At 34.8% G+C, this 70,854-nt stretch overlaps 7 protein-coding genes across 17 annotated transcripts in view; all 7 read left to right on the top strand.

Annotated features, from left to right (window-relative positions):
- Positions 1-498, top strand: part of LOC128237382 (death-associated inhibitor of apoptosis 1-like) — a 6,356-nt gene extending 5,858 nt beyond the window's left edge. For all 4 annotated transcript variants that reach the window (XM_052952868.1, XM_052952867.1, XM_052952866.1 and 1 more), the window contains one exon: positions 79-498. In XM_052952868.1, coding sequence (XP_052808828.1) covers positions 79-90 — 12 coding nt within the window. In that variant the 3' untranslated portion in view covers positions 91-498. The remainder of the gene's footprint in view (positions 1-78) is intronic.
- Positions 499-1,263: 765 nt separating this feature from the next.
- LOC128237381 (baculoviral IAP repeat-containing protein 7-like) lies at positions 1,264-9,734 on the top strand. 2 transcript variants are annotated; one of them, XM_052952864.1, is made up of 8 exons: positions 1,264-1,691; positions 2,860-3,047; positions 3,694-3,805; positions 3,931-4,062; positions 5,328-5,515; positions 6,162-6,273; positions 6,399-6,527; positions 9,154-9,734. In XM_052952864.1, the coding sequence occupies exons 1-8, from the start codon at positions 1,454-1,456 to the stop codon at positions 9,357-9,359; spliced, it is 1,305 nt and encodes a 434-aa protein (XP_052808824.1). In that variant the 5' UTR covers positions 1,264-1,453; the 3' UTR covers positions 9,360-9,734. The 2 variants fall into 2 exon arrangements, with proteins under 2 accessions (XP_052808824.1, XP_052808825.1); XM_052952865.1 differs by having other exon boundaries at positions 1,267-1,691; positions 3,931-4,059.
- A 5,672-nt stretch (positions 9,735-15,406) lies between these two features.
- Positions 15,407-20,859, top strand: LOC128236696 (uncharacterized). 4 transcript variants are annotated; one of them, XM_052951765.1, is made up of 10 exons: positions 15,424-15,649; positions 15,738-15,856; positions 16,044-16,095; positions 16,328-16,880; positions 18,144-18,275; positions 18,464-18,654; positions 19,010-19,109; positions 19,569-19,790; positions 20,001-20,143; positions 20,345-20,859. In XM_052951765.1, exons 5-10 carry the CDS (start codon positions 18,167-18,169, stop codon positions 20,354-20,356), a joined length of 777 nt encoding a protein of 258 aa, XP_052807725.1. In that variant the 5' UTR covers positions 15,424-15,649; positions 15,738-15,856; positions 16,044-16,095; positions 16,328-16,880; positions 18,144-18,166; the 3' UTR covers positions 20,357-20,859. The 4 variants fall into 4 exon arrangements, 3 of the variants coding, with proteins under 3 accessions (XP_052807724.1, XP_052807725.1, XP_052807726.1); XR_008261414.1 differs by having other exon boundaries at positions 15,407-15,649; positions 16,328-18,275; positions 19,624-19,790; XM_052951764.1 differs by having other exon boundaries at positions 15,420-15,649; positions 16,328-18,275.
- Positions 20,860-21,258: 399 nt separating this feature from the next.
- LOC128236575 (baculoviral IAP repeat-containing protein 3-like) lies at positions 21,259-26,403 on the top strand. Its single transcript, XM_052951514.1, has 5 exons — positions 21,259-21,790; positions 22,999-23,186; positions 23,978-24,089; positions 24,211-24,339; positions 24,488-26,403. Exons 1-5 carry the CDS (start codon positions 21,565-21,567, stop codon positions 24,700-24,702), a joined length of 870 nt encoding a protein of 289 aa, XP_052807474.1. The 5' UTR covers positions 21,259-21,564; the 3' UTR covers positions 24,703-26,403.
- Positions 26,404-28,588: 2,185 nt separating this feature from the next.
- LOC128236636 (uncharacterized) lies at positions 28,589-33,870 on the top strand. 2 transcript variants are annotated; one of them, XM_052951618.1, is made up of 5 exons: positions 28,589-28,783; positions 29,750-30,594; positions 31,260-31,421; positions 31,688-31,763; positions 32,008-33,870. In XM_052951618.1, exons 2-5 carry the CDS (start codon positions 30,148-30,150, stop codon positions 33,495-33,497), a joined length of 2,175 nt encoding a protein of 724 aa, XP_052807578.1. In that variant the 5' UTR covers positions 28,589-28,783; positions 29,750-30,147; the 3' UTR covers positions 33,498-33,870. The 2 variants fall into 2 exon arrangements, with proteins under 2 accessions (XP_052807578.1, XP_052807577.1); XM_052951617.1 differs by lacking the exon at positions 28,589-28,783 and adding an exon at positions 28,880-29,244.
- Positions 33,871-38,134: 4,264 nt separating this feature from the next.
- On the top strand, positions 38,135-44,001 carry LOC128239231 (E3 ubiquitin-protein ligase XIAP-like). Of its 3 annotated transcripts, none has more exons than XM_052955777.1 (8): positions 38,135-38,520; positions 40,821-40,911; positions 41,007-41,244; positions 41,879-42,078; positions 42,211-42,250; positions 42,826-43,020; positions 43,158-43,300; positions 43,498-44,001. In XM_052955777.1, exons 3-8 carry the CDS (start codon positions 41,079-41,081, stop codon positions 43,540-43,542), a joined length of 789 nt encoding a protein of 262 aa, XP_052811737.1. In that variant the 5' UTR covers positions 38,135-38,520; positions 40,821-40,911; positions 41,007-41,078; the 3' UTR covers positions 43,543-44,001. The 3 variants fall into 3 exon arrangements, with proteins under 3 accessions (XP_052811737.1, XP_052811739.1, XP_052811738.1); XM_052955779.1 differs by lacking the exon at positions 38,135-38,520 and adding an exon at positions 40,070-40,362; XM_052955778.1 differs by lacking the exon at positions 38,135-38,520 and having other exon boundaries at positions 40,390-40,911.
- Positions 44,002-61,654: 17,653 nt separating this feature from the next.
- Positions 61,655-69,010, top strand: LOC128238314 (baculoviral IAP repeat-containing protein 7-A-like). The gene is made up of 6 exons (XM_052954108.1): positions 61,655-61,810; positions 63,567-63,804; positions 64,103-64,293; positions 64,559-64,676; positions 67,106-67,243; positions 67,753-69,010. Exons 2-6 carry the CDS (start codon positions 63,588-63,590, stop codon positions 68,001-68,003), a joined length of 915 nt encoding a protein of 304 aa, XP_052810068.1. The 5' UTR covers positions 61,655-61,810; positions 63,567-63,587; the 3' UTR covers positions 68,004-69,010.
- Positions 69,011-70,854: the final 1,844 nt, after the last annotated feature.

The following is a 70,854-nucleotide window of genomic DNA, read 5'->3' as shown; positions in this document are numbered from 1 at the left end:
TAAATATGTCATTGCTTAGCACATGTTCATTTCGATTTCAGTATCTAACAATAGTGAAGGCTATAACTTCTTTTATAGGCAAACGGTTGAAGGTTAAATCCCAAGCAGGGGTGACATTAAACCCGGAAACAGCATGCCAAGAGTTGGGTCTGTTCGATAAGATGGGAGGAGAGGACACATCAAGACGTGTGTTATTACCGTTTTGTTGTCAACATTTAAAACATAATACGTTAGTTAACCTAAGATGGATGACAGTTCAGTTGAAACTTTTGTTCACATGTATTGGGGACATGCGAGTTGTTGATGCTTACTTATCAGAATAATTATGTAGTGACTTTTTTCAAGTGTATATTTTGCATTATTTTGTTACTCTATCGAAGAGATATGTCGTATTATTGTTCTTATCACGTTTTGAATTTTAAATGCGTTTCACGCAATTGAAATGTTAATGTAAAACCTTTGTTTATTTATATCAAGTGATTGTCAGAATAAAATGGATTGAGCATATAATGTATCAGGGTGTCGCTGAGGAAAAGTCCATGTTTGCGCTACCAAAATCCCCTGATTCCAGTGATAAAAAAGCCGGCGTGGTACAGCAACGTTATCATACAATGTGCAAGTGTCTTGTTCCCTACATAGCCTGCCATCTAATACATCAAATAAAACAAAGTTTCCGTGCTTTAAAAAAACTAAACATCATGGCGCATAAACGGTTGACCTGTAACCCTGACCGACATTTTAATTCGAGACATATTTCATAAGCAAGACATAATTAACTGAATTGGCCGATGAAGCATTTAATATCTAAAGCATATGATTGTCATTCTCAAACAATTATTTTATCTGCATAATATGTAAAAAGACATCTAGGCCTTACAGAATTAAATAGAATGTCTGTTTAAGAATAAGGCCAATATTATTCGTAATCCAAATTTAAACCTTCCAAATGCATGTGTCATCGAGTTGAGTGATTTTACTTATAACTAGCTGCATAATAATTACTTCCATGAAAACATTATTTTCATGAAAATTGTTTAATTCGCGAAAACGAGGACAAACGCTTACTATCATTGCACTTTCGTGATTGTTTTACTCATTCCTTTTATCCACTGAGAACGTCTTGTCTCGTGGTGTTTATATTTGCACAGAAGCAATACAGAGGTTTGCGATAAGTGTTTGCAGAAATATGGCAAAATAATTAGGCCAAATTAGGTTGGATTTCCATCAAAACGTTATAAATATATGTCATTGCATTGCACTCTGCAGAAAAAAAGATATATCGTATACGAGCTCAGGTTTAACATTTGTATCGACAAGATTTCAAAATTGTAACAATGGGACTACTTTAAATCACCGGCCATACGGCACATGTTTGCATTGATAAGCTGTAACTATACCCGTGAAGAGTATGCGCAATTTAGCTTACCAACGATCATTGATAACAAAAGTTTAAATGTGCAAACATATGGCAGCCAGAAACAGTTGTTCTGATGTAGTTTCTACGAAACAGGAGAAGGAGGGTTCCAAACCCACACCGCTTGCTTTGGGAATAAGTACCCTGAAACCGAAATACCCGCAGTATGCACTGGCGTCGCGAAGAACTGCGTCTTTCACGGCCGCTTCAACGCCTTGGCCAGCTGATGCACATGTCAAAGTGGAAGATCTGGTGGATGCAGGCTTAGTTTATACAGGTAATAAAAAAATGAAAATTCAATTTTTGTAAATTTATATTATGTAGAACGTTTAATGGATTTTGTTGATAGGCGTGTCGATCAGATAGATGTAAAGTCTTTTTTGCAAAATGCTCTTTGGCTTATGTATTAATATTTCAACCATTTTACCTAAGATGTTTTATACTAGGTGTATCATCTCAACAAAAGGGATCATTGGCGGTATAGCTTCTATTAGTGGACTATAACCTATTTTATTTTATTGTCTATCAGTTTTATCGTTCCTGTTATTAAACTTCCGTATTTCTAGTGTGTTTCCATTTAAAGTTCAAGGACGTTTAACTATGATACTGGGTAAACATGAAGTATTACCTGTTTCTATAATTATCTACCAAAACAATTTACTACCATACTTAGTTCAAGGACATAACTTATCAATATGAGTACAAATAAACTAAAACATTACCTGTTTCTATATTTACCAATCAAAACGATGTTGCCGTCTACACAAGATGTATATTTATTTATTTAATTTATTTTTTTAAATACTTATCTACAGCTGTAAAGGAACATTTGATTAAAATTATTTGAATTAAAAATATAAATATACAGCATTTATTTTATTAAAACCGAAATGCATGTTCATTTCATTTTTTTAAATTAAAGATAAGCTGCAACTGACTAAAGTCTAATAGTACTAAATGGTACATTTCGACCAGAATTTAAAGCGTGACTATCGAACAATAGTAAAATCATACATATCGAACAGAGGTATAAACATACATATCGAACAGTATTTAATTCATTCATTTCGAACAGTAGTAAACTCATTTATATCGAACAAAAGTAAACTCATATATGTATCGAACAGTTACTAAAAAGGTCATGGAAAACAAGTCATCGTTAAGAAAGTATAATAAGTGTCATATGCATTTTATTATTAATCATTACTCTAAATTTAATATGAAGATCTTTTTATTTTCATTTGTACTGCAGTCCGTTAGAAGTTGCATTCATTGCAGATATGGAATATTATTTGTCCTGCAGTGAAGCAGCGTTTCGTTCGTCCTTATGCTAAGAAGGAACAGTCTTGCTCTCATTTCAGTGGACTTACTCTGTCGGTTTTATGTTCCTGTGTTTGTTCTTTCATTCAGTGAATCATTTTGCATTACTTTTCTTCCATTTCCAGGTGTACAGGACAGTGTTCGCTGCTACCACTGCGGTGGAGGGCTCCGAAACTGGGAACCCGGGGACGACCCAATGGTTGAGCACGCCAAATGGTACCCGGCCTGTCATCATGTACTCATTACAAAGGGGAAAATGTTTTTCAGGAAAGTGGAGGACGGAGATAATCCAGAGGATGACACGCCTTCAATGGTACATACAATCAAGCATGTTTCTTACGAAACCAAACTGGTATCGTTTTTGGCTGTTCAGTGATCCAATAGCATTAAGTCAATTTGCTGGATAACGTTTGGTTGTTCAATGTTCCAATAGCATTAAGCCAATTTGCTGGATAACGTTTGGCTGTTCAATGATCCAATAGCATAAAACCCAATTTACTGGATAACGTTTGGCTGCTCAATGATACAATAGCATTTAGCGATTTTTGCTGGATAACGTTTGGCTATTCAATGATCCAATAGAATTAAGCCAACTTGCTGGATAACGTTTGACTGTTCAATGATCCAATAGCATTAAGCCAACTTGTTGGATAACGTTTGGCTGTTCAATAATACAATAGCATTTAGCCAATTTGCTGGATAACCTTTGGTTGTTCATTGATCCAAAAGCATTTAGCCAATTCGCTGGATAACGTTTGACTGTTCAATGTTTCAATAGTATTCAGCCAATTTGCTTGATAACGTTTGGCTGGTCAATGATCCAATAGCATTTAGCCAGTTTACTGCATAACGTTTGGCTGGTCAATGCTAAAAATAACATAAGCAAGGTCACCAAACCACAGCAAACTGGGCTCACGTTTGGCTGTTCAACGGTCTGATTTATGTAGTTTCAATTGCAGACAGAAGATGTCAGAAGTGATTCTTTGAATTCTGCAGTGCAAGCTGTAATAGAAAATGGATATCCAAAAGAAGATGCCATGAGAGCCATTTCTGTGATTCGAATTAAGAATGGTAAACTTTTATTCCATGCGTTGGGATTGTTATAAAATTGTAAACACGTCTGATCCTGAGGTTAAAGGTTTGTTCTGGTTCAGAACAGAGTCTGCTATTTGTTCAGCATGTTTTGTCTCCAACAGGCCCACACGCGAAGATAACAGCTGCTGATATTGCATCTATATTGCTGGAAGCGGAAGACGACCCCAATTTCTTTTTAAGTTTCGGTGTAGACAATTCTGAACACGGTTGCTCCACTGAAGAAGATGAAGGTAGTATGTAAAGCAAATGCTTTTTGAAACTATTCCTGATAAAATCTTCTTTGATAAAATTAGCTCAACTTTTAATTTTCGCTTATATGTTGCAAAGTGTGTTAGTTCTAATCCTGAAAAAAAAATGTTCTTCAAAACTAAATTGAACTTTTCAAACATTTTATTGTATTGCCTTCCTCACCCACTTTTTCATGCAGGATAACCTTAAACCACTTCACATATTAAATAACTTATTAAATCACATTTATTCGTAATGATCACATATTTCACTTTAATAAATAATAGGTATCATCATCTGAACCTATTGGTAATGTCCTAAAAAGATAAAATATCATTAAGACATTATCTAATCCGTATGCGATAACAGCGAAGACTTTCATTGATGAAATTAGACGTAGGTCGATCTGACGTCATTTTGAACCTCGCATGTCCGCAGAAAAGCGTGTACTCATGTTGACAGATTAAAGGCACATACTCAGTCACACTGAACTACTGCACTTTTTGGTAACAATAACGTTGACATCTTCTCAAATCCCGCGGTACATGTTCAAGTAGTTGATTTGTATTAAGAATTACCCTTCTTAACTTATAATTTATATGTTGCATAAATCACATGCCGAAACCGTTTGCACCTTTTTCCTTAATATCTGTCATTCAACAACTTCATGTTTCTGAGGTAGTTGCTTAATTAGCAATAACATTATTGTTTATTATAATATATATTTTCAGACGTTGCACTTGATTTACAATAACACTTTATATAATAATTTCTTTATTAAATGCCTTCTTTAATTTTATCATTCGCAAAATACAGTGTATATTCACGTAAAACCTGATAAAGTGTCCCAAATATCTATATATCAGAGGCAACGCTTATCTCAGATGTTCTTGTTGTGTTACTCAACTTTCCCCCTACATATTTTCTTCCATTTTGCATTCTTTTCCCTATGTTCCATGGTACTGGTCAGTTAGAATGCAGATATCCATCATTCATTGAGTTGTTTGATCTCAGTTTAACATAATTTTAAATGTCTACTGAAATATGCCCATATCGAATGAGGTATTATACTGTTATCAAGGTTAAGCAAAAGATGTTAAAGCTTATCTTATCTTATCTGTCCTGCAGTTAAGCAGCGTTTCGTTCGTCCTTGTGCTAAGAAGGAACAGTCTTGCTCTCATTTCAGTGGACTTACTCTGTCGGTTTTATGTTCCGGTGTTTGTTCTTTCATTCAGTGAATCATTTTGTATTGCTTTTTTTCCATTTCCAGGTGTACAGGACAGTGTTCGCTGCTACCACTGCGGCGGAGGGCTCCGAAACTGGGAACCCGGGGACGACCCAATGGTTGAGCACGCCAAATGGTACCCGGCCTGTCATCATGTACTCATTACAAAGGGGAAAATGTTTTTCAGGAAAGTGGAGGACGGAGATAATCCAGAGGATGACACGCCTTCAATGGTACATACAATCAAGCATGTTTCTTACGAAACCAAACTGGTATCGTTTTTGGCTGTTCAGTGATCCAATAGCATTAAGTCAATTTGCTGGATAACGTTTGGTTGTTCAATGTTCCAATAGCATTAAGCCAATTTGCTGGATAACGTTTGGCTGTTCAATGATCCAATAGCATAAAACCCAATTTACTGGATAACGTTTGGCTGCTCAATGATACAATAGCATTTAGCGATTTTTGCTGGATAACGTTTGGCTATTCAATGATCCAATAGAATTAAGCCAACTTGCTGGATAACGTTTGACTGTTCAATGATCCAATAGCATTAAGCCAACTTGTTGGATAACGTTTGGCTGTTCAATAATACAATAGCATTTAGCCAATTTGCTGGATAACCTTTGGTTGTTCATTGATCCAAAAGCATTTAGCCAATTCGCTGGATAACGTTTGACTGTTCAATGTTTCAATAGTATTCAGCCAATTTGCTTGATAACGTTTGGCTGGTCAATGATCCAATAGCATTTAGCCAGTTTACTGCATAACGTTTGGCTGGTCAATGCTAAAAATAACATAAGCAAGGTCACCAAACCACAGCAAACTGGGCTCACGTTTGGCTGTTCAACGGTCTGATTTATGTAGTTTCAATTGCAGACAGAAGATGTCAGAAGTGATTCTTTGAATTCTGCAGTGCAAGCTGTAATAGAAAATGGATATCCAAAAGAAGATGCCATGAGAGCCATTTCTGTGATTCGAATTAAGAATGGTAAACTTTTATTCCATGCGTTGGGATTATTATAAAATTGTAAACACGTCTGATCCTGAGGTTAAAGGTTTGTTCTGGTTCAGAACAGAGTCTGCTATTTGTTCAGCATGTTTTGTCTCCAACAGGCCCACACGCGAAGATAACAGCTGCTGATATTGCATCTATATTGCTGGAAGCGGAAGACGACCCCAATTTCTTTTTAAGTTTCGGTGTAGACAATTCTGAACACGGTTGCTCCACTGAAGAAGATGAAGGTAGTATGTAAAGCAAATGCTTTTTGAAACTATTCCTGATAAAATCTTCTTTGATAAAATTAGCTCAACTTTTAATTTTCGCTTATATGTTGCAAAGTGTGTTAGTTCTAATCCTGAAAAAAAAATGTTCTTCAAAACTAAATTGAACTTTTCAAACATTTTATTGTATTGCCTTCCTCACCCACTTTTTCATGCAGGATAACCTTAAACCACTTCACATATTAAATAACTTATTAAATCACATTTATTCGTAATGATCACATATTTCACTTTAATAAATAATAGGTATCATCATCTGAACCTATTGGTAATGTCCTAAAAAGATTAAATATCATTAAGACATTATCTAATCCGCATGCAATAACAGCAACGCCATTCATTGATGAAATTAGACGTAGGTCGATCTGACGTCATTTTGAACCTCGCATGTCCGCAGAAAAGCGTGTACTCATGTTGACAGATTAAAGGCACATACTCAGTCACACTGAACTACTGCACTATTTGGTAACAATAACGTTGACATCGTCTCAAATTCCGCGGCACATGTTCAATAAGTTGATTTGTATTAAGAATAACCCTTTCTTTACGTATAATTTATATGTTACATGAATCACACGCCGAAACCGTTTGCACCTTTTCCCTTAATATCTGTCATTCAACAACTTCAAGTTTCTGAGGTAGCTGCTTAATTAGTAATTATATTATTGTTTATTATAATATATATTTTCAGACGTTGCACTTGATTTACAATAACACTTTATAAAATAATTTCTTGATTATAATGCCTTCTTTAATTTTATCATTCGCAAAATACAGTGAATATTCACGTAAAAACCTGATAAAGTGTCCCAAATATCTATATATCAGAGGCAACGCTTATCTCAGATGTTCTTGTTGTGTTACTCAACTTTCCCCCTACATATTTTCTTCCATTTTTCATTCTTTTTCCTATTTTCCATGAAACTGGTCAGTTAGAATGCAGATATCCATCATTCATTGAGCTGTTTGATCTCAGTTTAACATAATTTTAAATGTCTACTGAAATATGCCCATATCGAATGAGGTATTATACTGCTATCAAGGTCAAGCAAAATATGTTAAACCTTAAACTTATTTTTAATTTATTTGTTGGTTTTCAGTGCGTTTTATCCTTCCGATCATTTCCAATTATGAAACCTTTTCTGCCGTTGATGGTAGCTTGAGTATAATACACAACAATGCGCAATTGTTTTACGGCAAAAAAGACAGTGTATGCTGACTAACATAACTTTTATATCTAAGCCTTTACTGAAGCATTTAATCTCCCGATATTCCCTGCCTTTTATACCTCCCCCTCGAGGAGACAGATCTACTGACTGTCTTGAAAGTGTCTAATTCTCCATTAAATCTGACATATTTGTATAAAAGCGACGTGATATTTAAGTGAATACTGTAGGAAGTATTTGGTGCGAATAACACATCTAAACGCCTTCTGTTGATACTTTTTACAGACCTCCTAATTTCACTTCATATGAACTTAAAACCATAACAATCTCTATACCACTGGCGGTTGATACCGGCATAAAAGATAGGGTCATTATATGAGACTTTAGCCTTGATTTGAATAAATTATTATCTAAACAAAAGATTGAGTCAACAATTCAATATGTCACAAGTCATCTGTGACCCTACTCATTTTACCGAAACCTCAGAACATCTTCTCGACTTTATTGTAGTTTCATCATCAGATATTGTTTCAAAAGATGGTAATCGGAAACTTTTTTGTATCAGTTAGTTCGTTATCACTTCCCTATTAACTGAATTTTGAAATTTAACAAAACAGCCATATCAAAATCTAAACGAAAAGCTTTCACAAAGGGACTATATCAAACTCCGATCGGTTAGTCATCTTTTGAGTGGAATTCATTTCATCACAAACATTTCAATATTTAAGCTTAACATTTTTCTTATCAACTTATGACATTTTGTGGAATATGTATATTGTCAAAGTTCAATACAATTTTTCTCTCAGAGCCTCTTTTGTTTTATTATGAAATCCGTTAACTACCTCGTCAGAGACGAAGAGCATAAGCAAGAGCCAGACGCTCGAACTATGAACAATACTGGCAAACCTGATGGACGCAACGCCATTATACTATAAGAACTGCTAAGCATAAAGATTAATTCTTTAGATAAAAATAGTAGTCTCACTTCGGTATCCAACCAGATCCCCCTCTCATCTACGATGGCATCGTCTACGAATCGAACATTGACAAGGCAAATATTTTGAATAATTTCTTCCAATCACAGAGCCTTCTTACTGTCAAGATGTTCATGGACTCAATATAGGTTCTGAAAACTTGCCTTACAACAGGACCGGTCTCTGTTAAAAACTTTGTTATAAGGGAGATTGATTTTGGGAAATCACAATCTTAGTATTGACCATTTTTAGTCTGTTTTTTGTTTGTGTCGTAACCTTGGTGTCAGCATCATCATTGTGAAAGCATTAATATTTGCCACAACTGTAAAACCTTCCAAGATATCTGTATTGAACTTGCCAGAGACAATATACTTTATGATGGCTACGTTTTTCATTTGTAAACAATTCTTATTGTAATAATATGTATATGATTTGAATTTTTCCAAGGTATAAATGAGAGAGAAACCATGGAAGAGGAGAACCAGAAACTGAAAAGATTGATTATATGTCAGATCTGTTTGCACAATGAACATGACACTGTTTTTCGGCCATGTGGTCATCTGGTTGTATGCAAAGACTGCGCATCCGTTCTGAACACGTGCAATAGTTGTGGGAAAAGTATCGAGGACAAGATCCAAATTAAGCGGTCTTAAGCAACTTTTTTACGAACTTTATTGAGATTAATCATCCTATCATTTGTTGTTGTTTTTACTGAAGAGTATTATGATTCTGTGTTTCAAATGTAAAATATTGTTACACAGGGATGTATGTATATTTTTGTTCAAGAGATTATAGTCAATGTGGAAGGAAATGCATTCCTTCCTGAGTCTGTTATGCCAGGGCCATATTTATTATTTTATTTATTTATTCGGTCAAAACAGAGGTTTTTTACAACAATGTTGTCACGAACTGTCACTAGAGTCACATTGACCGTATGCATAATTTTTACTCTTACTTTTGTTTTGTTTTACAGTATTATTTACATTTGAATTTAATTTATGAACTTGAATTCTTGAATAGAGTGTATAAAAGTGCAAACATCTCGGTTTTTCTTCACACCCAACCTCCCTGCCGTTGCCTTGTGACGAACCTGAGACTTCTTGTTACCGCCTGTGCGGCTTACTACCACTGGTTGAATAAGACGGTTCGGTTTCACTTGTTAATTCATATTTTTATTAGTAGTTGGTGAACGTTGTTGTAACCGCAATGGCAAAGTCAGTAGAAATATACCATAGGGCTTAAACCGGTTTATGAGCACTTGCCTAATACGGGCTTGACGTCCATCACAACTGGACATTAAGTCCTTAAATGGTTTATATGATAAAGGGGCTTTTTTCCCTATTTTTGGTTCAACTCATCGGAACCAGAAAAATCATTCATTTCGCATATATGTCGCGTGCAGGCAAATAAACAAATTGTACGTATTCTGAGCGGGGTCTAACCTCCGTAAAGCAATTAAAATCAATACGAAAATACCTAAGAGCATGTACATTTTAAGATAGTTACTTGTTTTGGTCGGGCGTTAATAAAAATTCAAAACTTGATCGATATGTATGTTGCATTACTCTCTACAATATAGTCTAATTGCTTCTGAAGAGTCAATTCAACAACATTGAGACAATTTTTTTCATTAAATATTTCTGTATTCATAACATGCTTTCAGCTAGTTTATAGAGATTTTATATATTCATATCGGTGTAAGATATCATGAAGTTTTTTACTGTTTTGTGTATTGGAAATACTTTTAACACGGCTTCTGCATCTTTCTGCCGATTACCTTTCCTGGCAAACAACATGTATAATCAAATTGCATTTATCTCCCTTTGCATTGCAATAAATAGAAAACTAGGTAAAATAAACTCCCTAATATTTTTAACTTAAATTCTTCTGCAAAATAAATTAAACAAAATGGATGAATTAAATAATAATGAATTGCAGCGTTGATTAATTCAATGTTAATTTGAATGTAAATGATATGAATGTATCAAAATATATATAAGAAATAAAAATTTACAACAACAACACCTCAATTCACAGTACCACCATCAGTGCCATCAGTACAACAGCAGTCCATCGAAATAATTATTTAATCAAACATCTAGTGACCGTCACTTAGGCCTCTGGACTTTTTTAACTTATTGGCAGAGATTATTTAATGTCGTCAAAAAAGAAAACAGAAAACGGCTTGAAGCTGTTCAGATTTTTTTTCCACAAAAAATGAAGACACACAAATTTAACTGCTTTTACCTACTATTTTTTAATTCATGCATTTGCACTTTTCTCTTGAGTGTCACTGAGAATGATGGTACTATTGAGTATTAACTTACCACGTTCAAGTTGAATCAATCCCCACATTCGATCAACAATCCAAAAAGTCCCTCATCGGTAATATTGTGGTCGCAAAAGCCAGAGCTGATTTAAAAACAAGCATAAACCCTTATAAAATGGTTTTGCGCTAATGTCTTTTCTGATTAACATCTAGAAATGTTGAAAACAGCCAACTCTTTAGGTTCGCCCTGTCCAAAAACCCTTATCAGTTCAATGTGGCTTGCTTATATACAACATACTAAAGCATGCGGTCAGGAGGTGCATACGCTGTGCTGAGTCGACATTCAATTCGACATCGACGACAAAACAGGTGTCGATTTCGTTATGTTGAACATAGAGCAGCAAACAAAACATCACACTTGTGCCAATCAAAGGTACAAACACACACACACATATATATATATATATATATATATATATATATATATATATATATATATATATATATATATATATATATATATATATTTACGTGTGTTCGTGTTGGGGGTTGTTACTTTAATGAAATTGACATAAAATCGTTTGAAAAAATGTTTCGTGAATTCAGCAAATTTCCATATCGTATATTATCATGTTCTTTTTTGTCATTGTTAAATGTTCACAGCTTATCTCTGACGTCTCTATTGTAATATTGTAGAGGCATCAGAAATACCCTCTATTTGTATTCGTCGATGGCCCATAATTCAAACGCTGGGTCATTAAAAGGAAATAAAAGAGTTGCGTTATTTAACTAGATGGAACCAGGAATTGAGTTTAACTTTAATGGTAAAGCTCTGAGGAATACTGTACAGTTTAACTTTCTCACGTTTATGTATTAAACAGTTTTCAAATTGGAATGTAAATGGATTTAAAAGTGATAACATGACTACTATGTTATATCCTTTCATTTTGTTTCTATCCTAATGTTTGAAACAGTGTGCCGATTTCGCAGGTGATCATTTATTATATTTTGGTAGTTTACATGCAATATCGAATGTATTGGTACTACTCAATCGCAGAAATGGCATGTGCACCCCAGTGAACGCTCTTTTGCACTGCCTAAATTTGTATACTGCGTTCGAGAGTCGCTAAGTCAAATAAAATAATCCGGATGTACCTGTTATTTATAACTACAAAGTGGTATTAGTAGACAGTATTTTAATGCATTTGTTTATCTACATGCTTTGGTCCAACGAATTGGAGACACTTAAAGAAATCGTGCCTTTCGTAAACTGTGACTGCGCATTTAAACCTGACGTTTTCATTTCAAGCCAAACATAGAACAGCACAAAACTCTACAAACAGCACAGTGCATAAATACTATATATTATATATATGTGTGTGTGTGTGTGTATATATATATAATTGGTATGTTTATCAAGAATTGTTAGGTACAGCCTTGGAACGGTCAGTAAAATGTAAATTTACTTGGGGTTTAAACCAGTTTATGTGCACAAACCTCACTCTTATCCCAACAATCCTTAATAAAGATAAAACGCAAAAGGTAAATCTTATCAAAGTATGCATTAACTTGAGGAAACTTATCAATAAAACAAATAATAATAATAATAATAAACGAAAAGGTAAACCCCAAGTACTTCTATGATTAGAGATCCCAACTCTATCTGCAGACGGAGGAAAACAATTCAGAGCACCTAATGCAAATACTTTTCAAAGATACGATGCAGTCATCGTTAGAAACCAAAAACATCACACACAGTCTGCCTTATAAAATAAAAGATTTAAAACTGTGTGATCATAGAATTTCATAATAAAAAGCATCATTGTACTAAAACTGGGAACAAATAAAGAAAAACATTATCAAAAATAAAAGCGACTTGTATATGCTATTCTCTCCTTCCAAATTATTTGAAAACCTAAAATATTTGAAGAAAATTAACTCAAAGTCAAAACACTCGGAGTCAGTCAACACGTGTTCGCCAAAAAAGGTTTTAAAGATAACATGAATTAGCAAATTCTTCATAAAAATCAAAGCACTGAAAGTTTAGCTATGAAAGGATGCTTTATTCAACCCAATATTTTGTTTCAGGTATTTATCTTCAAAAACAAGAACGCAAGTGCTGACCAAAATATTGCCTTTATATCCACGGTTTAAATAAAATCCAAGTAATTCATTAAGTCTATCTGCCGAACTACCTGCTGGAAACTTTTCATTTTACGAATTTTCTTTAAAACATTACCATAAAAATCGGGATGAGCAATACTATCAGCAATGAGCGATTTAAGACTACTATTGTACTTTGATATTAGATTATAATGACCATTAACAAATTTTGAGAAAGATTTCCTTAATTTAAAATATCTGAAACCCTGTTTTAGAAGTTTTTGCGTCATAAGTTTACTGCGAGAGCTGAATTTTTTTACATCTGTACATATTCTAGCAAATCGTATCAACTGTGCAATAAAACACCATATATTGGTGAAATAGGAACATTACCATCTAAAAAAGGGTAATTAATTATTTTAAAATTAAAAACGTTTATCATAAAGATTGATGATCAATATATATTCCTTAACTTCTAGTTGCAAATCTAAAAAGGATGCTTTTTAAACGGATGTATTAGATTTATTAAGTTTGTGAAGGGTATATCGAATAAATGTTATCTGTAAACACAGGATTATCTAAACTTAGAATATCGCCAATATATCTAAACGTGCTATTGAATTTATCACATTTCGTTTTATAGTCGAATACTTTCAATAAAACTAATTTTATGATCGAATGCCACCGCCTGCGACTTAGTCTCAATCTTTTTCTTTCACGCTAGGAAACCGGTATTCAATACTCAACGGAAGTATGTTATTGTGTGTTGTTAGTTCAGTGCCAGATTGGAGGTTATTTGTACAAAGATCGTTAGCAGTCTGAATAAAATCTGGTCTTTCGTAAGCAATGACAGACTGTGATATAATCATCCAGTTGCAGACAATCATATGCAATTCATACGGATGGTGTATGCATTAGGTGATTGGAGCTTTATGCGAGCACACGATAGTATTAAATTAACCCCTCGGAGATGTTGATTAACGAAGTTCTCACTTTATTCCCTTTAATAACATAAATAGCTTATTTATGTAATATTTGTTTTTGTCGTATTTAAGAGGTTTACAAAACATACTTGGTCTTCCCCAATAAAATGTTGGTATATAATGTTCCCGTAAATCCCTACATGAAAGGCAATTAAACACAAAGTGGAATTCATTTCATTTGAAAAGTTCAACAAAAATGATCTCTCATATTCTGTACGTAACAATAAAAAGTGAAAAAATATTTATTAGTTAAAATCGTTATCACAGATCTATTAAATGAATTTTCTCAACTTTGATACTCCAAATTGCACTGTTAGTGGAAATGGCTTGAAACCTCTTTTCAATCGATCAAAATGCAGAATGCTTTGCTACTGGGAGGAAATATTAAATGCCAGGGATAGTAAAATATGTAAATTGTTGTACAATGCTTTGTTAGTTTTACACACTAATAATATTCTTATTTCTCCGTGGATTTCTTCTGTTAAAAATATTCTAGATGAACTTGGGTTATCTTAATACTTCTTAAACCAAAACGTTGTTAACCTTGAATATTTCAAGAAAAATGTGTACACTAGATTGAAGGATCAGTTCTTACAGCAATGGCAAAGTACTGTAGAGCAATCTTCAAAATGTACTGTTTACCGTTATTTTAAGAGCGATTTCTGTTTTGAAAAATATTTAGATAAAATTCAGTATAGTCATTGTAAATTACTCTGTACGTTTAGAAAAACAAGTAATCTTTTACCCATAGAGAAGGGGCGACATTTAGATATTGAAAGTTAGAATTTTGTTTTCTTTGCGATAAAGATGTCATTGTTAATGAATACCACTATTTGTAAGCATGTTATTATTTTCATGATATATGATCTAACTTTGTACCGCAGCATTAGTATGCTCATCCAAATATGTTGAAACTTGAATTACTTATGAACTGTAAAGATAAAAACCAATTAGTTAAACTTGCTTTATTTTGTAAGATAATTATGTCTAACTTCCATTAATCTCAATAATTTTGTTGACTCATTCTCCATTACTACAAGGACTCTAAAGTTGACCTTAATTCTTTTATTTAAAACATTATTTTCGCTAATTTTCACATTGACAGTCATAATCTGATATTATTGTATTTTGTTGTAAACATTATTTTCAATTTGATCTCGTCTTAGTGCTGCATAAATTCTGTTCACTGTGTTTTATATTATGTAGTTGCTGATATTTGTTGACCGTTTTGTTTAAACCGTTTCAAACTTGTTTCAATGGCATCATATCATGCATATCATATGCCAAAGATGTAAATAAAACTTGAAACTTGATGAAATGTGTTTATAAAAGAATACGTAGAATAAATTTAGATCTTCTCAATCAATGGGTTCCCGTCATGAGTTGTATTTATTCATGTGAATTCCTGGAGGTTAAAAGTATAGGTTTCTTATATATTCAAATATTTCATAAACATTCTAGAATATAAACGTTACAGGTAAAGGCCATCATATAATGGATAACTGCGATGATAGACTATATACTTTTCAAAACTGGAAATACAAATCTTCACCTTTAAAGTTGGCTGAAGCTGGGTTCTATTCGACAGGTATGTATCATCCATATAAATAGAAAAGTACTTCAAAGGACAGTTCTTTTAAATCAAAATTAAATTCGATTTATTTTTCCCCTCCCAGGTTACCATGACATAGTGATGTGTTTTAGCTGTGGAACATCTTTACGTTACTTTAAGGAAGATGACGATCCAACGCTGATACATGAAGAAATATCAAAGATGTGCCCTTTTCTGACAAATGTAAGCAAGAGTTGAAACACTCTTTCAGCAGATATTATTGTATTACAACAACACATATAGCGATGTTACCATATGAAATAACTTCTAGAATAACTTTGACATACTAGTAATATAAATGTATGCATACTCCGTTTTGAATTTGAAGTTTTCGTTTACCATTCCCAGTAACTTTTTTGTACATTTCTAGAGGCCAGGATTGTCTTTACCTGCTGCAGTATCATTAGATGTCACAAGAAAAGGTCTGGGTTATTTCGGATATGTCTATCAAGTACCATATAGCATATGCTCAATCGAACGAAGCATCAATGGCCCATACAATCAAAAATATGCTATGTAACAGCTTACATCATAAATAAATACAAACAACATTAATTTGCACGTTTAACTGATACTAGTATATTTTCATACCATTTTGCAGTTCTACTTAAAATAGATTGCACACTTCCTTATGATCATATAATTCACTACCAGCGTCGTCTGATATGTCCATATCGGAATTAGAAGAGGACAACTGGCGACGACGGGCCATGTTGGAGTGCCGGGTCTGCAAAGAGCGGCCGGCCTGCATGTTGATGATACCCTGTGGTCATAGGGCTGCCTCTATGGAGTGCGCACCGAATACAAGCACGTGTCCGGACTGTGAAAGGGAGGTCACAAAGACAGTGAAGACTTACATGGCGTGAATGTTCTAATTTTTTATAGTTACATGAACGCTATATATAGTATGTTGACTCACTCAAAGGTTTTTAATAGCAATCCATGGAATTCCAGTATATTTATGTTTAACTTTCAACTTTTAGCTAGTCTATGTGGTTTTTCATGTACATAGTGGGAGTATCAAAAACATGCTGTAATTGATAAAAGGCTGATTTTATTTAATAATATAAAGTATATATTTACTAACGAAAATACTAAAACATTTCTTAATAAAATAGTGAATATGGTCTACTTTTGTGAATATTTTGAATAAGGATGTGTTTTCTAAATTCATAATGATCTACTTTATAATAACTTGGATTGGCAGGTAAGACATTTAACAACGCAATCGATCCTGGTAAAACGTGTCAATTTGTTGTACTATATTAAACCGGATATTTATAATAAATGAAATACCCGTGTGAGGTATTTTGCTAACGTTAAACCATATTAAACCGTTTTCAATTTTTACGACATACTTGCTATGTCAAAGAGTCTTTCAATTTGTTTAAACTGAATAGAGAACATGGTTTTAATATCATTATACATATTAAGCATGTCTTTGTTAGATAATACTGGATGTATGGCCTAAATGGACAGGTAAAACTTTAAACCCGTTTGAAACCGGAATAAATTATTATCTTATGAGCGGTGATTCGATTAGACAAAAATTGGCAAAGGGGATGGTTCTAATGCTAAAACATGGGGCTTTTAAAGACCGTTCAAAGAATTTTCAAAATGTCAAGTTATATAAAAACTTTAATTGTACAAAAGATCCAAGATTATAGAATTTTGCCCTTATTTGAAAACTGAAAAAGTTCCAGAAATTCTAAAAATATCCTAAGGAACTTTCTCTCGATATCTAAAAATGTATTGTTTCTTCTAAAACTCTGTACTTTGAATTATTGGACAATTCTAAAACATTATCAACAAAAGCTTGGCAAATACATGTGGAATTTATATTTTATATTGTTAATATTAATGAATCTAGGTTACTATGCAGATGAAACAAGATTTTAAAACAAATAACGGTATCTATACTAGTAATAATATGTAAGTATTATCGATTTGATTGAGATTGTTCAATGATTGCAATGGTAGGAGCATTTCTAACAACGCCTTCTAGAACCGACTCAATCATTTTTCATTAATAGTGTATTTCGAAGTATCACGTATAAATTAACCAGTCGCACAACCAGTTGACATATTAAAGGACTATATTTTGTGAGTATATAAAAGCATTTCATTGTTGTGCATGCATTCGCAATGAGCACAATGTGTATAAGGAAGGTTTAAAGACATTTCAATTGGCTCGTGGATATTCGTTCAAAGTTTTAGATGAAATCAATATATATTTCTAAATCATGCTTTTGCAAAAATAAATTGTTTTAAAAATTAGTTGCTCTAAAAATAAATAATTTGTACATATAATGAAACGTGCTTGATGTTTGACTGAATTGCCTGAAAAATGAATAATTACAGTTTTCAAAATATTACTTGTATGTTTGTGTATTCCACCAAGCGCATGCTTTACAAACCAATTTGGTATTGGCTTTTGACTTGCTGACATAATTTTGGTCATTTCTTTAAGGACAAAGTTGCAAGAAAGAGACCATGCAGAACAGAAACGTTCCTCAAAGAGAACTGTCCATGCAAGGATTTGCAAGGACCAACAATTGGTTCAATGGTACAGAATGGGCAAGATCGGGGTTTTCCAAACACGGTAAAGTTTGTCATTAGACCTTCAGATGTTGCAATAAATGGAAGAATTTCCTCACAACTCACTGAAAGTCCGAATTCTACCAAACGACTTTGTTATTCCAAAGTGACATATAAAACATTTAAATGTTCAATATATGTATCGAACCTTTTCTGCTACATGTTTATACTGCATTTTCTGTTTTGTTTAAGGCGATTTTCTGCGCTGTTTCTGCTGCAGTAGCATTATACGCCCAACGCAAGGCGATGATCCTTGGAAAGCCCACGCCACGTGTGCCAGATTTCCGCACTGCATGAATGTGATTGTTGAAAAGGGAATAAACTTCATAAACCAGGCATACGTTACGGAAAACGATGGGTTTTGGGCACCAAGTATTGTTCAGGTAAGGTACAAAATATTTCTCGGAAGTAACCGTTGTGTATATTCGCTCAATGTTCAATGTTCCATGCACTAGTAATTACTTATATTTATCACTAGACATGTGACCACGATTAATCCATTGGACAACGTTAAACCAATATGATTAAATTCTAACAAAGTTATATTTACGAGATATATTCGTATACTGTAGGTAATGATGGTGTTTCGACGTATGCATTTGTTTTTTACCATCTTACTTATTTTATCGTAATTTATAATATGGTTTGATTGTAAAACACTTGTATAGATGTCATAAGTGGATTTGTTTGGTGCATTCTTATGATTCTGCTAATCAGAAGGTTCTGGGGGTTTTGCAGCGCTGTCGAATGTCAGTGAACTTCAGGAATGTTGTAAATATTCGAGCTGAGGAGTTTGAACGTGGAAGAGAAGTTCAAATATATGAACATAATCCTCAAGGTGATTTAACTATACCGTAATTATTATTACAACAATACATAGTTATAATGTTTAAGATATAAAAAATGGGCGTTACAAAGCATTTTGAATGGAATTCTCTTTCATAAATTGGGTCCCATTGTGTTAATATACGAGATGGAAGCGTGAGGGGCGTCCACACCCGTAGATTTCTTTTGAAGAATACTGAAATTAACAAGTTTAATGCTACATATAGATACACCCTTAAAGCTTTCGGTGGTTATATCTGAATCCGATAATTAAGCATTTAATATATCGCGATTGATCAAAATCGTAGTTACGCCCCGGATCAACACAAATTTTGTCTTAAGTTTATACGTTTGTTACATTTGCAGTAAATTGCCAAGTGGGTGAAAGAAACTCTTGTGACAATAACTTATGCATGTTGACTTGCTAGACGTACACTTGCACGTGTATACCTAACAACTATTTCGCTCTTAGGTGTCCAACGTTTCCTGTCACTTGCCTTGCTTTACCACTTGAAGGACACTTACAGGGGAATGGTGATGGAATTTTGCACCTTGACCGGGAAACGGTACCGAGATCCAATGGAAGCAGCGTTTCTGTCGTTTGATGCCAGAAAAGACACGTTTGTGAACATTCAAGGAGAAGCCGAAATGCCAACGTCGCAAGATATGGCTGCGGCTGGATTCATTTATACAGGTTATGTACAACCCGTTTACTAGGAATTCATTTTTTAATTAAAAAGGGGCTCAGTTTCTTTACTTGTAGTAAATTGGATTGAATCGCCTTAAATGCTAGTTAATTTTATTCCAGTTAAATGAAGTACCATGTTTTCTATGATATTGATAGTTTTAGTGTATACATAGAGGATACATATATACTGGAAGGAGGCTGTCTCGTCTGTTTTAGGTGAAAGGACATGCCGCTGTTATTATTGTGGCTCTATCATTTCTGACTGGTATGTCAATGACGACCCTTGGGAAAGACACGCCATCTTAAACAAAGGGTGTTACCACGTTATCTTCTCTAAGGGGGAGGACTACATTCGAAAGGTGTGATATGTTTGTTAAGTTACATGCTCTTCCTTTATTCACTATACAATATCAGTCCATATTTATTGTATGAGTTATAAAACGACAGAATTAGTGTGATAGTGGCAAAAAGAGTCTGGCTATTTGATAGTTCATGGTATAACACATGTTCCTTCCAATTAAATATCTAAAAGAAGTGAAGGATGACATTATCTTTTACAGGCAAACGGTTGAATGGTTAAAGGAAATTCCAAGCAATAGTAACATAAAACCCGGAGACAGCATGCCAAGAGTTGTGTCGGTCCGATAGATTGGGAGGAGAGATTATAAATAAATAGATTACGTCATTTGAATTTAGATAGCCTTGAGTTGAAACGCTGCATCTCATGTTTGAGACAGGATCTTGTTTATGCTTACTTATCAGATTTAATATGCAGAAACTTGTTGTTTTCAAGTGTATTTTTGTTGTGTTATCACCGATATCAAGATATGTTGTATTTGTTATTGTTGTCTTTTTAACCTAATTTCATTATAGTGCACTATGTTTTTCTCTAATAAACCATTATTTACCGTTATTTGTTTATAAAGTTTAAAAATTTCAATCAATTCTCAAACATTTTGCTCATTTTTCTTCTTATTCAACAAGTTTGTATTCATATTTGTTTTATTGTGGATTTTATTTAGATGTTAAAATTGTTGAATTTTTGTTTTTGGAATAAATGTGAAATTGATTTCGATATGCCAAAATCCAAACGGTGTTATACCGTCGTTGTTCTTTTTGTTGTTGTGGTCGATGCTGTTGTGTCTTTGTTGTTGTTGTCTTTTTGTTTTCTTTTTTGTTGTTGACAATGAAACCTTGTTTTAAGAAAAGCAAACGTCGTACAAAAAAAGATGAAACTGAATATCTTAATTTATATTTAACATGTTCTTATCATTACATATATTACGGTCAATCATTGAAAAACTTGGTTTCGTCGTACCGAGGCGTTTGTTGTTGTTGTTGATGTTGTTGTTGTTGTTGGTGGTGGTGGTGGTGGTGGTGGTGGTGGTGGTGTTTAGATATTTGCTGTCCGTCTTAATAAACAGGTCATGAATACAGCAAAAGAATCGCATCAAATTTCCTTTATCAGTATTGAATTTGTCGACAAAGATTTAAGCCAATATAATTAGTTCATATGAAGTTGTCCTACATTCTAGCACGGAGATGTTTGGGATTCCATCAAAACAGCTGTATATGTATGTCCTTGCACTCCACAGCATATAATTACAGGTTTAAATTTGTATTCTTGGCTAGCTTTCAACATTTTGAAAAAAAGGACTATTCATATCACCTGTTTACATGTCTCATGTTTGCCTTGATAAGCTCAACTATACCCGTGAAGAGCATGCGCAATTTAGCTTACCAACGATCATTTATAACAAGTTTAGATGTGTGAAAACATATGGCAGCCAGAAACAGTTGTTCTGATGTAGTCTCTACGAAACAAAAGAAGGAGGGTTCCAGACCCACACCGCTTGCTTTGGGAATAAGTACCCTGAAACCGAAATACCCGCAGTATGCACTGGCGTCGCGAAGAACTGCGTCTTTCACGGGCGCTTCAACGCCTTGGCCAGCTGATGCACATGTCAAAGTGGAAGATCTGGTGGATGCAGGCTTAGTTTATACAGGTAATAAAACAATGAAAATTCAACTTTTGTAAATTTTACATTATGTAGAACGTTTAATGGATTTTGTTGATAGGCGTGTCGATCAGATAGATGTAAAGTCTTTTTTTGCAAAATGCTCTTTGCCTTATGTATGAAATTTGCAACCATTTTACCTAAGATGTTTTATACTAGATGTATCATCTCAACAAAAGGGATCATTGGCGGTATAGCTTCTATTAGTGGACTATAACCTATTTTATTTAATTGTCTATCAGTGATAGTTTTATCGTTCCTGTTATTAAACTTCCGTATTTCTAGTGTTTTTCCATTTAAAGTTCAAGGACGTTTAACTATGATACTGGGTAAACATGAAGTATTACCTGTTTCTTTAATTATCTACCAATACAATTTACTACCATACTTAGTTCAAGGACATCTTATCAATATGAGTACAAATAAACTAAAACATTACCTGTTTCTATATTTACCAATCAAAACGATGTTGCCGTCTACACAAGATGTATATTTATTTATTTAATTTATTTTTATAAATACTTATCTCCAGCTGTAAAGGAACATTCGATTAATATTATTTGAATTAAAAATATAAATATACAGCATTTATTTTATTAAAACCATATAAATATACAGCATTTATTTTATTAAAACCGAAATGCATGTACATTTCATTTTTTAAATTAAAGATAAGCTGCAACTGACTATAGTCAAATATAGTACTAAATGGTACATTTCGACCAGAATTTAAAGCGTGACTATCGAACAATAGTAAAATCATACATATCGAACAGAGGTAAAAACATACATATCGAACAGTATTTAATTCATTCATTTCGAACAGTAGTAAACTCATTTATATCGAACAAAAGTAAACTCATATATGTATCGAAAAATTACTAAAAAGGTCATGGAAAACAAGTCATCGTTAAGAAAGTATAATAAGTATCATATGCATTTCATTATTAATCATTACACTAAAATTAATATGAAGATCTTTTTATTTTCATTTGTACTGCAGTCCATTCGAAGTTGCATTCATTGCAGATATGGAATCTTATTTGTCCTGCAGTGAAGCAGCGTTTCGTTCGTCCTTATGCTAAGAAGGAACAGTCTTGCTATCATTTCAGTGGACTAACTCTGTCGGTTTTATGTCCCTGTATTTGTTCATTCATTCAGTGAATTATTTTGCATTGCTTTTCTTCCATTTCCAGGTGTACAGGACAGTGTTCGCTGCTACCACTGCGGCGGAGGGCTCCGAAACTGGGAACCCGGGGACGACCCAATGGTTGAGCACGCCAAATGGTACCCGGCCTGTCATCATGTACTCATTACAAAGGGGAAAATGTTTATCAGGAAAGTGGAAGACGGAGACATTCCAGAGGATGACACGCCTTCAATGGTACATAAAATTAAGCATGTTTCTTACAAAACCAAACTGGTATCGTTTTTGGCTGTTCAGTGATCCAATAGCATTAAGTCAAGTTGCTGGATAACGTTTGGCGGTTCAATGTTCCAATAGCATTAAGCCAATTTGCTGGATAACGTTTGGCTGTTCAATGATCCAATAGCATTAAGCCAATTTACTGGATAACGTTTGGCGGTTCAATGATCCAATAGCATTAAGTCAATTTGCTTGATAACGTTTGGCTGTTCAATGATCCAATAGCATTAAGTCAATTTGCTGGATAACGTTTGGCCGTTCAATGATACAATAGCATTTAGCAATTATTGCTGGATAACCTTTGGCTATTCAATGATCCAATAGAATTAAGCCAACTTGCTGGATAACGTTTGGCTGTTTAATGATCTAATAGCATTAAGCCAACTTGCTGGATAACGTTTGGCTGTTCATTGATCCAATAGCATTAAGCCAACTTGCTGGATTACGTTTGGCTGTTCAATAATACAATAGCATTTAGCCAATTTGCTGGATAACGTTTGGTTGTTCAATGATCCAAAAGCATTTAGCCAATTTGTTGGATAACGTTTGACTGTTCAATGTTTCAATAGTATTCAGCCAATTTGCTTGATAACGTTTTGCTGGTCAATGATCCAATAGCATTTAGCCACTTTACTGCATAACGTTTGGCTGGTCAATGCTAAAATAACATAAGCAAGGTCACCAAACCACAGCAAACTGGGCTCACGTTTGGCTGTTCAACGGTCTGATTTATGTAGTTTTAATTGCAGACAGAAGATATCAGATGTGACTCTTTGAATACTGCAGTGCAAGCTGTAATAGAAAATGGATATCCAAAAGAAGATGCCATGAGAGCCATTTCTGTGATTCGAAATAAGAATGGTAACCGATATTTATGCGTTGTGATTGTTTCAAATTATAACACGTCAAATACTGAGGTTAAAGGTTTGTTCTGGTTCAGAACAGAGTCTGCTATTTGTTCAGCATATTTTGTCTCCAACAGGCCCACACGCGAAGATAACAGCTACTGATATTGCATCTATATTGCTGGAAGCGGAAGACGACCCCAATTTCTTTTTAAGTTTCGGTGTAGACAATTCTGAACACGGTTGCTCCACTGAAGAATGTGAAGGTAGTATATTAACAACTGTATGACGGAGAAAATATAACTGACAAATAAAACTCAATCAAAATATTTGAGTAGCTGTTGATTCGTTATCATTACAATAAGACATTATTTCAATCGGTATATTATCTGTGTTTTTGTTGTTGTTTTCCAGCAAATGACATGACGCGTTTAGAACAAGAAAATGAGGAGTTAAAAGCCACTTCACGCTGCAAAATATGTTTGTCCGGTCGTGCTGACGTCGTCTTTCTACCATGCGGGCACATTGTTAGTTGTTCCCAGTGTGCCCCCGCCCTAAGCACTTGTCCTGTTTGCCGAAAAGATATTATGGGTCTTGTGAAGGCGTATTTTGCTTCAAATGGTCGTTAAAAAGAGATTGTGAAAAAATGAGATACATATACTAATGCAAGCGATATCTGTTACACCAACCATACACGCCAGCAACTTTTCTCAGTTGCCGTTAAGATTACACAAGCAGAAGTGACATATTATTAGTTTATCTATTTGTAATTTCGCAGCTTTTATATGGATTTGCTTTAACTAAACATTGATATGATTTAGTGTTTTATATGTTTTTCGAAGTGTACGACGTCTATTCAAAAAGTTCTAAACCAGTCTAGAATAAGTTACTTAATTAGATATAAAGCCGAAATATAGTGAATAATGAATGACAAACAGTCTATATCTACAGACCTGGGAATAAAGGAAAAGTAAACATTACAGATTCTATACTAAGCCGACAACATCTTTGCATATTTCTCCGAACTCAAATACCAAGTAAACAAAAAACGTTACTTTTAAGTAATTTACTATATTTCTATATGAGGTCTTTTTCAAAATTCTTCAAACATTGTCTGTGTTGAAATTCCATTGATATGGGCGACGAAAACAATGCAAATGCACGTGGACGTAATTATTCCATGTTATATAATTAATGTTTTTTGACGATATACAATGTGAAAGTCGGATATTAATAGTCAAGGTTGCTTTTAATATTATTATTTGTTTAAGATAGAGCTAGACAAGTTTATATGAGTACAAATTGGTGTCAATTGTATTATATATTGCTACATTGTTATTCTTATTGATATTGTTATTGTTTTCAAATAATTGAGATAAGTACAAGTTGGTAAACATACCAATTATTTATATATATATATATATATAGTATTTATGCACTGTGCTGTTTGTAGAGTTGTGTGCTGTTCTATGCTTCTTGTTTGTGGTTTGTGTTTTATGTCTTTGGCGTTGCCCATCGCCACTAAACCGGGTTTATGTTTAAACCTTTTGCTACTGAGCATGTTTCTGTAGCTTTTTGCATATATATTGGTGGCAATTGTATGTATTTTGATAATGGTTGCTATCGAAATATTTAATGATTGTACGCGGTAACATGTACGCAAAAGCAATATTCTATAGGTGTATGTCAAATTTACACCAAGAATATACCATTCCATAATATAATAAGAATTTGCACAATTTCTCAACCAGAGCTGATATATTGAAAAATCTTCTCGTCGGACAAAACAAAACTTATATGAGTATGAGCTAAACCGTTCAAAACGTTTTTTGGTTATAGCCCTGGTGCTACTTGTCGTATGAAAATTAGTTGAAATATTTTTTGCAACATGGTTGGCCATGGTTGGCCATGCCTGAGGCTCATTTTTTAAACAATGGAATTAGCGGTTTGATTTATTAAATGTGCATATAGGCGATGTTTACCACGCCTCAAGTTTATGGTTGCCTTCTGAATGAATTCAGTTTCAGAAACATGGAAAAGATCGCTAGCTATGGATGTAAAAGCGACAAAATCGCAAAATTTGAACAGCCAGACTGCGCTACAACTGAAATTTATGGCATTTGGTTGTGGCACTCATATGATTGACAGCTTACAACAGACAGAACTGCACGTCACGGGAGTTTATAACGCAAACCTGATAATAGTGATGGTGGTTAAATGTGACCTCTTCATCAGTGTAAAATGAAATATAAAGGTGATTTGTTTAAATGACTGACAAGCAAATTCCTTTCATCTATTTGAAGAAAATAAATAAACTACAGATTAAAGAATTCGTGGTTTTGCATAAAGTAGATATCCTCAACAGTTTATTTGTAAAGTCTCATATCATGTAAAATATGTTGTATCATCTATAGATGTTCTAAACAGTTTGTTCGAAACATATTACCATGGTCATGTTGCGCTAAATGGGGTGTCATTTATACTATGTAGAGTTCAATAAGATAATAACAACTTTAACATGTTCCTGTCTAAAAAGGGGGGCCGATTGTAGGATATACATTAAGCCTTCTTATGAATTAGAAGAGTGACAATGTAATATAGTATAATATATATGTCATTAAACTGAACTTAAAACCATGTTGTTGTTTTTATCAATTTTCAATATTTTTAATTTAAGGTTACTTTAAGAGGAATTATACTATTTCATGACTTTTCATGAACAGGTGATCATAAGCACATTTACGGTATTTATTTTGTCATTATTGTAAACTGTTATTTCTTGATGCCAGCTATAGTCACCTGATCAGCCATGTGATTAATATAGAATTGTTGGTTTCTCAAACAGGTGTTTATGTTTTTCTCATAAGTATTAATTCTTTTTTAGTAACCAATGATTACATGTTTTCATGAGTTTTTAACCAATGAGAATCCTTTTTCAAGCTTTAGACGAACCTTGACCCAATAATGATTTTTATGAACATTCTGTTTTCTGGCGTTGAAAGTTCATAAAATAATACTATAAAATTATACTAAGCTCGTTGGAAGGGAAGCCTAATATTAAAGGTATTTGCTTCTTTTATTTATGTTCTAATTGGATTGCAATTGAGATTCAAATTGTTGTTATTTGAGATTTAGTATTGCTGAAATAAAACATGGTATTTTAACAAATTACTTACTTTTTATTATCGTGCATGCTTCAGCATAAGCACGGTAAATGTAGTAGTGGTTGGGCGAGAATTCTACGTACTAAGCCAACTAGATATAAGGCTCTAGGTGTGTGTTTGTGTGTTTGCTCGCGTGTGTGTGTGTGTGTGTGTGTGTGTGTGTGTGCGTGTGCGTGTGTGTGCGTGTGTGTACGCGTGTGTCTGTGCGTGTGCGTGCGTGTGTGCGTGCGTGTGCGTGCATGTGTGTGTGCGTGTGTTTGTGCGTGTGCGAGTGTGTGTTTTTGTAAGATAATAATCAGATGTACATGTCTTTTGTCTTGTGTTTCATATAATAATCTGCATGCAATTAACGGAACTCGCTATTCGTATGTATTTTGTCTAATGTTCTATTGTTTGTATTTATAAACATTGTTTTATCTACGATTCATCATGTAATTACAAGTGTATACTATGTTTGTTTTAGGGCTTTTTAGCTCAGGTCATATTCTCATATTATAATATCTGAAATTATAATATGTCTGAAAATAAAGAACAAAAATAACTTACGCCTTTATCTATTTGGTTTCTGATATAAGAAACAAAGTATGGATATAACTATTTTTTAAAACTTGCTAATACGGTGATATAGTTAACATGTATGATTGAAATACATTGTTGAAGCTTGAGCAAGCTATCGTAACTCATAAACTGTAATACTTAGTGAGGATATATATAAAATTACTGTCAAGTGGAAAACTGAGTCAAACCCGTATACATATTTAAAGTTTCAGTACATGACACTACAGCGTTTTTCTAGTTTATTTTCATTTAGTGTTCATCAGAATTATTAAATGTCTGTATATTTATCGGTCAATAATGTTTGCCCTTTACTATCAATTTAGAGGTAAACATATATAATAAGTATTACATGTTTCTATTTTAATCTATCAATGATGTATGTATAGTTCCTATTAATACACTACCCATTTAGAGGTCAGGGACATTGTATATGATCACTATTACCTGTTTCTATATTTATCCATCAATAAAGTTTAGTTCCTATTATTACATCATCAATTTAGAGTTCAGGGATATTGAATATAATAACTATTACCTGATTCTATTTTTATCTATCAATGATGTATAATTCCTATTAATACACTACCCATTTAGAGTTCAGGGACATTGACTATAATAACTATTACCTGTTTCTATATTTATATATCAATTTCTATTAACTATTACCTGTGTTTATATTTGTAACTCAGGTCATTTTACGATGTTTGAAGGGGGGCAACTGTTGGCCTTACTTTTGTGTTTTAAAGTTGTTGATTGCTTCCCTTCAGACCAGTTCATGTGTATTGTCATTGCATATTGCATGGCTAATCCTAGTCAATATTAACACAGCTGCTTAAGAGCCTTTGACTATTTTTGTTTTGGCGACTCCACGCATAAGCGCACTACTGTGACTAGACATTAGCCGAATTTGTTTGGAAATTTCGAAAGTAATTTGATGTGAAATCAACGAGGAATTACATATGAATCTTCCAGTGCAACATAAAAACGAGTACGTATCCTTTCATGCGTCGAAGACTTGATTACTAAGTGTTAAACATATTTATTTACCTGTTTGAATATTTATCACTAGTTACAAGACAACATTTAGTCGCTTTGTTTAGCTTTAATTGCTTATGGCATGGGACAACTAGGTCACTATCTATAGTTTATTGTTGGTATTATAATTATTATGTATACATACATAAGCATTGTTACATAGTGTGTGACCAGATCATATTTTTGTTATTATAAATTGTTTGTCTCCCTTGATTTCATTCTTGTAGTTTTCTCTCTTACTGTCAATCGTAACAACTCGGCCATCTTTGGCAAACTACGAGATAAACGATTCATTCTTCATAAATTCTGTTGGATAATGGCCAAGATGCTTGGGCTTTCACGAACATTTCACATTACTTTCTGTGGTGGCAAATGACATTTAGATAAATTCAATATAAAACTTGGATTCCTGAGGTTAGTTATGATTGTTGTTGTTTTTTGCAATTGAAGATAAATTGTTTGTGTTTATTCGCGTAATTCGTGTTATTTACATGGTTTTCACAATTAATTATGCTGGCATACTTTCGTACTATTGCATGACAATCTTATATTTCTACATGACTGGATGCAGGAATTGACATTAGAGGGGGCGTATCTTAGGGCCACAACCTTATTACATTCGCCCCTCCCTCAGACCAGTAATTTAAATGTTTTAAAATGCTGACATGGGGAATGGGTAAAATTGTAACCAATTTCTAGTTGAAATGGTGCATTTGAAAAAAGAGCGTATTTTATTACTTTTTTTCTCAACATTGACATAAAAAGTATTTTTTACGATTTAGGAGGGGAGGAATAGGTTGTCATATACCATTACCTTAGATGGTATATTTTATAAGCATATCAATCATATTTAAATATCAAATACTTTGCATCATTAAATAATAGTATTGTCATCATTATTGTTATTTGTGTATTTTAGAGTGCGTCTTCTATTGGCTCTGCTCTACAGAAGAGAATGGATTGTATGAAATAAACATTATGTGTATTCATCAATTATTATAAGTCATAAGACTGGAAGCAAAAACTAAATCCGATCTAGTCCGGTAATTAGTGCATTTATTGGTAGTATAAATCGATTTCTTTGACTGTTCAGTAATAATTAGTGACTTGATGTAACTCTGGAATACCACTATTGCAATGTGAGAATGGAAGAAATGGCAGAAGATGTGTGTGTTTTCAAACGTTTTGAACTTGTTATAGTGTTGTGTAAAAATACGATATATTATTTGGTTACCCACCGAATACAACTGGGATTGCACTTGTCTCGTACTTTTCTAAATTGTACTTGCTTCCTGCCAAATTCATCAATACGTGAAAATGGATGGACAAGAAATGTCAAACTGGAACATCGGTACGGCAGCTCTACGTCTAACAAGGAATGCAATGGCGGAAACAATCGAAGGTCCATTACAAATCGAACACACAAACTTGAAAAAGAAAGCAGAATCAGATCATGTGTCGCGTTGCACGTGCAAAAAACTAATGTGCAAAAACTTTTGGAAGGCGTTTTGTCGAACAGAATTCCCGAAACGACACAGCTACAAACACAACCCCACCTATGAAAATTACAACACTTGGTCTGGAGATTACTTCTACTTTGTTAAGTACTTTTTGGACAGTAAAGTATACGGAAATGTTACCAAGTTTGGGGAATTAGATTTTGGCGGTATCCTCAGCATTTACATTAATTTTGTGCCTATGTGTGTGTCAATTTACAATATGTCAAGCACTGGGACGATCAATCTTCCAGTTGTTCTAACAGAGGTACGCGTGTATTACACTAATTTTTATCACGTTTGTGTTGCTTTTAAATGCAAACTAATAAAATGATTTTGAAGTATTATCATGTTTTACTGTACTGATGAAACAAAGAAATGCATATGATATAGGTATAGATAAAAAATATAAGCCTTTATAAAAAATAATTTTAATAGCTACGTGGTCACAAATTCTACAGTTAAAAAAACGCCAAAATCACTAATAGTTTTATCTGTCCCGTTATTATTTGTATGATTTGTTTTATCATTAAAGTCAAATGAGTAAAACACGATATTGCATAAAAAATAAATAATGCAACAACTGATATTGTGCGCCTTTAAAGAAACTGCGAATACTGTTTTTCTGATCGAAGTTACAATCCTCTGAATCATTTGTAATTTTTCCCCTGCCTACATGAATATATTTATTTCGACCCATGCTACCATGATTAAGCTCTCTGTCTGTAATTGTGTCCATTCTTTAAGAATTCGGCTGTGAGGTGATTTAAAAATGCAATAACCAATTATTAATCTATGTTAGCTATTCTATTTAAATAAGTATGTAGAACCACCAGCTGCAAAAACCACTTCCATAAATACAAATTCTAACCGGACACAATTGGTAATTTATTAACGAGTATAACATATAAGTAGCTGTGTACAACTTTGCAGGCAAGAACAGAAGCGAACAAACTACGGCATGCCGCCCAATATACCTGCACAAATACAGACCTGCAAACTTTGCTCGTAAAGCTGAATGACCTTCTTGCAGTTATAGCAAATACATCGTACAATAACGACGACATCAAGGTAGCCAGCGACAACATTAAATTTGTAAGTAATTTTTAAAACTTTTTTTCGGGTAAAAATTACACGAGTTTGCCTCTTGTTTCTTTTGACATTGCATGATTTTGTTTAGGGTTTGATTTATCTTTGGCCTTTGAACAAGCTTTTTGTTACAAAATTAGTTTAGTAAGGATAGTTGGGTTGTCTGGTATTGTCCCTGCAATTGCTAGTGTCTAATTTCAAGGGGGTCATGTACATCATTTTTACAGGCATATATCGACAAGTTGGTACAAAATCTTGTGTGTTTGTAACAGTTACAGTTGAATCCTCCAAACATTCCTGTTTGGATTGGTTTGCTGACCCGGAGCGAGATCAATGCATTTAAATCCGGTAAGTTCCTACCAACACGATTGATAATAACATCAGTTCTATTCATTGCGTTAGATATTATACAAACAAATATAATAACGTGTTTCCTCAGTTGTGTTGATAATAAGGTTTGCCCTATGATTTTATATGTTTTTATTCTTTACATGTATAGGTAATGCCTTTACAATGTAATAAAATGTTAGTTCGGTTTAACTCCCTTGTTAATTACATTATTTTATGAAAGCAAAACATTGCACTATTTCAGATCTCGTAGAGTTTTACCAGCATAACTACTCCTCGCTGGCTGTCGCACCATATTATAAGACGATGACGGCTCCACTTAAAGAAATGTTTGTCGTGCCAAATCTACACAAGAACGGAAGCGAAAATGGGATTACGTCATGGGCTGATATGTTGGGATGGAATGGAAGCACGTGTAACAACATTGTGTTATCTTCAAAGTCACGGGAAGGTAAAACTACGATGTGTAAGTTTCTTCTTCAAGAATGGTGTAGAGTGAGCAGCACAAACGATGCCTGCTCTCTTCAGTGCACGAGTGGACATGGGGGACATTTTTCTGACGATGATGTCTTGAGACGTTTCGATTTTGTCTTTTTCATTAATCAGGAATGCGGTAATTTAGAGAAAGACGTGGTTAAACTTATTTCGGAACATGTTCTCGACGGAACGTCAAAAAGTAGACCGGAAGGCTTTTTTCGACGGCTACTAGAACAAAAGAAATGTCTCATCATTCGAGAAGGCCTGCAAGAATGCTCAAACCTTAAAACGTCCCTCTCTAAGTACTGCGTTTGTGCTCCAAAAATCATGAGTACAATAATGTTCACATCCAGGCAGTACTGCTTTCAAAGTGAAAACAAAGTGTCGGTGGACGCCAATATTCTGCTCAAGGGAATTGGGGGAGATTCAATACAGGAGCTGGCCCGCAAAGCACTGACATTTTTGACGAACACTTTCACACCAACGTTTAGCAAATTTCAGCTGAATCAAAAGCAATGGTCTTCACCTAGCCTTCGAAACATGCTGCGTATTCCAGAATTCCTATTGCAACTTATTTGTCAGTACATTGATGGTCAATCGTCGGCTCAGGAATCAGTTTTGTCTATGGCGAATTTAGCGTTTTCGTGGATTGATCAGTTAACGCTTTCACAACCACTTCAAAGCGATTGCTCTGGGAAAACTTTTCCATCGAAGTTCGACGACACGTTTTTAGGGAAGCACAAAGGCCTTGTTTTAGAACTGGGAAAGTTTGCAACCGAATTCATTTGTTCTCCTACCAGCGCTTTTGTATCTCACTCATTTCGGAACAAAACAACAACAAAATTGGCATTGGAGGCAGGAATTTTGTTTGAAGAGGAAGACACTTCACACGCGTCGACGAATGGAGTCAAAGTTATATTTGTGGATAACGCATTTCGAGACCTATTTTCCGCAATATATATTTCAGCCACAAAAGCTGATTCGTCAAGAATATTTGAGCATATTAAAACTGCAGGAAAATACAGTTTCGATGCTATAAATGCATCTTGGGTATATAATTTCCTGCAGTTTGTAGATAAAGAATATTCAAAACGATTTTCGGAGAAAGTGTCCAAACTGTCATGTGAAACACTTTGGGAGAAGTTTTATGCATACTTCATTGATCCGATCAGACGACTTTTTGCATATCTTATCCAGCGAGAGGAAAATGGAATAGAAATTGGCAGTGAAGCGCTCGTTGAAGTTGTTAGTAAATGAAATGCATCATATTATAGAAAAGATTGATGCATTATATAGGACAACATTAACTTGGCCAGTGTGCAGGATGCTGTTGTTTTCTATGTTTCTGTTGTCTTATTTCTGTTTTCATAATGTATGTTTTTTTGTTTAATATAGTAACAAATACATGGTAAGATCATTTAAACTGTACACGAACATGTGTGTGTGTGCGTGCGTTCGCGTGTGTGTGTGCGCGCGCGTGCGTGCGTGTGTGTGTGTATATGTTTATACATTCTTAATCATCACGTGATAATTATTATTTATATATTGTCTTTGCCATGTAATGGTTATATTTTATTAATGACCAAAGGCAAACCATGTCGATTGCCAATATACTGTGAATTGAATTTCATGTAAATCGTTGATTTGATTTCAAAACACCAAATATGTAATCCGATGACATAAATTATTATGTCTTACATGTCCCTCGCAAAAAGTGATATTCAAAAAGCGAGGAACAGGTGATTTTCTTGGACATTATTGTATACAGGTAACGCTGACCGAGGAGAAAGTAGACTGTATTTCGTTTACTAGCATTGGAATTATTCAGTCATTAAAGCTGCACTCTCACAGACTGAACTGAGTCAATATTTGCGTAAATGTCTAAAACCAGTGACATAATAAACCAGTTGGTAGCTATGTAACAGTAAAGCATTAGCAGCAGAATAACCTATATCTTTGAAAAACAGTTAAGAGTTTGTTTCGAATGCTAGTGTTGTAACGTTTCATGGTGCTTTCCTTAAGCAACACACCTTTGACCTCATCATAAAGCTTTGTAGGACCTTATTATTCCCAGATCATATTCTTCACAGGTCTGGGAAAAATAAGATCCTATTCTTCACAGTTTCAAACTGTGACATATATGATTGACCAAAATGATGGTAAGCAAGAGAATAATATTCTTTACATTGTCGATGACATTGCTGTTTGATAAATTTGATATTGAAAATGTAATACTAAAAAAAAAAATAATAATAATAATAATAATAATAATGATAATAATAATAATAATTATAATAATCATCATCATCATCATAATAGCATGATAAAACTAATAATGATAATAATAATAAGAAGAAGAAGAAGAAGAAAAAAAAAGAATAAATAGAAGAAGAAAAAGAAGAACAACAACATCAACAACAACAACAATGATAATAAGTAGTGGTGGTGGTAGTAGTAGTATGAGGAGGTTCATCCGTAGAAGGTGGTGGTGCTGGTGGCGGCGGTTATGGTAGCAGCAGCAGCTGCAGAAGTTATCACGTCTAAATACCCCAGACCCAAGCATTCACTAGTTATCATCATACAGACTTTTACTGTATACGGTCGGTGTGACATTGACCTTTGACCTGGTGACCCAAAACCATGCCAAGTTTGAGCATCATAAGCCCGAGCGTTCTTTAGTTTTTAATTGGACAAGCTTCGGTATACCGACTGACCGACTGACGGGACAACCTACCGACCGACTGATATGTACAAAACAATATATACCTATATTTACCTCTTTAAAAGGGGCATACTTCATGTAATGAGTAATTTGGCTTAACGAAAGGCTTAGATTTGTTATACGTTGTATTTTTGGCAAGCTCCGAAGATGTTTTAATATGTCACCAACCGCCGAACACCTACAAAAACCACTTCTACGCCATTGAAACAAACAAACAAACAACAACAACACATATTCTTAAAACTACGCCTTTTACAAAAGCAATAAAACATATTCTTACAACAACAATAACAACAACACCATCACCAATTATTGAAACTTCATTTAGGAATGTACAAGTTAATGTCATGCTACATCAGCACTAGACAAAATGAGTTTTAAAATTTACTTTGAAAATCCTTAGAATTAAATCTTAAAATATATATGCAAGTATGCACTGTTTACATTGAAAGATGCCATTTTTTATCTATATTTATCTTGAACGGATTGTGTCCCCGAGGGTGAATTGTTACACCATCGTAAATGCTCGACCATATCAGGCTAGCTCGGAACAGAACTATCTTTAAACCAAAGTTCTTCTTGCACTGCGGTATTCACTGCTTGCCCGAAATTTAGCCGTTGAAAGCGTTGGAAATCCTTTTTCCAGTATATCTGTCTATGCCAACATAACTCACGTCAACAAACACAATGTCATCTACCTTTACAAGGCTTACTCCAACTATTACGGTACCAACAAGAACCAATACTATTCCTGCTTATACCACTTATATCCGTACAGCAACAACATAAAAAAATTATACCTTACAACAACCGCCAGTACGCCTATATATACGCATACATGTATATCAACAAAATATATCTGCAATACTGGAAAATTACTGTGACAAATGTGACTCAGTTGGAAAATTTACTTTTTTGTTAAAAATATGATGCATTTTTTGACCTGTGAGGAATGTAATTTCATGGTACATAAAAAACCGACTTCGATCACAAATTTCCCAGGAGCTGTGACATATATGTTCGAAATGTGTGACAAATGAGATCTTATTTTTCCCAGCTGTGAAGAATAGGATCCTATTTTTCCTAGGTGGGAAGAATATGATCTGGGAAAAATAAGGTCTTACAAAGCTTACCCATTAGGTTAAATGTAAAGTAATGTTGAACTACTCATTTCAACACCTTTTTGCTATGAAATCTCGGCAGTTTTAAAAGCTAATTTGCTGTACATTGTTTTCTCAGAAATACATTTTTCTAACTTCCACTTACGGATCCTTGGCACCCGGCGTACAAGTTTTCTTTTTATTTTAACAAAGGGGAAAAAAGAAAAAAAACTAGAAATTGTTAAAATTTTCTTTTGGGAGTTCCCACAAACCTCATGCCAACCCTTCAAACCAAATACATTTCGTTTTTTTTGTTATTGTTTTTTTTTTTTTTTTTTTTTTTGGGGGGGGGGGACGCAATGAAAAAACGTTACACACCAAAGTTACGCCCTTTCTGAAGACAAATCTTTGACCTCCAACTGACTTCAGCTCCCGATGCGAACCACCCCTTGAATTTTAAACAAAACCTTTTCTGCTAATATGGTAGAAAATTATGAATAAACAAATTATATCTATCATTTAGATATATATAAGAAATACGTCAATGAAAGTGAAGACCCAACACACACAGCTACGTCACAGGACAAGAAACTTCTAATAAGTAATATTATTTGGCTTTTGTCTGGTTGTTGTACTAATTTTTGTTTGGTCTTTAAAGTTGGAAGGCTTCTGTGAAGTTTTATCAAAATACGGTAAGTGATTTAAAGATAGAGCGCCTACCAGAATATCTATTTGAAAAAAACAACTTACTATGACTCTATCGACAACAGTCCGATCGAACCTGTTGATTGAACAGGCTCTCCAGCCGTTTCTAGTTTTTACTAGTTTTCCTATTTTAAGTGCTCCTTGCCTTCCCTAGTTTTTTTCTAAAATGCTCCTAGTATTCCTAGTTTTTCATTTGCAACATTATGTTTGAAATATTCAATTTTGTGTTTTCATTGTGTTGTGAAGATTTTTATGCAGAAAACAATGTAGAGATGTTCAGCTGACTTGCCTATGCTACTGACAGTAATGGTTTCGCGTCACTGATACATAGTTTGGCCTTCACCCATGGTGATTTATGGTTAGACTAGGCGGAAGTGCGCCAAACAAAAGCAAATTTACAGTCAGCTGAACATTTATGTAAGGTAATTGGACAGTAAAGCAGTAGTAAGGTAATACTTTATCTGATAATACCTCCTAGTTTTTGTCTCAGTGTTCCTAGTGAAATTTTATTTAACCGAATCCATAATTAGCCCCACCCAACCCCCCTTATACCCTCATGTGTGCGTTTCTCTAGCGTCTATTCCTTGAACTTAACTTGCACAGTGAAATTTAGTCGCTTGTACCCTAAAAGAAAAGGTGAAAGGCAGCTACATTTGATGGAAGAATTTAATATTCGATGAGAACCATGCATGTTAAATATCATAAATAACGACAAAAGACATTTTATATTTATCATACCTCACTTTTGTCTACAATGGTGAAATCCCATTACCCCAAAAAGGGATATTTTGACTTTCAGTAACATTTTCAATCTTTTTGACACGTGACCAAGCGAAAATTCACTGTCAGTTCATGTGACCGCACTGATATTTTGAATGTCATATAAGGGCATATAACTGCTTCAATACTTTAGCTAAATCATGATGTGATTGCCTCTCTTATACATATACAGCAGATAGAGCTAACGCCTCGGGTGACCTTCTGCTCTCGGATTGACAATATCAATGTCACACATGCTGCCATATGATATTTATATAATGTTCAAGGTACAAAACAAATAATGGTGTATATGAATTATACTTTTGGTCAATCTGATGCGATGTTTAAAAGAAGAACAAATTCTGGCGTTTTATGTTAATATAATACCAAAAAAAAACATATTTTGATGCTTTGCATTTATATTTGAAAATACCTTACATAACAGCCAACTGTAGAAATGTCCAACTAGGTTTTTCCAATGTACGTTTCATTTGGATTTCCCATGGTTGTCTTTTGCCTAACCTTGTCGTCACCTCAGAAATGGACTCACTCTGCCTAACTTTGTCGTGATCGTGGGGTATAAAAGCAAAGCCTTAATCAAAATGGATTCATTCAGCAGTCAGCATGTTAAACTCCGTCAATAACGTATCGGTGTGATGTTACTTAAAGAAGAGATTTGTTGTGCTTATGATGTGGATATTTTATAATTAACCAATTGAAAATCAACTCTTTTAAAATTATATAAAATAGTATTCTGTTTTAGTATTCTGCAAATTTCGTCTACTTACAAAATCGCTTGTGGAATGACACACTGGAATCCCAATTGCAGGGAATCCCAAGCCAATCTTAATTAATCCTAGCACCAGCTAAGCTAGTGATCTCCTGGATTCCCAAGAACAACACATAGTCTAAAATCCCGAGTTATAAAAGTCCTCGAAATTTTCCACCACGCATTCAGATTGTGCGATTTATATAGAGGCTTATATAATTTAAGGTAAGTGTTGTGCGTAGTGCGGTTTATAACCGCGTAGGCTTTTCCATTGGTTGTACTAATATAAGCTATTTTATTGATATTTGGATAACAGAACATGTTCATGAAGTTTTCCTTGCAATGTTCACCATATAAATGCAATTTAAACCGCATGAGGATATAAACTAACTTTCCATATGCGAATTATATGACCATGCTATTAATTGTATTTACCTGTTAGTTACGACGGATTCTTGCGTTTGTGTTCAAATTGCATTCGTTATCAGTGTAAATCGAGTAGCATAATTATGTGGGTGTAGTAGGATCCATCGATGGTTAAAACAGTTCAAAAGAAAATATCTATATGATTCCCCTAAAATGTTGTTAGTAACTGACAATGTCATAGTTGTTAGCTAAATACAGTAGATACATGTCGTAAGTACAAAAATATACAGTAAAAAGTATTGTAAATGTTTGTGTGAAGCTGCACCACGTTAAGTTTTTTCGAACTCTAGTGTCCCAACGGCCTGCTACTTTAACTTAAAGATAACATGTTTGGCCCTTAAAAGATACTTAGGGAATGGAGCTGTATATATATGCTTCTCAATCTATCCCTGACCCAAGACATCTGGGGGTTTATTTCAATACATTTTCGAAAGATATGACCGTGTTTAAAGGTTTATCTGGTCACCGCCTAAATAGGTATAGGAGCCGAGATTTCATTTTGGTTATAAAATGCCACAGGAAACATTTTAGTAAATTATAGCATAATCAGCTATTATAAGAACGTTACATATCAAGTTTTTCTTAATGCAAACCATTATGCAATAAAGTGCAGTACTGAAGTACAAACTACAAACATAGAGTTAAGATATGTGAGGATCAACGTCGATGTTTGAATAATTCATCCGTGGTGTCATATGCCCCTTACTTGGCCCCTTTACGTCTCATAAGGGTTTTAGTTTAAAACCTCAGTAAACTCTTGTTTCACTTGGTGTTTCGACCAGATAATTTCGTCATTATTTCCTTAAAAAATGTGTCGATTCCAGTGGTGTTTGTACGGCTATGTTTCTCTTTCATAAACGTTTGGGACCTTACTTTGTGCTTGTCAACAGGGTTTATTTTCGATTTCTTGACTATTAGCCTTGTCCAGTTATCTTCATTGTATTGTTGTTGGCACGGAAAATGCAGCAGAAAATGAGAGGAAAAACCGTAAAGCGGTTAAAGAAAAACGAATGTAGGATTGTGATGGAAAGAGGGCTGCGTCACAAAATACTTGAATGTTAGAATGTAACGGCTTCATAACTTGTTTGAACTTAAATCGTTTTGACCTTAGCATATCATCATAATGTTCGCGTACATTTGAACTAGCACATAATCGATAACAGGTTATAAACGTATTGCGTGGTTTTGAAGGTATTAATAAGAACAGATCATATTTGCGCAGTTAAGGTGTATAAATATATACAGGTTATGTGGAAAACCCATATTGGCTGTCGCTCGAATTGAAGGAAGGCTATATTTTACACGCGTCAATGAGCGTTTTTCTGCAAGTTTAGGTGGATATTCATTAACTGTTTTATTTTATTATTAAACTGTCTTCATGTTTTATATGCTTTGATATTCAAAGTGCTAAACAGATAGTAAATAGTGGTCTTTGATATATGAAGTTTTGATGTCCGTCCGTAAAATATGTCAAGAAAATACGTTTTAAAGAAAACATGTAATTTTTCTTGCATTTCTATTGTAAAGGAAATTATGTCAGATTATTATAGCGATACGTGTGGCCCAAATAACACAAAAATACCCAAGTCAAATCTCGATCTCAATATCAACTCATTGTACGTCAGGACATCGAAATAAAGGGTTTGTTTGTTTTTAATATTCTATTCTCATAGAATGTGCTGAAAGAAACATTTAGTTTATATTTAAAAAAAAAAAATCATTACAGACTAAACAATTGTTCTTTGTTATTGCTAAAAAAAGAATTAGTTGTACTCAATTATATGTTTTTCTTTAGAATCTTGACCAAAGATGTTGTTTTTATTCAACATACATGTATACCACTTTAAAATATAAAAGAAGCATAAACGATTTCAAATTTTGATGTTGTACAGATTGAATTGAAGATTGACTTCAAAATGTTTTTGATATTTGGACCTGTGATACAGTATTATACGTTGTCCCAGATATAAACAGTGGTGCAAATAAATGTTTTAAATTTAATAACCTGAGCCATTTTAAAACCAGGAATTACGGTTAATGAGTACAAACTATATTTTTAAAATGTCGATATCGCATCATTCCCATCGCACATTTTACAGATTCCAGCAGACAAGACTTAGTGTCGCCCGCTTTACCTGGAAAGATCGATTCTATTTAACCATCGACGAGTAAAACTGGACGCTTGAGGTGGTGAGTGTGAATCTTTCATACATTTGCATGACATCTAAAATAATTATTTGGTTATACCTCGACCTATAACTTTTTATTTAAATGTTTATTTTCAGAAGGTGTCATACCATGATACTTTCTGGTTCCTGTTCCTATTTGCACCCGCATTTGAGCAAAAAGTACATAGGATGGCTTCGAGCCGACACCAGCAGCCTGTTGAAAGGAAGAGTTCAAGTCGATTCAGTCAGCCTTTTGAAAGGGAGCTTTCCCTGAAAAAGCTTATTAATGCTGGCCAATTGAATATCAAGCGACTAGCCGAAGCTGGGTTCCACTTTCATTTTGACAGCGTTACTAGTAAGAAAGTTTTCTACAAAAATATCAACGATTTTACTTATAACTTTTAAATAAGTCGTTGTGTTTTCTTAAAATTATTAAAACGTTTATTTACATGAATTGTGATATGCCTTTTATATTCAATTGATCCAATTCAGCGAAACTAAACTATTATGTCCAGAACGTACTGGATAAACAGTATATGTTACAGAAAAATACCATATATGAATATATATGTGACGTCGTCGGCGAAAATGAGTCCTTCGGAGGCATTCATATGATCATCACAAAACAAATTTAGACATGCGAGTCGGTAAAAAATATATAACTGTTAACAATTAGAAATACTTTATAAAAACTATAACACTGATTGCCTGCTAATGAGACACATGATTTGGCAAAACTGAACATACGTATCGTATGAAGGCGTCATTTTCGCAGACGTCGTCACTTACATAAATCAACAATGAAATGAGTTGTATTAAGCGGCTTTAAAGCTTATCATAAATGTTATAAGAATTTGTTGTGGCAGGCTTAATGGTTTTTAAGCCGGGTTTTAAGTTGCTTCCCATATTTAAATGTATAAAATGTATTTAAAAAAATTGGTTTACCTTATTCAGTTTTAATCAGAACAATGTGATTTAACCCTTTCTAGATGCGCAGTATATCAAATGCTACGCATGCAATTGTTGTTTAAAAAACATACGACCTGAAGAAGTGGAGAATATTTGGACATTACACGCCCAGTTCGTGCATTACCCGGACTGCACACATGTGTTGAGTATGCAAGGACTTGACTTTATACAAGACAACCAGGAGGGTCAGTGGGGAGAATTGATTGGATACAATCCAGAGGTATGATACTTTACCTTATATAGAGGTATAAATAGAAAATAAACATATGGTAAGCATGTATTAGAAAAGTAAGTTGTAAATAGATCGGATGTGATTTTTTTAATGCTAGTGAGAGTATTGTACACTTTGCAGACTGTGCGGACAAAGTGTTGGGAAAATAAGCCTCAGCCTAGTAAGTAATCCTCAACTGATTAAAATAACTTAGTGTATTTAAATATTTTTATCGTTAATATAGTTGACGTTATGTCCTGAATGAGGTATTACTTTAAAGAATACTGCTCGTCTAATGCATTGAGCATTGCCCTATCTTTTACTATTTTTTTATGCTAAGTTTTGCCGTTCATATAGCATCTTTAATATAATGCATTTGTAATAATAATTGTGGAGCAGGGAAGTAGTTTGAATATAGAATATAAATGAAACTGTTAAAATACGGCAGTTGACCACTCAACACATGTTCGTGGCAAACAAACGGCATATTAAAACAAACGTTAAAAACACACATGGACAAGCAAAGAGCGAATTTTTAACAAAAACAATGTTTAAAATACCACGTATTTATATGAAACGAATGTTCTAGTTTTTGTGTAAGTATTTAAAAGCAATACATCACATATTCAATATAGATAATTTTATAAAGCATGTAACGTTTTGAAAATACGAAGGATCTTAATTAGGACATCATATGTGTGAGATTCTATTAGAAAAGGCTCAAGTTCTAATGTGTGTGGTTTTAATCAATTTAAGGCGCCTTTTCAAAGATTAACGCAAGAATTTACCGGGCCCTGCAAAGTCGTGCTGTGGATAAACTTGAAATGGTTCAAGCCATCGAAGATAATCAGGAATTTGCCGATGAAGACAAAAGATTGGAAACGATGCTCAATGATCAGTATGCATTGCACGCAGAGGCAGGATTTTACAGAGAAAACTTCGGGGATTCAGGTAAGAAAATATACATGGAGATAAGGGTTAAAGTACGTGATGTATAACGCTTTTATACAACATATTGAAAATCAATAAAAATAAGATTTGTTTTTGGAATTCTGAGACATGATTTACATTAAAGATAATCATTCCAGGTTGTCCGATGCGACTACGATGTTTCAGCTGTAAGGCTCTGTGGGTTGCTCCAGACCGGGAAGACCCTTGGGAAAAACACGTTTTTCTTCAAGATGCCTGTCAATACCTGTTGCTAAGGAAAGGGAAACTATTTGTTCAGCAGGTATATCTCGTATGTTCAGTTCAATAATTCACATAATTTAATAGTTTCTCTATTAAACAATGATTGGGTTGACTACGATATATCGTATATGTATATCTAATGGAAATTGACCAACAAATTTGCACAACATGGTTTCACATGTTTCTGGATATAGTAAAAAATATAAGGATACTTACAAGCTTGCAATTGTCTTCCAGACGTACAAACGGAAATGCAGGAGACAACGCCATCTGTCAAAGTAGTGTATAGGGAAAATGCGAGTCTGCCTGAACAAAACAAGCAGCAAGCCACATGTCAAATTCCAGAAATGCTGCATATCTTGTTTATCTTCCGGCAAATACAACCTGGGCCCTAGTGACATACTACAGATATATATCGCATCCAGTATGACGAAGCTTTGAAAGTCGCTTAGTAAACTATGAACACTTTCTGTTAAAAATAACTCAATCACATCAATTCGAAAAGCTGGTGGTCTGGATGATGAACGTGGACAAGACAAACTCGAAAGTTATTACCATATTGTATTGTTCATATGGGATGTTAGCTTCCTTTTTTTTCTTTTTAAAGAATGTGCTATTACATGAACGTTTCATATCAGAACTGAATTGATATAATAGACAACTGTACAAACAAGACAATATTTGGAGTGATTCATTTCAAGAATGTTGTAGTAGCGTTTTGAATAAATGAGTATTGTGTAAGATGGTTATGATTAGATATGTCTATTGAACCAGATGTTTATATATGTAAAACCATGCGTTAGGAAAATTGCATTTCTAATCCCATACATAGCATGTTTCGTTTGCAATGAATACAAGCAATGAGCAAGCAAATAAAGTAAGTTTATTGCATTATATTCATTGCATGTTATTGTGTCTAAATTGCGGTCGGCGTTCCGAAAATAATGCAACTTCCATTCCAATTTATGGATGGATATGCCCTTCTTGTCACTGTCTATTTACTTACTCAATAATTGGTCGTTTAATTGACGTTTGAATAGAATATCGAGGGGTGAAAGCGAAAAGGTTCTATCTGCTTCTTTATTTAATGTCACTTAGAACCTTTTCGCATTCACCCCTCGATATGCTCCAGTAAAATGGCGTAAGTTACGGGTTAAGCGTAAATAAGAGTCATGTTTAAACGTATATTGTGGGAAAGACTATGCTAATTTATTTGAAATCAGTGTATGATTGGTAACTGCATACGTTTCCATCTCGTCAGAAAAATATATTTTGATATACCATGTTGTCTTAAAGCTGCTCTCTCACAGATATACCTTTTTTACAACTTTTTTATTTTTTGTCTTGGAAAGAGCAGATTTTTGCGTAAATATCCGAAAACCAGTGATATAAGATTGCTGGTAAAAAATCAGATGGTAGATTTTCATATTTCCGTTCGAAAATTAATGTTTTAACGGTTTAAAAAAATGCATAAAACATCAATTTTCGAACTTTAATATAAAAATTTACGATCTAATTTTTTGTCAGCACTCTTATAGAACTGGTTCTCATGGATTTTCGCATGAATTGGCTCGTTCCAAGACAAAAAATAAAAACAAAGTTGTCAAAACGTTCAATCTGCGAGAGTGCAGCTTTAGGCAGCCCATCAACGATCAATAAATTTGACATATATATTGTCAATATAGGATATTGACGATAATATTGAACATGAGTGGGCAGTATTAAAGACATGATCAATATATAACCGTAAACATAGAGCGCAAATATTTATGACAACTTGTCAATATAATTAAAATTCTACTACTATAAAATGGTTTTCTAAGCACAAATGGATAAAATTAGTAAAATGATTGTGAATGTGGTGTCAATAAGAATATTGTCGGTTTTAATGTGTCATTATTATTTTTTTATTAATCGTGAATTGGCTTCAGACCGAGGTTGTCTTCAAAAGAACAAAAACAATTTTAACTCAAGCAAACTGACGGGTGCTTATAAACAGCACGTATTAGTTAAAACAGTATGTATGCACAGTATTTTTTCTATAAACATTCAGTGTAGGTAAATGTTTAAGGCCTAGTATGTATTGCGAAGAGGAAAGTATTCATTTCTATGAAATAAATTTAAAATATGTTTTATAGCTTGCCTCCGATCTAACTTTCAAGTTTTGAAACTAATAGTTTAAATAGTTAAAACATCAACAAGTAGTACAAATTACATTTTTATTAAAAATAATCACAATTTCTTTAAAGAGAATACTTTTGAAATGAAAAAAGATGAATCATAACCCATTTTCTAGCGTTCAAAATAGTTCGAACCATATAGTAACGTGTCTAAATACATGCATAAACCTTCACTTATTTTTTTAACGATGGACTGGCGATACTGCTACAAGTCAAATATGTTTCCTTTAAACGAAATACAGGAATTTACCAGAAATGCGAACACTATGGAAGCCTTGGAGGGCTTCATCACTCGATAGTGTATACCAAGAACTACACAAGTCAAGTACGATATACGTAATTTACAGTCATATGTTAAATGTTTTGCGTTAGTTACAGTCATGTAATGTCTTACTAACGGTTTCATAACTGAAAGCTCTAGTTGTCTATTGTTAGGGCCATAGCAGGTCAGTGGAAACATTTCAGGAATTCACTTGGCGTTTGAACCGTCATTTGCTGTTATACTTTAATACAAACTTTACAACATTTCATTTGGCTCAAAAACTATTTCGGTGACTGAGGGGATGAAATACCATTCGATTCGAGAACCATGATATAATTTTGATAAAAAGGAAGCTTACTTAAATATTTAGTTGTTTTCTACTTTATTGTTCTGTGAAGACAACAAGCATTCAGTCTATGTCTCATTGTTAGGGCCCTTTTAGAAAATGGTTTAGCAGTTTACATATATCCTGGACCCAGTATACAGAATTCAACAGGAATAAGTGGGTAGCGAGTGAATAAAGGCATTAGGTGCATTTGAAGTATTCTAATTATAGACACATCGAATGATAATTCTATTAAAGGAAGTTATGATCTTCAGATACAAGCCTACATGATAAACATACATTTTGAAAACGCCCTATGGCGTCTATATTTCTATCTTATAACCCACTTCACCATCCCTGTATTACTATACACTTTATATTTGTTACATGCTATCGAACGAATGAAAAAGTTAATGTATTAAATAGTATAGTTGCTTGTTGCCGTTTAATTCGATCTAATGAAAAAGATTTGGAATGTTGATTATTGATATTAAATGGTACTGAATTTTTTTTATATGCCTTTACCTTGGGACCACCGAAAAGCACTTATAATAATAATATATTGAATATGGGACCCTATTTGGACACATATTGAGAAGGCCGGTTGGCGGGTTTCTATAATTGTTATTTTATTTCAAATGCTTTATGCGGAGTCTGTATAAGTTATGATGAAGAAAGACCTTAAGTAGAATCAGTGAAAGTAAAACCTTACTTTTGTAGCGGTGTGTTTTATATGTTGAACCTTCATTGCGATATTGTATCCAGGGTTTCTTTCTTTTGCAAACATGTTGAATATTCATAAGCTTCTGTGTCAGTCTATTAATAGAAACAAATCATTTTCCAAAAGGATCCCAAGTACAACTATTTAAAGAAAATCTAAAAAGAGGTATAAAAGATGTACATTGTATATATGCGTGATAGTATCGCGGGGAACCCACTCTGACTGGATGTTTAACGCGTCGGTTGCAGGTTTGCAGCAATTATATAACATGTGGTAACTTTAAACAATCAGGCATGTATTGATCATTATCGTCAAAAAGTAGCATTTTAATTGTTGTTATAACAATTTTAATAGGATAAGTAAATCGGTGCACGTGTTTTTGTTTACAATATTTTGATAGTTGTGTTGTCCAAGTTGATCAATGTTTTGTCCAACCTTGCTAATTGTGCGTTATAATGATATTATTATCGGTCGTTAAGTACTTGAAGTGAGTTTGTATGGTTTGTTTTACTTCATTATTATTTCCTAGCAGTTGATAGTTTTCCGTTATTGAGCGATGTTGTGACTAGTGTGGCAGGTTGTCCATAATATAGTTTACCCCCCCCCCCCCCACACACACACACCCCACCCCCACCCCGTGGTCTGTATGTGTTGTTATATGTCATTTCGTGTCTGTTGGGTGTAAGAACTGTGCCCTTAAACGGGAGTATTCGTTAAGTGTTTTGCTACTGGGAGTGTCTCTGAAGTTTCAATTATATTATCGTTGCTTTAGTTCAACATATTTGTTCATATATATGCGAATTGGCTGTCGCAGTATCAACACGAAATAGTGTATTCGACAATACATTGGAACTAAAACATATGGTCTGAACTCTAGAGCCATGTAAAACAAAACCTGAACAACGCAAAAGAAAGTCTGCTTGGTGGTTACTCCTATGATCCACCCATTAAAATACCCCAAGTAGTTGCTATATTTGTCATGTTGTCTCATCTTGCACCTATGCAACTATGAGATACCAAAACTGAATGTATACAGGACGAAAACAAGAATTACGTTGCTATATCCTGACACATATCTTAAGTAAGATAGTCATTCATAAAGTTAACCATTGTATAAATACAATAGTCCCATTCATGTCCATACACTTTTTCAGTGATGTATGACATATCATTCAATTGTTTTTTAACTATAGATCAAGGTAATATCTTGACAGTATTATATAATGCCTATATATAATTATATGAAGTCATCTGTGTCGTCATCATTTCATTGGTTTGATTATGTTTTCAATGATAGGTCCCACATAAAGAGATTTTTCAGTTCACCTTGGTGTATTTTTGGTCTAGAAAAATGTTCAGCCAATGTTCGACTCGAATTCAGTACTAGTTTTCTCATCGCCTTTTGGGGATGAAAATCGATTAGGATGTATTCAAAATATAAAATCAGTAAATGCTTTCTTTTTTCCAGTTTTTTTTTTATGTACTAAGATTAAAAACCAACGTTTTCAAGAAAATCAATCTGATGGTGACTGTTCACATTTCAGCGAAAAATACTACTGATCATAAATCGAATGACGATGATGATGATGATGATGATGATGATGATATCATCGCCGGTGATAAATGAAAACATATGCTATATGTATATTTGACATTTTAGTTCATAACACTGCTTTGAAAAAATGCCTGAAATAAATAACAAGTGCTTCCCCACCAACGACCAACCTGTAAAAATCGGCTAAATGTGTTTTTGTTTTGTTTTTTGTACTTTACGTATATCTTGCATAGAAAGCGAATTGATTCAACTACATATCATTCTCATTCATCAGAGGTTTGATAATTATAAATCTTAGTGTGGTACCAATAGCTCGGGTGTACGAGAATGCTACATATTAGTTGGGGTGATTTACGTGTGTCGTTTGGTCGGGTGTACGAGAATGCTACATATAAGTTGGGGTGTTTTTATGTGTGTCGTTTGGTCGGGTGTACGAGAATGCTACATATTAGTTGGGGTGATTTACGTGTGTCGTTTGGTCGGGTGTACGAGAATGCTACACATTAGTTGGGGTGTTTTTTCGTGTGTCGTTTGGTCGGGTGTACGAGAATGCTACACATTAGTTGGGGTGATTTACGTGTGTCGTTTGGTCGGGTGTACGAGAATGCTACACATTAGTTGGGGTGTTTTACGTGTGTCGTTTGGTCGGGTGTACGAGAATGCTACATATTAGTTGGGGTGATTTACGTGTGTCGTTTGGTCGGGTGTACGAGAATGCTACACATTAGTTGGGATGTTTTACGTGTGTCGTTTGGTCGGGTGTACGAGAATGCTACATATTAGTTGGGGTGATTTACGTGTGTCGTTTGGTCGGGTGTACGAGAATGCTACACATTAGTTGGGGTGATTTACGTGTGTCGTTTGGTCGGGTGTACGAGAATGCTACACATTAGTTGGGGTGATTTACGTGTGTCGTTTGGTCGGGTGTACGAGAATGCTACACATTAGTTGGGGTGATTTACGTGTGTCGTTTGGTCGGGTGTACGAGAATGCTACACATTAGTTGGGGTGATTTACGTGTGTCGTTTGGTCGGGTGTACGAGAATGCTACATATTAGTTGGGGTGATTTACGTGTGTCGTTTGGTCGGGTGTACGAGAATGCTACACATTAGTTGGGATGTTTTACGTGTGTCGTTTGGTCGGGTGTACGAGAATGCTACATATTAGTTGGGGTGTTTTACGTGTGTCGTTTGGTCGGGTGTACGAGAATGCTACACATTAGTTGGTGTGTTTTACGTGTGTCGTTTGGTCGGGTGTACGAGAATGCTACATATTAGTTGGTGTGTTTTACGTGTGTCGTTTGGTCGGGTGTACGAGAATGCTACACATTAGTTGGGGTGATTTACGTGTGTCGTTTGGTCGGGTGTACGAGAATGCTACACATTAGTTGGGGTGATTTACGTGTGTCGTTTGGTCGGGTGTACGAGAATGCTACATATAAGTTGGGGTGATTTACGTGTGTCGTTTGGTCGGGTGTACGAGAATGCTACACATTAGTTGGGGTGATTTACGTGTGTCGTTTGGTCGGGTGAACGAGAATGCTACATATTAGTTGGGGTGATTTTCGTGTGTCGTTTGGTCGGGTGTACGCGAATGCTACACATTAGTTGAGGTGTTTTTACGTGTGTCGTTTGGTCGGGTGTACGAGAATGCTACATATTAGTTGGGGTGATTTACGTGTGTCGTTTGGTCGGGTGTACGAGAATGCTACATATAAGTTGGGTGTTTTTATGTGTGTCGTTTGGTCGGGTGTACGAGAATGCTACATATTAGTTGGGGTGATTTACGTGTGTCATTTGGTCGGGTGTACGAGAATGCTACACATTAGTTGGGGTGTTTTTACGTGTGTCGTTTGGTCGGGTGTACGAGAATGCTACATATTAGTTGGGGTGATTTACGTGTGTCGTTTGGTCGGGTGTACGAGAATGCTACATATTAGTTGGGGTGATTTACGTGTGTCGTTTGGTCGGGTGTACGAGAATGCTGAATATATTAGTTGGGGTGTTTTTACGTGTGTCGTTTGGTCGGGTGTACGAGAATGCTACATATTAGTTGGGGTGATTTACGTGTGTCGTTTGGTCGGGTGTACGAGAATGCTACACATTAGTTGGGGTGATTTACGTGTGTCGTTTGGTCGGGTGTACGAGAATGCTACATATTAGTTGGGGTGTTTTTATGTGTGTCGTTTGGTCGGGTGTACGAGAATGCTACATATTAGTTGGGGTGTTTTACGTGTGTCGTTTGGTCGGGTGTACGAGAATGCTACACATTAGTTGGGGTGTTTTACGTGTGTCGTTTGGTCGGGTGTACGAGAATGCTACATATTAGTTGGGGTGATTTACGTGTGTCGTTTGGTCGGGTGTACGAGAATGCTACATATTAGTTGGGGTGTTTTTATGTGTGTCGTTTGGTCGGGTGTACGAGAATGCTACATATTAGTTGGGGTGTTTTACGTGTGTCGTTTGGTCGGGTGTACGAGAATGCTACATATTAGTTGGGGTGTTTTTATGTGTGTCGTTTGGTCGGGTGTACGAGAATGCTACATATTAGTTGGGGTGATTTATGTGTGTCGTTTGGTCGGGTGTACGAGAATGCTACACATTAGTTGGGTGATTTACGTGTGTCGTTTGGTCGGGTGTACGAGAATGCTACACATTAGTTGGGGTGATTTACGTGTGTCGTTTGGTCGGGTGTACGAGAATGCTACACATTAGTTGGGGTGATTTACGTGTGTCGTTTGGTCGGGTGTACGAGAATGCTACATATAAGTTGGGGTGATTTACGTGTGTCGTTTGGTCGGGTGTACGAGAATGCTACATATTAGTTGGGGTGTTTTACGTGTGTCGTTTGGTCGGGTGTACGAGAATGCTACACATTAGTTGGGGTGTTTTTACGTGTGTCGTTTGGTCGGGTGTACGAGCATGCTACATATTAGTTGGGGTGTTTTACGTGTGTCGTTTGGTCGGGTGTACGAGAATGCTACATATTAGTTGGGGTGTTTTTATGTGTGTCGTTTGGTCGGGTGTACGAGAATGCTACATATTAGTTGGGGTGATTTACGTGTGTCGTTTGGTCGGGTGTACGAGAATGCTACACATTAGTTGGGTGATTTACGTGTGTCGTTTGGTCGGGTGTACGAGAATGCTACACATTAGTTGGGGTGATTTACGTGTGTCGTTTGGTCGGGTGTACGAGAATGCTACACATTAGTTGGGGTGATTTACGTGTGTCGTTTGGTCGGGTGTACGAGAATGCTACATATAAGTTGGGGTGATTTACGTGTGTCGTTTGGTCGGGTGTACGAGAATGCTACACATTAGTTGGGGTGTTTTACGTGTGTCGTTTGGTCGGGTGTACGAGAATGCTACACATTAGTTGGGGTGTTTTTACGTGTGTCGTTTGGTCGGGTGTACGAGAATGCTACACATTAGTTGGGGTGTTTTACGTGTGTCGTTTGGTCGGGTGTACGAGAATGCTACACATTAGTTGGGGTGATTTACGTGTGTCGTTTGGTCGGGTGTACGAGAATGCTACATATTAGTTGGGGTGATTTACGTGTGTCGTTTGGTCGGGTGTACGAGAATGCTACACATTAGTTGGGGTGATTTACGTGTGTCGTTTGGTCGGGTGTACGAGAATGCTACACATTAGTTGGGGTGTTTTTACGTGTGTCGTTTGGTCGGGTGTACGAGAATGCTACACATTAGTTGGGGTGTTTTTTCGTGTGTCGTTTGGTCGGGTGTACGAGAATGCTACACATTAGTTTGGGTGATTTACGTGTGTCGTTTGGTCGGGTGTACGAGAATGCTACACATTAGTTTGGGTGATTTACGTGTGTCGTTTGGTCGGGTGTACGAGAATGCTACACATTAGTTGGGGTGATTTACGTGTGTCGTTTGGTCGGGTGTACGAGAATGCTACACATTAGTTGGGGTGATTTACGTGTGTCGTTTGGTCGGGTGTACGAGAATGCTACATATTAGTTGGGGTGATTTACGTGTGTCGTTTGGTCGGGTGTACGAGAATGCTACATATTAGTTGGTGTGTTTTTATGTGTGTCGTTTGGGCACTTGTCGTGTGTCCATAACAAGGATTTATTTTCATGGCTTGACTACTAAGCTTTTCCATGTAGTTTTCATTGTATTTTATTATGCCTATATATGTATTGTCCGTCTGTAACTATTTTCATTTGTCTTTATAATGATATATATGACGTTAATGCTGATAAGAGTTGAAATCTGTAAGTAATTGCACCAACTTATCATTTTTATTTTTTTAAAAAGAACTGTTCCATTATGCTGCGTATACCGAATTTACTATACTCGTTCTTTTTTCCTTAGCACCCATTTTTCTTGAATATTTTTCAACCATCGACTTAAAGTGATCTTTACATTATCCTCTCGTACAAACATGCAACCATTCAATCCATCGTTATGCACTCCTCCATCTGCCTAGCACAGATTGTTAGTTCTATCAATAATAGTTTGCATAATTCACAAATCATCCCTTCACCATCTTTCGTTACTATAAATTACACTATCATACAAATGTTCCACCAAAACCAGACTTCTACCTCAAAACAAACATCAACAGTTCAGTTCAGTGAGGTTCAATATTTAAGTTATTTCAAATGATGGTAATGCACTAGTCAATTGTAACCACACACGAAACCCTCCACCCAGGTCTGGGGGTATACCGGGGATGGCCGGGGAAATGGGCCGTGTTTTTACCTACCAGGTGGCCCCAAAGTGCCGGGTGAATGCGGTGGTTTTGTCTTCGCGCCAAAAATAGCGGGGAATGGGCCTTACCTAGGGTGCCTGGGGTGCGGGGGCATTTGGCGGGGATTTTATCAGCAGTTCGTCCCCGCAGGGCGGGGATTATACCCGGGCTAGGCTGGACCGAAAGTCAAAGTCCCCGCTATTCCCCGGACCTGGGGGCCGTGGTTACATTTGACTGGTGGATTACCATTCCTCAAGTCTTAGAATTTTCAGAGCTTTGATTGTACAGTACTGCTGAATGAATTATACACTACTAGGCTTGAACAAATTACGCTCGGCGCTCGATTGTATCAAGTGTTAAAACATGTAAAAGGGGTCAAAGTAAAAGGCAGTAAACTTCCATATTAAACAGCAAATCGTAGAAATGTCCATCTAAATATAAAGATCAAATTGGCCTAACATGTTGAACTTTGTCAATAGTGTACGTATTGGTGTGTTCTGACTTTAATAAAGGATATGTTGCGGCCATGTCATGGGTATTTAGGAATTAACAATAAAAATCTCATATGAAAGTATATACATTGTAAAATATTATCGAATTTTAACATACAGCGCGTTGAAAAGAAACCGTGGTATCCCCAAGTCAAGTACGTAGCGCGTAAACAGAGAATCCCAAGCAAATCTTTCCTGATCAGCTATAAAAGTGTTTCGCTGGATTCCCAGCCTAGAATTTCGAAATTTCCCATCATTAAAATAGGCATGGCGTTCTGAAAATCCTGTGGGGTGAGTATGCTCTTTCGTAACACTATTTTTATACAGCACATGTAGACTGTACTTTACGTCAAGCTGCAAACATTAATGTGGCCAACATCACATTGAAGGATATATACATGATCATTTTGATAAAGCTGTTCGTATAACGCATCTCCATCGCTCCGTATATAGGGGAACAATATATAGTATTACACTCGACAGATGCACAAACGGAAACGTTCATTTTTCTTCAATGATCAGACAAAAAAAACATAAATATAAATTTTCTTATAGATTTCCCATACCTTTAAGGCCCCCCAAAGAACACTTTTTTATTTATATATACATTAACTTTATGGGACCCTAATAATATACACATTTAGGAGGGGTGGTGTGATTTCTATAAATGTTCTTTTGTATTCCAGCATTTATAAGGGAGTGAGCACGGGGTGCATGTTTGTAGCGAATTAAAATAGCTTAAGTAATGGTGCATAAGAGGAGAAGGTGTTGATTTTGTGTGAATTATATAGTACCTTTGTATTGATGACGGTATATATGAGTCATATAGCTTAAAAAGTACGCTTTGGTATGCAACATAACTAAGTGCTTACTAGAACTTAGTATATGTACAGGATGACGAACGTCTACTTTATTCTAGATCTCCCCTCTTACATGTTCTTATTAACTTATGTGGCAAAACTGAGAGAACCACTTGTTATAGAAACGTGGATCCCGAATGCACATGTTAAAGTATTTAAAGACAAATTACGTGGTGGTATATAAGCAGGCCAACTCTTCCTTATTGCGTGATCGCATAAAGCCGGGGAGGCCCGCATTGACTGGATGTTAACTTTGGTAAATTCTGCTCGAGGGGAATTTTAATGTTAAACCTTCCAATACTTGTTAACTTCCTAATCGTTTCAAAAGGTTAAATTTGCAATTGTAAAATTACCGAAAGATTGTAAGTGGTTTTGAGAGGTCTATTGCGGTTTTCCTTAACACGATATGCCTAAGGTATCGGTTAGCCTGTAACATATACTCTTATGATTTTCAGACATCTTATCAACAATTTTATATTGCTAGTATTGTCCGTTAGCACTTAACAACGGCACATTCTTTAATCTTCGGTTGTCGTTGTATCTCCGGAAACGATATTGCTTTGGGAAAAAGTTAACATTATATAGAAACGAGATCAGGTTGTTTTTTGTTTTCTTCTCCTGATCTTGGAGTAGGATTTGTTATTGGTCCCAGTTCCGATACATCACACACCCGCGCGTGTACTCGGGTATGGGTAGTGTAGGTGCAAGGACGTCAACATTCTATCGCAAGTCTCCCTCTTTTAGTTGCTAATGGTAGGATAGTTCAAAACTGCTTGGGGAAGCCTATTCTACAGTGGAAAGTTATCTGAAATGTATCTGAAAGGTATCTGAAAGGACGCTTTCTGGAATGTCAACGTTCGAGCGTATGGTACCGAAAAGATCGTTTAGTGACCAGGGGCGTACCGAGGCATACTCCAGTACGCCCAGGCGTACAAATGAATTAAGGTTCCCGCGAAATGGCAAGTAAAAAAGTCCCACGTTAGTGGATATCGGTCCCGCTCCAACCCCATATATCATATTGGGACCAGAATATAGAAATACCTTTACCTTTCTTTACCGCTCTCAAGTGTACGGGCGTACATTTCAAAATGCTTCAGGTACGCACCTGGTGACTATAGTTGAAGCTATGATGCAGTAAGCATGCTACTGGGGATATCATCCAGTTGGTGTTCAACCTTGTACATCATAATGACCCCGATCTGTGGTCTGTGGTCTTATATCTTGCAGTGGAATACTCTGAAGATGGCTATAATCATTGCGGTCACGCTTCTAGTTATTCTTAGTCTGCGGGGATCATGCGGGCTTATCACCGTTGGACATTCTCCAGCTTCCTTGGTGTGTGGATCCCATATGACAGGGATACATTCTTCCAGTCTTCTGATTAGAGTTGTTTAATACATCTCCTTGGTCTTCCTCGGGCATTTATATTACGCATGTTTCTGTCAATAAAGGCTCTGTAGTTTTCTTATTCCGTACTATTATAGGTTGCGTCAGTATAGACGTGTTGAGAAAGTTGGCTCAGCGCAATAAGTAGCGTCACACTGTTGCTTAAAAAAATCGGTTTTTTGAATCCCACAAATTGACGATAACATGTAATTGTATTGTTCACGTAATGATTCATTAAATGCTCGTCGTTTTTTGTACGTTCTTAAGTTTGTCTTGATATTTCGAAGAAAAATCTTTTAGCTTGGCCTTAACTAAATAACCGTTCAAGATTTTCAAAAAACAACAACATGATACACATGTTGCCAGAGACAATGACGTGTCACGGGCCGACAACTCGGATTTACTAATTGTCGAGCTGGTGCTGCGACGTTCTTGTCCAACCAGCTAAGATCTAAACTATTGCAAAAGTACTTAAGGGGCTTTAAATTTTAATATTTAGAATTCTCTTTTGAATTCAGTATAAAAAGCGGGTAAGTAGTGCATAAAGGCCTAATGAAAGTTTCAGAAATATTCACAATGGCCGCGTAATAAACGTTCGCCAGTTTAGATAGAACACTTGTGTCCGGAATAGCCTCCAAGTTGCATCTGGTTTTGCTAAAAACTAGAAAAAAAAAACTCTCGTGCGCAGGTAGGAATTGAACCAACAAAATGAGGATTACCGTAGTCTTACTCCTCACATTTATTCGTGAGGGTTAAATACGTTCGGATTTACGGTCCTCTACGGAATGTTGGTTGCCATCATTACTTTCCGACTATAAATTAAATAAGGATAGTCACTCTTTAGAAATGACTAATACTAAAACTAGTGTACCATTATTCATGGCCTCTCATCATATGATATATATCATATGTATTTAAGGACAGATATTCAATAGATCTTATAAATGTTTATTTTTGCCTTTCGGCCATGTATGTTTTATAGATAGAAACAACTACAGCAAGAGTACCTTATGACATCACCGAAGTGTCCAGCCACGGGTTTCAGTTGTATTAGCTTAGTCATATTAATCATGTCGCGTGAGAAACAGGTGGTACCTAATATAGTGTGGTACCTTTGTTAACATTTACATGCTCCCGTTCGTGTCTACCTTCTTTCTGGAAGTCTGTTTCAATATTAATAAATTTACTTTAAATTACTGCTTATAAAAATTAAGATTTTGAATGTTGAACTTAATTGTTTATATTTTATACTGTTATTGCTGCAGTTAAGGTTTTTGTGTTGTTGTAGTTGTTGTTGTTGTTGTTGTTGTTGATATGAAATATACCGGAAAAAAGCTTGATATTGTTTAATATGATTTTTTTGTCTTCAAAAGATATACTTCTTTCTTGATATATTTAAACTTATTTTAGAATTGGCTACATTTATTATTGAACCTGACACCTTCATTGATTGCATTATGGTATGCTTTAGTTGTCAGGTCACCGACATAGATATCTTTCAATGTCTGACAACGGAGAATTGGGTCAGCTTCAAATATAACAATACGGACTTGAGCAGAGTAAGAAGATTTAAATGATTAAGTATTTGATCCTTACAATACATGGTTGAATTCAATATCATTCCGTAACAATAGCCCAAGAAAGGCGTGTATCTTCACGTATTTGTAAACGAAACACTTTAATACGTACTTCCTTAATAGTCAGCATAATGAAAGACATTCCTTTAAACACCAGCCTTTCATATCTGGGAGGACATTTGGCCATTGGCTGCGGAGTTTGCAACTTTACTTGTCATGGACTGTCTCCGCAAGATGACATCAGGCAACACATCCGTGAGGTCCAAAGGACCAAATGCCTGGCCGCCAGTACGGCAGTTGGAGTGGAAGAGGTCTGCAGGATCTGCACCGAGGATGGACTAGCATATCCGGTATATCTGTGGTCTATCGGTAAAATTTAATTTTACGTATTTTTATTTGTATTGAGAAAATGATGCATTGCGTATGTGCTGTCATTTACCTGCGTTATCCTTTTTTGTGAATCTGTGGTATTTGTGTCATAAAACACGACCAGTGAGGATTCTTTGTTGCTTCTAGTAAGATCTAGTGAAGAATTTATCCCATCAAATATTTAGTTTTGGTGGCTGCAGAATCCCATGTTTCATAAGCTAATCGTTGTGTTTGTGATGATACTGTGGTGTATACTTAATATGTTTTTCTTTCTTCAATAGGCTGGAAAAAGGATTGGAATTCTTCTTTTCTGTACGCCGGGCCTTCAGACGCTCAACTGTTCAAGGAAAAATGTCATAATATATATAACATCTTTATTTTAAGAAGGTAACACATTATGACATACAGTTTGATATGAAATATCTTTCAGTGTATTTTAAGTTTGAAGTCGTCAAACAGACTGTTTACCAAGACACCGATTATGTGTTGCGTTGTAGAAATCGCTAATATGTTCAAAGTTTGTCTTAAACTAAATGTAAAACGCGAAAGAAAAAAACAATAAATAGAAATGTTTATTTTAACAAAAAAGCACATTTTCGTAACAAGCAACATTTGTATCACAGTACATATTGTGGCATTAGTCAGATTTAAGTTTCGCAAAATCAAGGATTGTTGATTGGCGCATCTTGTGACAAGATGTCGGTTTCGCGAAACTGTTCAATCCGATGTTGAATTGATATGGTAGTGTTTTATTCATATTTTTATTACTCATTTAAATTTCTCACAATTAACTTCTTATCAGTAACTTCTCATAATTATCATCTCAAATGCCCATATCAACTAATATCGGTCATGCGTTAACAATGAAAAACGGTTTTTTCACACCTTATCAAATTGCCTTTCAACTGTCATTGCAATTTTTACAACTTGCGAAAAATTTAACACCTAACAAATGTTTGTTTATTTTGGAACACGCGTTCGGGAAAAAAGTGTGAAATTATGTCCTCGAGGGAGCCATAAGGTTTTGTGCACGATTTGTGTACTTGGGACCGAGGATATTGCTCGACTGCTCGACATAATTAGGTTTCGAGGCAGCGTGGGTATATTTTATATGAAAATAGAAGGAAAAAAGTTCGGAGCCACCGCTTGTTCGAGGGAACGCAGTTTCACTGTAATTACAGTGTCAACTATAAAACATCATATTTTCAATATGGCCTTCTAAAGCAAAACATAAAGACAACTCTACAAAATTTTCACATGTATACATACTATTATTCAAATATTATCAAATACGATTAACAACAAGTCATATAAAGCATTAATGCATAATTAAACATGTTAATTATGGTTAACACATATATACAATTCACACACATATACTATCATTCAAATAGCAAAAACGATAAAAAGTAAATCACCATATGAAGCAGTAATTTATAATAAACCGTAGTAAACACACGAATTTCAAGATGTTTTTTTCTCGCATGTACCCACGTTATCTTCGTCGCATGTACACAGCTCGGATGTCTGTGGCGGCCCGTCTATCAGTCTTAATTTCATTTTCTTACGACCATAATAGTATGGTACCTTTTGTTACGAAACGTTAGGGCTTACAAATACATGATGGTGGTGGTGGTGGTGATGATGATGATGATGTGTGAATTCTTAAGACAGACCCATAATAGACGCTGGATTGAATTGAAATTAACACAGTGGATTGAGGCGGAGCTAAAGCCAGTTTCACTTAATGCTTCAAAACCTTGAAATGCTGAACATAAGTACTGTTATTAGGGTAACATAGATGTGTAATAAAGTAATACTTAATATGTTAAACAAAACAAATGCATAGCCTACGTTTTGTCTCAACTATCGAATCCATCTCCAGAGATTATTATTTTTTCATCATCAGAATAGTCTTTATTTGTTCATATATATATAGTGTTATACCTGAAGATATATTCATATTGTGTTACATTTTGATACATTAAACTTTTTATTATTCGATCTGTTTTATTTCCTTCCGGAACAAAACTGTCACAATGCGTGACAAATACCCCCGATTGAACCATGTCAGACGTATAGCCACTTGTATTAAACATATATGTATATCATTAACAGCCATTAATCGTTACAAAGAATTGATACATTCACATCTATAAGTTTGACCTGGCACTTCGAGTTTGGTTATTATTGGCCGACTTTTGGCATATATTGTCGTTAATTGTCTGGTATTGGTACCGCGATTGTCCCCGAAGCGCTTCAAATACATAATAGTTGATTAGTATTAACTAATATATACAATCGTCCATGGAACATACAAATTAACACTTATATATGATAAGGAGAAGGCACAGTAACCTTGTTAAACATTGCTCGAAAAAGGAATTGTAAGTTGTGATACAAATGCACTATTTTTCTATGAATTTATTACAAATTTGAGAAAGCGATTTCATAATAAAATGAGATATTATGCCGGCTAGCTTTGGCTGATAATTAGCCGTCAGAGTTCTATAGCATGATGCATGGATAAAATCCGTTAGAGAAAGTCTGACATATTTGGCTTCAGTTAATAAACTATAATATATCAATATATGAGTAGATCGAGTTATACATATCTAACAATATAAGTACATCGACATACTTAGACGCTGGTAGTACAGTCGAACCCCGTTGGCTCGAACTCCATGAGGGACCGGCAAAACTATGATACCTCGAGTCTCAAAAACTTCGAGCCAAGAAGGAATCTTTACCTTCAATATAAAGAAATGGGTCCTTAATATCAAGTTCTAGCCAACTAGTAATTCGAGCCAAACATATTCGAGCTATATATGTATATATCTATATACAATAAAGATCTATCTATAAATCTAAATACATGATATGTAATAGTATTTCGAATATATAAACATGTTTTATCTTTTTTATATTTGTAACTTGGGTTAAAATTATACTCATTAGCTCTGTCAGTTGATTTGATGTCAGTGAAAACGTGACATGTATCCGGAGCTTCAATTGTGAAAAAAAACTTCTAGTTTTAAAAATACGTAGGTTTTCAGAAATAAAGCTTTTTTAAAACAAATTAAACACTTTACATTGGGCTATTTATTCAGAACTTTGTTAATAAAAGTTACCAACGTTGTAAATATACTTTACCAGCTATCCATAGAATCATATCCAAACCTAGTGCATCTGGTCAAGTGCAGTACTTAGACCCGGTTAAAGTTTTTTTTATAAAATAATATGGGTGTCGAAAGTTCGCGATACTCGGATACCGGTAACATTGTTTTACTTATTGTATTAAAGCATTTGTTTCCTATTACCATGGCTGAGATTTTTGAAAATTGTGAACATACCCACATCGGACGGGTAATTATCAAGTTCGACGCCTTTTCTGGTAAGATGTTTTTCCGCTTAATACCCGATTTTGCTCTCCTGTAAAAAGCTTTGAAAAAATATTTCACAACACTTTAAGCAATATACTTACTTGGGCATGATCTACTTCTCAAGTTTTTGGGGTTTTCGTGGGAGGGTGACTGTTCTTAAGTGTTAATAATTTTCTTTAAGCCACGTAAAATGTTATATATTCCACTGATAAAAGACCAGAAGTTATACTCTCTGCGTGCCTTTCAACCGATGAGTTCAACAGAGATTTATTTTTTAGAGCGTGAAATAAATATATTATAAGGATATGTATAATCCGATGACCAAATTATGAAATATATTGAGGTGGCTATATTCATAGGTTTGTGTTAAAATATTCTGCTAAAAATAAAACGCCGGGATTCATATTTGTCTTAAAGATAAATATCTTATAAAAACCTTGATACTAGCCGAGGAGTTCCGATTGTACATATTACGTCACCTTAGTGCAATAACTCAATAACTGCATATAGAAATAGAAGCAGATATTGAGTTCTTGCACTAAGGTGATTATTAAAGCAGATTTTGTGGTCATGCGCGCGCATGCGCCGGAGCATGCGCAGATAGTCTAATAAAAATATATAAACACCGCTCAGGAAACCTAGTGACTTACGCAGACTACAGCTCTACCTTGTACCTTGTATCTTGATTGGACGGGTTCTGCCTCAACTAAGTTTTCTACTGGTAAGTTCGATTTCATTTATATAGAACGGGGATGTTAACTTTTGTTAAACAAATACAAAATGAAAGATACAGTATAAAAGTGTTTAATGCGCAAATAATGAATGCATTAATTTTAGACATTCGATATTATTGCTTGACTTGTCCGACATGGTCCCGCACATTTTCATACTTTTGCGCATATAAAATATAATATATTGTAAGCCTAAGCGATATATATTGTATTTTTCATACGTTGTGGCATTATTTCGAACTATGAATGGTAAAAACTCGATATCTCAATCAATATTTCTATTTTTAGCAGAGGACTAAATATAGTAACATCAGGGTTTTCCAATATATTAATATAGCAAGTGTGTTGAGGTAGTGGGAAAACCAAGTGAGCTATTTATGGTTTGTTAACAACATGAAAATAGATACGCTTTGTTCGAAAAAATGAAAATAGAACACGTTAACACTTGATAGAAGAACAAAAGAAATCGAACGTATACATTTTAAAGCATTGTTATGATATATTGCATTATTGATTTCATTAGATCTGTGTTATGTCTATATTATTATATCCCGGAACAACGGGTTTTCGACCGCCTAAGGATTATTTACAGTTTATTCATAAATAAGTGATAATAAAAAATAAATGTTTGTGTGTACCATTTAAAGCAATCATTCATCTTTCAAAAAACAAAAAAAATAAAATCTGTTTCAATGGTCTGTTGTTTACATTTTGGATCCAAAATGGCGGCTGTCACATGTTGTATTTGACCTAGATACAACATGCTTTCGACCATGACCTTTAACTATACTTCGCAACAAAATTTTGTGCACAATATTTTTTATTTCAATTTGTATAACATGTTTAGACTGTTTAATGTATTTTATTTTAAGAAATAGTAATTAAATATTTACATATTTGCCATACAGACACTTTTTAGTTACCTATCACCACAAGAGAGGCAAAGGAATGCATAATCCCTTCTAATGGCTTTCACATGGGTACAAAATGATAAATTCACCCATCATGAACCCTGTTATCACTGATCCAACTCTGAATGAGCCTCATATGACCTGCCTAGGCTGCAATATGTATAAGTTTATGGTAACTGAGCGCCCAAATGCAATTCAATATAGTAACCTGTAGATAAATTTCATTAATTTTAGAATAAGCAACATACCATATTTTGATGCGCTTTTAATGTTGTGCACTATACTAAGAAAACGATAGGGCATAGGTTTTAGGCTTTGGTAGATATGTAAGATCTGGCAAACCAAAACAACACGATTTTAAAGAAGTATTTTACATGTGAAATCATTTTAAAGGAAGGGTCTAATTTGGCATTAATTAAAAATGACAAATTGGTGTTGTTTCAAGTATAACTGAAGTTTTTTTAACACTTCCATTCCCATTCTTTTTCAAATGAAGTTTTCTGACAGTTCTACTGTTATGGTTAACAATTGGAGGTTATTTTTACCGGAAGTGACGCAAAATAGAAGTGTTTTACACATTTTCAGGAGGCGGTCGAAAATAGGTTGTGGTCGAAAATAGGTTGTTCCGGGAAACTTAGCGAAAGTTAGGGGCTTTGTATATCTGGTAACTGTTCATTTATTTAAGCTCAAGACAAAAAGCTCAAGCCTATTCATCTAGGAAATTGAAAGAGTTGTTTCCCTTATTTCAAAAATCTTCAAAATAAATCGAGATACTGTAGAAAAATTTAGAGAGAAAGTTTTCTTTGCTAAATTGACATATACGATTTTTCCTCAGAAAACACGGCGCCTCTTTCACATGGCATCCAAGGACAGTGTTGTTGCTACAAAGCAGAAGCAAGATGTCCAAAAGCCAACTCCAATGGGACTGGGGATAAGTACTATGAAACCCAAATTTCCCCAATATGCGCTTCCATCAAAGAGACAGGAGTCTTTTACTGAGGCGTCCATCCCCTGGCCACAAGATGCCCCTGTTGGTGTAGAGAAATTAGTCGAGGCAGGACTCGTTTACACGGGTAAACATTTATTCTTTGTCAATAATATGTTTCTTAATTGTCAAAAGTTGACTCCAAATTACTAAAGAAATTCAACAATCGTGCTAAATTTGAATTAGTGTTTACACATTGTCTTGTAATAGCTGATAAATGAAGCCATGAAAGATATGGCAAAAATAGATGTCTTGCAAGGGTTTCAATTCCAACAAATGCATTTTAAAAAAAATATTGTCCTTATAATAGAAAAGTTTTAATGATATCTTTTTTCAATAAGCATAATATTTTGATATTCATGATCTCTACTGACCATGCATTTCAGGCGTGGGAGACAGCGTTCGTTGTTATCATTGCGGAGGGGGGCTCCGAAACTGGGAAGAGGGAGATGACCCGATGGAAGAACACGCCAAGTGGTACCCGACCTGCCAGCATGTTCTCATTGCCAAAGGGAAGACATACATCAGGAAGGTGGAAGCCGGTGAAAATCCGAAAACTGATAGTGTTGTTGAAAGAGTAAGATTTTGTAGACTTTAAATGTATCCAATGTTAATAAATAAGACTTTCATTTATCGTGCCATTGGCCCTAATGATAAGTTTTGATACCTGACCCCATGTTATTTGAGTATCATTTGAAAGAGTTTTTCTTACCTATAAATAATATGTTTAAAAAGGACAGGAGAAAATGTTATTGTATGGAGTATATTTTGTACATGCTCTTTCTCTACACATAAAAAATCTGTTCATATGTGTAATCACTTATTGTGTTCTTCTTTTTCAGAAAAAGCCAGAGCTAAAGAAGGAAGATCCATTTGCTGTTACTTTCCAAGCCCTGGCAGAATTTGGTTATTCTGAAAATGAAGCAAAAATTGCCCTTAACATCTTTAAAAAAAGAAATGGTGTGTTTAAATTACAGACTTCATTAAAAGTTGAGGTAAATGATGGTGTTTGGTTTGGTGTACATGCTTACATGGTTGTTACTCAGGAAGGTGGTTTTATGGTCCTAGCATTTCACAGCCTGTCTCCATTGAGGCTTGATGCTTATGTACTGGTTGTTACCCAGTAAAGTGGTTTTATGTTTTGTGGAAATGGAGAAAGATTTGCAATTGCAAAGTATATGTTCGTCGCAGTCGCAAATAAAAATGGAGACAGAAACATGAAGAACATTGAAATTATCATTAGCATTTTCACGGTATTTTGAGCCGCTATGTTGCACTCGGGTAAAAAATTACCTTGAATAGTTTCAGTTTTATATTTGGAGCATGTTCCTAAGTGCAGGAATGAGAGCTTTTAACTTTTGACAAAAGTCCAAACTTGTTATGCCGAAGTCATCCGGATCTACGAAAATACTGCGAAATAACAAACATTCGTTTTATCTGAAATACAAAAATATAGTACCAAACACAACACATTTTATTTCAAATTATAAAAATAGAATCTGTGTAATATATTTCAGTTGTGAAAACAGCAAACATTATTATTTTTTTTATTTTTTTTAAATTCATGTTCATTGATTACACAAACACAGATATAAAACAAACACATACATGGTATAGTAAACAAACAATGATTTAGCACATGAGACAGCATCTGTGATAAAATAGCACTTCGATGATGGCTTCATACTTCTGATTGTATGATTTTGAAGACAATTTTCGTTATTTTAACATATCCCCCCCCCCCCCCCCCCCCCCCCCCCCCCCCCCGATTTTATTCCGGGTCCTCTGAATTGGTCAACCGCAACAGTGGAACTAACATCTGATATTTTGAAGTTTATTCTCTGTCCCCATTTTGGGATTGTCACCGAATCAATAAAATCCCCATGTTTTACACATAAACATAAAATAATGATCAATAAATATCTCTTTATTTTAAAACAAAAACAAACAACTTTAATTCACACTTACCAAGTATCCACCAAAATATTAAAAATTGTTATTTTGACATGTTATTTAGAAATCTTGTTGAACAAGTTCTTTGCCTCCTTTCTGATTTCAGACCAGAATATTTTATCTAATATAAAACAATGAAAAGAAGTAGAGAAAAAACTGGGGCATGATTTAAAAAAAGAAGAGTTGCAGACATCTAGTTTAAGTCACATTAAGGTATATATAGATGTTATAATTGCAAGCTTCATATGATCATATCATATGTGTCAGTAAGTTATAATAACCTCAAGGGCATGGCCAACCCCAGGCCAAGGAATATTGCCTTGTTTATATGACTAACATTTGCCCCTGGGGTAAATTTGACCCTAAGGTTTATTTTGGACGTGTTTATATGGCAAGTGGAAAAAAAATGAATATACATGTAACTGTTTCAAAAATTATGAAACACAGGTGAATCATCTAAATTGTAAATATATGAACGTTATGTAATTTCTTTAATAATGTCATAGAAATGGTGTCCAATAACCTGTTCTTGGCGATAGAAGTGAGAGTGGGCTAAAATTTTAAAACAGTAAAATATATCAAATTAGCTCACTATTTCAATCAGTGAAATGACATTTTCTTTTTACTAATAAATCATGGGAAAGCACATAATTAGTATTTATAGCAATTTCCTGCCTAAATATTGTAATTGTGGAGAAAAACTCTGCCTTAACAGAAAAAACAAACAAGTATATACGGTTTTGCAATTAAATTGCATGAAATACCCACAGGGGCAAATTTACCCCGCAACGTGAGAACTATTATGAAAGGAATTTAAAGGTAGAGGGCATCTAGGTGATGCCTGCAAATATATATTGGTTTAGGACAAATTCTCAATTCAGGCAAAATAGGTTACATACTGAATACTAAGTGAGTAACTCGCTGCATACTGCGGACCCACTCTGTAAGTTATCGGCTCAAAAATCCCTAAATCCAGAAATCCTCTTTTTCATAATCTAAAGGGATTTTAGTCCAACACTTCAGCTTATCAGCTATGGCTGTTGAAATCTACAATATTTCTCTTTCTATTATTCTAAATTAACAGTTAATAAACATTCTATAGTTATTGTTTTGTATCATACCATGAAGTTCAAAATCATCAACTCTGGAAAATCACACGCTGTAAATGGCAATTTTTTTGGGGGGGGGTCTGGGCATATGAATAAACCGATTTTAGCGACTAAGCTTTGAAACATGTTAAATAAGATATAAAATCGAAAACAATAACTGGCTCAAAATACTGTGAAAAATACTAATATGAAAAATCAGTTACCGGGTAATTGTTTGGTTTTGAAGCAACTTGTAAATTGAACTTAATTGTCATTAAAACCTTTGTTTATTGCTGTTTTTATATAATTTGGTGAGCTTAGGATCATATGGTAGCTTTCCTATTTTAGGTTCTGATGCTCCGTTTAAAGCCGCAGATCTTGTCGCAATTTTGATGGAAATTGAAGATGATCCGGATGTGCTGAATGAGTACAATGTCACTGACACGACCGAGAGCATGCAGCAGCTTACCACTCAAGATACAGAAGGTATGAAGTCGTGTTCATCATATTATAGGTACCAGTAGCCTACCAGTTGGTTATATTTTAATTCAAACCTTTGAATCATGTCTTTACTTTTTTAACCACTAGACTCAGTTTGGGGAATTTTATTATTAAAAAAATATTGAAAAATCTGTTCAACCTACAATTCATTCTTCAATTCAAGTTAGAATGCAAGCTTTCAATGCTAAAATAAACTAAAGAAATGTTGCACACATATATATTATGCAGTGAAAATGATTTCAATGAATTAAGGGTTATGATTAGACCAATATAGAAGAACATACTATTTTAAATCAAATCAAAACTGTGCAGTAAAATCCTTCTCATGCTAAGTCATATTAGATATATATGGTATTGGTTTTTAGTAAGGAATTCTACCAAAAAAAGTAGATCATGACCCATGTTTATATGTTTACCTAAATAAGAATGAAAAATGACCTCTGTTTTTTTTTTCTTCGAGATATGTAGCTTAATTGTAATTCATTTGATTCCAGCTATGGATGACATTGAAGCCCTTGAAGAGGAGAACCAGAAACTGAAAGAATCCTCCATGTGTAAGATCTGTTTGGACAATCGGGCAGATGTGATATTTCTGCCCTGCGGGCACATTGTTAGCTGCCCACAGTGCGCCCCAGCCCTCGACAGCTGCCCAGTATGTCGCAAATCTGTTATGGGACTTGTAAAGGCATTCTTTGCCACTAAACATGATAGGCGTGATGAAGAAGAAGACTTTGCAGATTATTGAACTAAGTTCACTTAACAAAGATTTTGTTTTGTAAAAAAGGGCTTACTCAGATGCAAGTTTTGTTTTCGATGAAACTTGATCGCTTATCAAACTTGTGCACTGTAATGCGGCCAAATAGGGTGCTCAATGTAGTTGGGAGTGGAGGAATCGTTAGCTGCCCACAGTGTGCCCCAGCCCTCGACAGCTGCCCAGTATGTCGCAAATCTGTTATGGGACTTGTAAAGGCATTCTTTGCCACTAAACATGATAGGCATGATGAAGAAGACTTTGCAGATTATTGAACTAAGTTCACTTGACAAAGATTTTGTTTTGTAAAAAAGGGCTTACTCAAATGCAAGAAATGGTTTTGGTGAAACCTAAGCGCTTATCTAACTAAATAGTATGCTCAATGTAGTAAGGAGTGGGAGAGACTACTTGAATCTCATGTGCAATATTCCTTAGAACTGAGATCAGATTAAGGTGCTATCATCATTGCTGAAAGTACACTGTCCATTTGTATGAATAGTGGGAAATTGCAAGACAGCTGTAGAAAATAAACAGTTCAATATGAAAAAGGCATAGTTTTGGTTAGAATAGTGACACAAAGGAGTAACTTCTTGTATGATAATATTTTGATTAAGACCATTTTCTTCAAAATAATATTGTACATATATTTATGAAAATAATAGTATCTTATAAACCTGATTATCTAATTAGAACTACTTTTTTATAATATTAAAAACATATTTTATTTGTCAGATTTATAACAAACAGTTAACCTATGAAAATTAAACTAAACATACCTTGTGACTGAGCAACTTTTAATCATGAATGGCTTTGGAATAACCTGTGTAAATGATTTTTAGAGAGTAACATGTGTTTTGTGATTTTTCTTTGTGCAGTTAAATACTAATTTCATTTGTTCTTTTTTTTAGCACTTTTTCAATTTATGTATATAACAAAAAAATTGTTTCTTACTGTGATATACATGGTCATTGTTTTGTTTGAATAAAAATATATAATAGTAAGATTGGCTTGAGCTCTGGGTAAAGGAATGTGAGGTTAATGAGGCTGCGAAGAGCCTTCCAGAAATGTTTCAAAAATTGACCAATGAAAATGCGTCATTCACTAAGCAGCCACAACATGGAAATAAATACATGTTAGTTTCTTTGAAGAAGTTTGATGTGCAAAATATTTGCGACCAATTTGGATGTTATTCTTGTTATTTAAAACTTGAACATGTCTGGAGATAATTCTGAAAATATATCTAGTGATTAAAGATGCACTCTTCAGAGATTTCTTTAATCAAGTCTAAATATTTCCGTTTTTTTGGTAGATTTGACAGTTCTTTATGTTTTTAAAATTATGAACGTATGGTGTAGAAAAACCGCTTAATGACACCAAGTGAGTTTATACGTGTATTTGTTAATTCTATTGATAAAGATAGTATTTTCGCTTAAAAGACTAAACCTTTGTCTTATATTGGAAAAACCTTTTTCATTTCAATTTGCAAGTTGTCGGGAGATATTCAATTTGAATTTCTACAGCTATGAAGCTCAAATTCAGCCAGTTTGATTTGGCCTGAAGTTCTAGAGAGCCTATAGTGCATACAGATCAAGGTATGGGACAAGTTTGAGCTTGTCCACAGGAAGACATTCGTACTGCTGTACTTCTGTGTTGACTCAACAGTACAATTCAGGACATTACTGTAAATGCCTTTGTCAGAAAACAAGCATGCCTTTCTGGAGTACCTCCTACCCATTCCCGAAGAGAAATAGGCTTTGGAGATGAAAGCCAGGAGACACATAAGCTCAGGTTTAGTACAAACTTCATCTCAAAATAAACAAAAACATTAGAAATTTGATGTTTTCAATATTGATCTTGGTGCAAATCAAGTGTTCAGAAACTTTAAAAAAAATGGAATCAATCTGTTTACAATTTGATATATTTTTATGAGCATGCTTAATGTTATAGTTCTTTAAAGGTCAATCAAGGTATCTTTCCACCTTGCCAGATGTTTAAAGCTTTGTGCCAGTATACCAGTCAACAGGGGTGAACTAACATTCCAAGACCAAGCCTTCTACTGCCGTCACCCCATCTCCCACCCAAAACAAGATGATGAATTGGCAAGTGATGTTGATGCCTGTGAGAAGTAGTTTGAAGGTTTATTCTTCATTTGTCTGATTTATTTAGATACTTGGTAGATGAAGTACTAGCAGATTAAACAGTCATCATTCTAATATATTTTGTGTTAATTGGCAGAGGTATCAATGACCTAGAGAAACATCAGTGCTTGTCCGTTACGTGTGAACAAATGTACTGCAGTGTCGGGCTGTGTTGATTGTTGTATTGTTTTTATGAATGAAGTCAGGAATTACACTTTTATATGTCAAAAAAATAAAACAAAAATATTTACATGTTAACTTTAGAAATCATTCAAATTTCATCTCCATGTCAGTATATATTTTCTCGCTTTTCTTGACAAATACTAAAATAACAAAGGTTTTGTCATAAAATGACTAAGAAAAAGCTTTGGAAGAAGCTTGGTAGCAATGGACCATGGTAACGTTTATAAATAGCATTTATGTGTACTGGTATACAAACTATTTTGGTTGCCTTGAACCATGGTAACTTTTATAAATAACACTTATGTGTACACATACCATTTATCTATATTATTACATGTATAAATGGAAAAACACTTGCATAGCAATGAAAAATATTTGGCCTTTTTCAATTTATCGAAATGAGACCAATTTGCAATTACATGTATGTCAATGGTTATAATGAGAGAAGAGAGCAGTTTGCATCAGTAGTGTTTTGTGTTAACCTCTTTTCACTGACCTTCATATTCATGAACAGCTAAATTTGG

The sequence above is a fragment of the Mya arenaria genome, chromosome 6, assembly GCF_026914265.1.
Source record: "Mya arenaria isolate MELC-2E11 chromosome 6, ASM2691426v1".
NCBI classification, from domain to species: Eukaryota; Metazoa; Mollusca; class Bivalvia; order Myida; family Myidae; genus Mya; species Mya arenaria.
This window is presented reverse-complemented; position numbering and strand designations above follow the sequence as displayed.

What these genes read in the sequence shown, in the direction of transcription:
- LOC128239231 (XM_052955777.1), top strand. Translation starts at nt 41,079, where the DNA reads ATGGCTTCGAGCCGACACCAGCAGCCTGTTGAAAGGAAGAGTTCAAGT. An exon ending in TCATTTTGACAGCGTTACTA is followed by an intron (nt 41,245 to 41,878) that starts GTAAGAAAGTTT and finishes AACCCTTTCTAG; the next exon opens with ATGCGCAGTATATCAAATGC. An exon ending in GGAAACTATTTGTTCAGCAG is followed by an intron (nt 43,301 to 43,497) that starts GTATATCTCGTA and finishes ATTGTCTTCCAG; the next exon opens with ACGTACAAACGGAAATGCAG.
- LOC128238314 (XM_052954108.1), top strand. Translation starts at nt 63,588, where the DNA reads ATGGCATCCAAGGACAGTGTTGTTGCTACAAAGCAGAAGCAAGATGTC. An exon ending in CATCTTTAAAAAAAGAAATG is followed by an intron (nt 64,677 to 67,105) that starts GTGTGTTTAAAT and finishes TTCCTATTTTAG; the next exon opens with GTTCTGATGCTCCGTTTAAA. An exon ending in TACCACTCAAGATACAGAAG is followed by an intron (nt 67,244 to 67,752) that starts GTATGAAGTCGT and finishes ATTTGATTCCAG; the next exon opens with CTATGGATGACATTGAAGCC.
- LOC128236575 (XM_052951514.1), top strand. Translation starts at nt 21,565, where the DNA reads ATGGCAGCCAGAAACAGTTGTTCTGATGTAGTCTCTACGAAACAAAAG. An exon ending in TGCAGGCTTAGTTTATACAG is followed by an intron (nt 21,791 to 22,998) that starts GTAATAAAACAA and finishes TTCCATTTCCAG; the next exon opens with GTGTACAGGACAGTGTTCGC. An exon ending in TGTGATTCGAAATAAGAATG is followed by an intron (nt 24,090 to 24,210) that starts GTAACCGATATT and finishes TGTCTCCAACAG; the next exon opens with GCCCACACGCGAAGATAACA.
- LOC128236696 (XM_052951764.1), top strand. Translation starts at nt 18,167, where the DNA reads ATGCAGAACAGAAACGTTCCTCAAAGAGAACTGTCCATGCAAGGATTT. An exon ending in GGGCACCAAGTATTGTTCAG is followed by an intron (nt 18,655 to 19,009) that starts GTAAGGTACAAA and finishes GGGGTTTTGCAG; the next exon opens with CGCTGTCGAATGTCAGTGAA. An exon ending in ATATGAACATAATCCTCAAG is followed by an intron (nt 19,110 to 19,568) that starts GTGATTTAACTA and finishes TTTCGCTCTTAG; the next exon opens with GTGTCCAACGTTTCCTGTCA.
- LOC128237381 (XM_052952864.1), top strand. Translation starts at nt 1,454, where the DNA reads ATGTGCAAACATATGGCAGCCAGAAACAGTTGTTCTGATGTAGTTTCT. An exon ending in AGGATGACACGCCTTCAATG is followed by an intron (nt 5,516 to 6,161) that starts GTACATACAATC and finishes TTTCAATTGCAG; the next exon opens with ACAGAAGATGTCAGAAGTGA. An exon ending in CTCCACTGAAGAAGATGAAG is followed by an intron (nt 6,528 to 9,153) that starts GTAGTATGTAAA and finishes AATTTTTCCAAG; the next exon opens with GTATAAATGAGAGAGAAACC.
- LOC128236636 (XM_052951618.1), top strand. Translation starts at nt 30,148, where the DNA reads ATGGATGGACAAGAAATGTCAAACTGGAACATCGGTACGGCAGCTCTA. An exon ending in TTCCAGTTGTTCTAACAGAG is followed by an intron (nt 30,595 to 31,259) that starts GTACGCGTGTAT and finishes ACAACTTTGCAG; the next exon opens with GCAAGAACAGAAGCGAACAA. An exon ending in CCAGCGACAACATTAAATTT is followed by an intron (nt 31,422 to 31,687) that starts GTAAGTAATTTT and finishes TGTTTGTAACAG; the next exon opens with TTACAGTTGAATCCTCCAAA.